The sequence below is a fragment of the Narcine bancroftii genome, chromosome 3, assembly GCF_036971445.1.
Source record: "Narcine bancroftii isolate sNarBan1 chromosome 3, sNarBan1.hap1, whole genome shotgun sequence".
NCBI lineage: Eukaryota > Metazoa > Chordata > Chondrichthyes > Torpediniformes > Narcinidae > Narcine > Narcine bancroftii.
Window position 1 is genome coordinate 338,651,736 of NC_091471.1, and position 72,089 is coordinate 338,723,824.

Sequence of the window (72,089 nt, forward strand, 5' to 3'; positions counted from 1 at the left end):
TGAAACGAGATTCCCTCGGGCCTCATGAGGTCTTTGTGAGACCATACCTGGAGGGCTGCCCATAGTTTTGATCTCCTTTCTTGACACAATGTGAATGAACCAATGATCCACTGGACTCATTCCAGAGATGACCGGTTTGTTGTATGATAAGAGTTAAACAGTCTGAGGACCATCGCCTTCCCGAGATCGTGTTATATGGCGAGCTCTCCACTGGCCATCGTGTCAGAGGTGCACCAAAGAAGAGGTACAAGGACTGCCTAAAGAAATCTCTTGGTGCCTGCCATATTGACCACCGCCAGTGGGCTGATATCGCCTCAAACCGTGCATCTTGGCGCCTCACGGTTCGGCGGGCAGCAACCTCCTTTGAAGAAGACCGCAGAGCCCACCTCACTGACAAAAGACAAAGGAGGAAAAACCCAACACCCAACCCCAACCAACCAATTTTCCCCTGCAACCGCTGCAACCGTGTCTGCCTGTCCCGCATCGGACTTGTCAGCCACAAACGAGCCTACAGCTGACGTGGACATTTACCCCTCCATAAATCTTCATCCGTGAAGCCAAGCCAAGAGAGAGAAGAATGAGAGATCTTATCTAATCTTACAAAAAACCTTGCAGGCTGAATGCAGGAAAGCGGTTTCCCCTGGTTATAGAGCGTGGAGCTAGGGACCGCAGTCTCAGAATTAAGGCCTCTTTGGACTGGGATGAAGAGCAATTCCTTCATTCAGAGCATGGTAATTCTTTGGAATTCTCTACTCTAGAAAGCTGTGTTAGCTTGGTCACTGAGTTTAAATTGAACAGTGAACTAGAGCTTTCTGGATGGTAAGAGAATCAAGATATACAGGGAAACTGCAGAAAATGACAATGGAAATGGGATATCAGATGCAAATAGCCAGATGGTACTTCCTCCCAAGTTATCTTAGTGTAACTTGGGAAATGATACTTGGGAAATTGGTACATATACATATGTAAAAGTTAACTTTTCTAGACTATTTTTTAATGTTATATTTATGGGGTCAACTATTAAATGGATAGTACTGTTACTGTCAGTAACAGGTCCAAATATCTATCAATGAATAAAGAACAAAAACACAATGAATTAAAGTATTAATAAGAAGTCAGTCCATCAAAACACGCGTCCTACCAAGTAACAAAAATAATGCATGCAGACACAGTGATTTAAAGTAAAAATCCACAAAGGGTTTGGGGGTGGGGAGCCAAAAAGAGTAGATGGGGGTTGAGTAGGGAAAGGTGTGAGGGGATAGGGTAAGGGATGGTGGTATGGGGGGTGGGGGGGAAAGAATGTGCCTGTGGGATCCAGCAGCAGAGGTATCCAAGGAGTCAGCGATGAGGAGGGAGAGGTTGGTAATGGAAATTGATGAGCGAGTCAGCGTTGACGTTGGAATGGGGACAGATGTGGGTATCTGCATCGATGAAGGCTTTGGGAGCTGCGGGCAACTCGGATGAGATGGGGAAATCTGCATCGAAGGTGTCAGAGACTCAGGCCTGCGGGTGGCCAGTGTCAAGGTGGGAGTTTGCGACTGAGGAGTCAGGAGCTGCGGTTAGCTAGGGCCAAGGCAAGAGTTAATGACTGAGGCATCAGGAATTCTAATCGCGGGTGGCCAGGGCTAAGGAGAGAGTTTGTGACCTAGGCGTTGGGAGTAAGGCATCGTAGCTCTTAGAATTATATTCCTACACTTGCTCGTTTATTTGTATCCATCACGTTCTAGAGACTAACTTCATGAAAATTGTTTAAAGCTCATAATTGCAGTCGGTTACCATTACTGGTACCTATCATAATGTGCACATGTCTGCAACTGTACACGTACTGTACCTGCTCAAGTCACAGAACCTTTAACTGCAATTTCTTATGTACAGGTACTTGCAATTGTTTTCTGTAAAGAACTTGGGATGACTTTGACATGGGATATATGGAAAATTCCAGATTTTCTAGTCAAAAATAGGGTATTCAATTTTACATAAGCGTCTTGTACATGTGAATATATTGTAATTAACAACATGGCTTTCAGCGCAGCAAAAGCTCTGCTTGTTCAGAAAATTGTGGAAATTTGGTATTTTATCTGCAGCCCTCAACTACCACTGGAAACATCCCATCAGATGCATCACTGTGTTGGACAGAAATGGCACTGCCAAGGCAGCAGAAGACTGCAGAAGGTTGCAACAGTGTCTCAGGCCTTCACATGCACACCCACCCTTCCATCTAAAACAGCCAGCATATTAAAAGATTCATCCTACCCCTTTTCACTCTCCTGTCAGGAGCAAGACTCAAGTGTGATATCATGCAAGGACACTTTCTTTCTCACCATTATCAGATTCATGAATGCCTTGCTACCAACCAACTGATCCCTTTCTCCCTGTCGTACTATGTGTGACAGATTATGTTGTGTTTGTTTTGTATATAGATATGTTTTTGGGAGATAAATTGGGGCAGGTTTTTTAGTGTAGGTCATACAAACACTTTAAAAACCGTTCTTATTTAAAATACTGGAGCTCTGCTAATGCTAGACATATTGGTCCCAGAGCCTTTGCAAAAACTTTGGAGAGTGCCCAAGAGACTTCACCAATGGATTTTTGTTTACAAAAAGGTATCAGATGAAAAAGTTTGTTGGAGCCGCAGTCTGTCTGGAGTGGTACTTGCTGTTCTAAGAGGGTCATTGTGGTTTTGCAAGCAGAGAGAGAATCAAACAAGTTTTTTCTGTGAGAGTGAGAGTGAGAGTGAGAGCTCAGTTCTGCAGTAGCAGTTGGGACTGGAACAGGACAAGCTGACAAGCTTGTGGCAAAACCCATTTGGAAGACTGCTTGTGAGTGCTTAGTTCAGCCTGATCAAAGCCCTAGTGGTTCATGCAAGAGGAGAGGACTGGCTGTCTAATGTTTCACTTGAAATAAGTCAAACAAAAAGGAACTCTGTGGTAACCTGAAAGAAAGAGGTTTTCATCTGGAGAACCCTGACGGGGCAAGTTTCTTCGGCAAGACACTGAAGTGACTGATTTAAAAAATGAATCCATTGTGGGTGTCCAGCGAACAACAAATCTCTCTCTGAAAACCGACAAGAACCTTCCTGAGTGATAACCATTTACCTTTCAAGCACCAAAGACTGGTGAACCTTATAAATGTTAAATTCTATGCACAGTCTAAGAATTGCCTGCAACTAGTGAACTTGGAGGAGTGAGAAGTGAGATGGGATTGTGAACCAAAGAACTTTTCTGAACTTAAACACACATTACATACATGTGCACTTAGAATTAGAATAGGGTTAATTTGGGTTAGTTAAGCCAATAGTGATAAGTTAAAGTGTGATTCTGTTTTCATGTTTAAAGCAACTTTTGTTGAAGTAACCATTTGTCTTGGTGAATATCTATTGCTGTTAGGTTTTGGGGTCCTCTGGGCTCGTAACATATTCGTGAGACCTCTAACATTGAAAACAACCTCGATCACTGCATTATGGTACATGTGACAATAAACTTGAACCCTCTTCTATTGCTTCATTGGCTGAACTCATTCCATAGTTTCACACCTTGATGAAGGACTCAAGGCTGAAACGTTGGTAATGTATCTTTACCTTTGCTACATAAAGGCACTGTTTGATCTGAGTTCCTCCAGCATTAGTGTTTTTCCCATAGCTTCACATTAATGTGTTCAATATTAGTTCTTTTTTTTATATAAAGGTGAGGCAGATATTTACATTTATAAGGCACATTGTAAGACACTTTATGCATCAACTGAACAGGCCTTGGAATGTGGTTGCAGAGAATGCCCAGTGTTCAGCATCAAAACTGGATCCAAGCTCTTATTGGTTTCTTTTTAAAGGGGATATTACATAAGGTAAGGCCTGGCATCGGTTAAACCTGAAGAGGAAAATGACTACTTGGAACTGAATGTTGTGATTATCTAGTTTGTATTGAGTAACTGAATCTCTAAAAGTTGATAAGTCTTGCAATATATTGTCACTCAGCCTTCATCCTGGTGCTTCTGAAAGATGACAGAGCAGATATGACACTGATTATTGCAAGGAATATTAAGCTGCCTTCTCCATCATCCTGATAACAGACTCTGAAGCTAAAGGCAGTAGTGGAGATGAGCAAACTGAGCCTCCACTTGCTTGAGCTAAATCCTTTGCAAAATGTAAACATATAAAGGCATCTCTACTCCATTCTCCCAATTCTTCCATTTTCATCACATCTGTTCCCATGACACCTTCCATTCCAGTTCATCCAAGATATCCTCCTTCAAATAAAGGTTGCTTCCTCCCCCACATCTCCTCGACTTCCCACACATTGGCCCTGGCCCCCTGTGCTCCTGGATGCCTCCCCATCCACTATATTATCCTCCACCATTTCCACAACCTAAAATGTGATCCCACCACCAGACACACCCACCCTTCTCTATCTTCCGATGGGAGTGCACCTTCCATAATTCGCTCATCCCTTCCCAATAAGTGCATCCTTGCTACGCTCCTGTCCATATCTCCTCCCTCATCACCATTCAGTCCTTGCAAGTGAAGCAACCCTTCAGTTGTGAATCTAAGGATCATCTGCTACCTTCAGTGGTTCCTTTGTTGCCTCCCCTACATCAGTCAATTCATTGACACCCTTGCAATAATGGGGACCACCCAGTGCCCAACCATTTCAATTCTATGCCCCGCTCCCATTCTGAAATGTCTGTCCATGGCTTCATGCATTGCCCAACTGAGACCATGTGCAAATTGGAGGAACCACACCTAATATTCCATCTGGGCACTCTCCAACCATTAACATTGACTTTTGCACCCACCTTTTGCCCCTCTCCTGTCTCCTCCTCTTTACCTATTTCTCGGTCTCCCTTCCTCCGGCTACCTATGCCTTTCCATTCAGATAGCTACCTCCCCATAACTTTCCAGCCTTTTACTTTTTTGCCCTCCTGCCTGTATCCACTTATGATCCCATGCTATGGGCCCATTACTTCTCCCCCTGTCACTCCCCCCCCCCACAGTTTATTTAGCCACCTGCCTACTTTTTGATCAAACCTGGATGAATCTGTTGGTTATGTATCTTTGCTACATAAAGAGTACTGTGTGACCACCCGAATTTCACCACTTGTTTTGTCTATTAAATTACAATCCCTGCATTTGTAGGCTTTCTTTGTTTTAACAAACATATTAGAGGCAGCTGTGAAAATAACCTGGAGAAATGAGATGATGTTGGAACAATTGATTTGTGGGCCAGTGAGTTTACAATCTTCAATTAAAGGTGTCTCATTTTATTGTACATTAATACAAAGCTTTCTGGAACACTTAGCAGATCAGACAGTAGCTGTGAAATTAGAAACCTAGTTGAGGTTTCATGTCCATAAACATTCAAGAAGACCAGTTGTTGTTGTGTGGAAGAAATGTACCCTCCCTGCTTGTCTGTAATGTTCATATGGGTGATTACATGTCTTCCCCGCCACATCACTTGCCAGTCAAGGTTGGAATCTGGCTAACCATTTGTGCACATCTTGCCAATGGCTAATTTAAATCACCTAAAGTCATTATTGGCTAGAAGCACTGATTAGCACTGCATATAACACCACCGCACAGCACATTCTTGCTCTCTGCCTCATGATCCAAGCTCAGGACACCACTCAATGCCAGGTCACTACTGTGGATATCACTAGAAGTGTCATGGGTAAGGTGTGAATTACACTGGAGTTGAGCCGCAGCATTGTGATAGATCAATATTTGCAGAGAGATGCACCCCCCCCCCCCCCCCATTGTCAGGGAACCGGGTGCGAGTAAGTGTCCCTGTTTGTAGAGTGTGAGTGGGTTGAGTATTGGTTTACCATTTGTTAGAGTCCAACCGAAGTCGGAGGTGAATGTCTATATGATCGCTTAAGTGAAATAGTGATTGACTACCATTTAACATTCTCGCCTATTTTTCATGTGTTAATAAAAGTTGCATTTGATTGTAACACATGTCCAGACTCGTCTCCCTGTGAAACCCCAAACCTGATACTCTTCCCAACGTGACATCAGTAGACCAGCAACGAGTAGTCCACTTGCCCGTACAATATGGAGAAATGTTTGAAATCCTACAGATTTTTAAGTTGGAGGGAATGTTGAGTTGGTGGAGACCAAAGGAAATGGTGGTAGTATTTCTGCTTGTTCCTGAGTGGTGGCGTTCTTGAGATGTGTGTGTTTGTGTCAATTCGGTGTAAAAATGAACATTACGCTGGCCTTCCTGGGAGTGAGAGTTTGCCCTGGCTAGTTATTGCCATTGCTCCATATGCTGAAAGCTATTCACTCAGAGCTTCCAATATTTCAACCCCTGAACCTCAGCTCCCAGGCAGTGCTTGGAGCACAAGGGGCTTTTGCATGATTTGTCTACTGCCATGCTCCTTTCACCATTGGACTAGTAGCCTACCTGCAGCACCGCCTCGTGAGTCAGTAAGGCATCACTTACACTTGCTAGGGATGTTGAGGAGGGCAAGGCTACTGTACCCCTCTCCTCCCCCCCCCTCTTGACAACATTTTACAAAAGCACAGCTGGCAATTATGCTTTGGGCTGCATTTTTGAGTGGAATGGTAGCTGCAAAGCATCAGACTAGAAGTCCATCCAGAGGATCATTGGAGCCTCCCTTTCCTCTACAGACACTGGGACAGCTATCTAAATAAGGCTAAAGGAATTATAGAAGCCTTTTTCATTCAGCACACAGTATCTTTAAGCCACTGCTATCAAGGAAAAGAAATGCAGAAGAATCAAAATCAAGACTGCCAGGCTGGGGAATAGATTCTCCCAGCAGACTGTGAGATTAATGAACAGTATCCTAGAACCGTAAAAGTCATCCCAAATATTTATATACTATATATTTTGGTGAACGTTGACTCCCCCTCCTCCCACCACCACCTTTTTCAGCCTCATTTTAAGGGTTTTATGGTATATCTGGTGTACAAGTCGATCCCCATTTTCTGGCTGCCTGAGGTGCTCTGTTGACCGGCATATAAATCAACCCACTCCCCCCCCCCCCCCAGCCAAAGATCGTGATGCCTGAGATAGGCCATTGACCAGCGTATACATCGACCCCCCCCCCCATAGATTGCATGGATAGATCTGCTTTGATGTTGGCTGGAGGTGATTGCTATTATGGAGGGTCCATTGATGCAACACGACTCATGACGAGAATATGAAGCGAGTTTCAAGTTGAAAGTGATAGATATGGCCAAAAACCCAACCACTTGCTCTATTGCAAGAAAAGTTGATATGCATGAGAAGTTGGTAAGAGATTGGAAGAAGAAAGAAGAGACTTTAAGAAAAATTCAAAAAAAGCAATGTTCTTTGAGGAAAGGAATCACTCGTTGGCCAGAGTTGGAAACTCACTTGCAGAATGGGTACGTGAACAGAGGAAAGATTCCTACATAGTCACCTGAAATAAAATAAGAACATTTGTACTTCAGTGGGCCAAGTTGCTCCCAGATCTCAGAGATAATTTTGAAGTTGGTGCAATTGTTTCACGAACAGGGAAAATTTGGTATTACACCAAAAAAAATGAAATATCTGAAGTTTTGAAAAGATTTAATTTCAGACCTAGTTTTATCTCTTGGATTAACTTGATGTCGCAAACTCCATCCACTGCTGTAATTATAAATAATCAAAAATCTTTACTTAGGTTATTTCAGGGAACTAGTCAAGGTTGTCCTCTTACCCCTTTATTATTTAATTTAGCTTTGGAACCCCTAGCTTCAGAACTTCAGTGACATTTGGGGAATTAATAGAGGAGATGGATGTTGTTTTAGCAGTACATTTGGGATCATTGTCTTACTGTTGGATGAAGCACCATCCAATGAGTTTGGAAGCACTTGCTCGAACCTTAGCAGGTAAGATGTTTCTATACACCTCAGAATTCACTTTTTTTCTGCCATCAGCAGTTCCATCGTGAATGAAGATAAGTGCACCAATACCTGTACCGGCCATACATGACCAGCCCATAACACCCCCACCATTATGTTTTACAGATGGTGTGGTATGCTTTGGATATTGGGCAGTTCCTTTATGCCTCCACACTTTGCTCTTCAATCTAATACAGGTTCATCTTGGTCTCATCTGTCCACGAGATCGATTTCCAGAATTCTGCAGGCTTTCGGCAAACTGTAATATGACCGTCCTGTATCTGTGGCTAACTAGTAGTTTTCATCTTGCAGAGTAGCCTCTGTCTTTCTTTTCATGAAGTCTTCTGCAGACAGTAGTAATTGACACATCCACACCAGTACGCTCTTTCTTCTTAATTATGTTCCAAACAATTGATTAAAGCTTGGGCAATGTCTCTCACTGTTTTATGTTTGTTTTTCAACCTCTTTTGACTTTCTTTGGCACAACTCTGGTCCTCATGTTGAAAAATGGCAACTACAGACTCCAAAGGTGATTAAAACCACAGAAGCAAGCCTTGCTCTCTTATACCTGCACCAATGAAGCAATTAAACAAACTTGAGTAATTACAAACACCTGTGAAACCAAATGTTTCCAACAGTAGGGCGCCCTAAAATGTATAAAAAGTGCTGTAATTTCTACATGGTCAAGTCAAAATGTATACAAATAACCTTTAATAAAATCTGGAATGTGCACTTTAATCACAAATTTAAAACTGTGGAGCACAGAGGCAAATAAAAGAAAAAAAATCTATCTTTGTCCTAAACATTATGGAGGGCACTGTACATTGAACAATTACATAGGCCCAAAGTCCCTACTTATTGCAGCTGAGTAGCTATTTATAAAGAAACCCTGCCATAGTATCCTAATTGAATTAAACTAAAAGTTGACAATAAATACATAAGAGAGAAAATAAATATTCACAGTAATCCTTGTGACAAAAGTGTTTTGCCATAGTCTAATAGCTATTGGAAAGAAACCGGAGGAGATCGTTTTCAGGGTTCGGCACCCTCTGCCCTCGGGCCGCAGTGAGAAGAGATGGTAACCAGGTTAATGATGGTCCTTTATAACGTTGGGAGCTCACATAAATGCCTGCAATCAATAGGAGGCAAGAGCCTGTGATGGGCCTGTCTTTGTTTATTACCTTCTGCCATTCCTGGGCCCTTGTATTTCCAAACCAGCATCCAGATGTTTGGTCGATCATCGGATGATGTGACAAATTTCCTCAGATTCCTGAGAAAGTTGAGGTGCTGGCATGCCTTCTTCACATTCCTGTGATGTACTGACTCGCACCATATGGTTTCCAACACTAGTTCTAGATCCCCCTCACTACTCCTTCACTATACTCCTACACCCCTCCCCACTCCACCCCCATCTCCCCCTCCCTGCCCTCTGCTTCTCCCCTACCCCCAACCCTCAGACTCCTCTCTTCCCCCTCTCTCTAGCTACCCTTCCTAACCCCCCTCCCTCCCTGACCTCCTCCACTTCCCCACATCTGGGTCATGCTCCCGTGCTCACATGACTGTCCATTGACCACCCATGGACTGGAGGAACAACACATTATTTTCCATCTGGGCACTTCCAGCCAGGCTTCATTGCTTTCCATTAAACATGCTTGCCTTTTCTTCCCCCTCCCCCATTTCCTGCCTTTCGAGTTTTTTCACCTACACAGCCCTCCCTTCCCCCCTCCCTCCTTTCTCCACCAATCATCTCCTGCCCTGCCAACACCTCCCCCTCCCACTTTTTTGGTTCTGAAGCTCGCTGGCATTTTCTCATACTTTGACCAGAAATGTCAGTAAAGTATCTCTGCCATAAAGGACACTGCTTGATCTGCTGAGTTTTTCCAGCATTTTGTATTTTTACTGCAACCACAGTGTCCACAGAATTTGTGTTTTACTTCTGGCTCACTAAAAGGTCTTCTGAGGACCTGACTCTTCCCTCCTTCTTGTAAATTCAATACAAACAGGGTGTGAGATCCCTTGGCCTCTCATTACGCAAATCATCGATAAGCACCTGGTCTTGGTGATGTTGATGGCAAGGTCGTTCGTCTGCCACCAACCAACCAGATTTTCAATCTCGATCCTGTATCATGACTCATTACTTCCAGTTATAGGGTTAATAACAGTGTCAGTATCAATGAGTGTATAGATTGAGTTGGAGCGGAATTTAGCTGTACAGTTATGGAATGCAGTAGGCATTGATTGGGTTCTTTTGTGTGGTTTGTCAGCTTAGAAACGCTATCCTCACAATGATGTAGGGGGCCATCAGCCCATCGAGTTAATGCATGTTCCCTGGTGCAGTTAATTCTTGGGAGAGGATAAGAAAGAAAAATATTCTTTACTCTTGAAGAATGAAAGATAAATATGGAAGCAATTTGAATTAGTATAAGTGGCTCAATTGGAAAGGAATGTCTTCCAACTTTAATAGCAGGAAACAAATGAATTTCATTCTTCTTGTAAGTTCATTGAGTTTGAGAAATGTTGATTTCCATCTCAAATACAAATCTATTGATTATTTGAAAGCATTCCTCCTGACAGTGTAACGATTTTCAATCTTGAGGCCAAAGTTGAGAGATCATTCAGTGAAAATTGTGCAGTACTCAATTCTATTCATAACTACTCAGCAAATGGAGTGGCCTATACTTATGAGTAGCAAGACCTGGAAAACATTCAGTGGTCTGTCGATAAATGCCAAGTAACATTTGCAGCACAAATATGCAGGAAATAACAATTCTCCAATGAGACCCGCTAAACAGCGACCCAAAATATTCAATGGGATTGTCATTGCCGTGACCTAGCCACATGAGCACTGCAGTTCAAAGAGCAGGTCAGAGGCTGAGTATCTTGGGATGAGTGACTCACCACCTGACACCCCAATGTCCTTCCAACATCCAGCAGTCAGAGTGATGGAATGCAGTCTATCTGTTTGGATGTGACCAACACCAACAACAGCCAAGAAGCTGGACATTATCCAAGACACACCAGCTTGCTTGATAGGCACCCCCTCAACCTCCAAAAGTGTTCCCTCCCACCATCACTTACTCACCAGTGAGTATCACTGACCAAGGCAATGTAGTTCAAGTGAGGTTTGATTGAATGGACAGTTCAGTGCAAAGAATAGTCGGCAAATCTACTCATCTTTGCAACAGTTTATGAATGCCGACCAATGCAATTTCAGACCAATGATACATAGTGTGGATCTTTTGCATAATCTCAGTATGAAAGGTAGAATTTAAATGCAAATAACTACAACATCACAATATCTAAAATTGTTTACACAGTGGTTATCTACAAACTCCATCTGCAGCCTCTCCAGTGAGAGATGATTTTTTTTTGGATAAATATATATTTAAATGGTGTGTTGTGAATACAGTGTACTCTTGTTGAAACCAATCATTAGGTAAAACAAGATGTGGACCTTAGTATGTTTACCAGAATTGGACTGCACATTGAATCAATACATAGAGCTCTGCCCCAAAGCTGCACTGACTCACCTGTCAGCCTGTCTTCAGGTTCTGTCTGTACACTCTGCACATTCTCCCTGTCAACAGCGTGAGTTTTCTCTGTATGCCCCAGTTTCCATTCACTTTCCAAGGACACACAGGTTGGTAGATACATTATGGCTCAGTAAATTTCCCTGAGGGTGTGTAGCAAAAAAATTAACTGGACATTGATAAGCAAGTGCCAGAGAGCATAAGGTGGGAGGAAACATTTTTTTAATTTTTTATTTTTCACACAATAAACCATACTGACCAAAATACATACAGACATTTTTCTCTTGAATATATAGTCATTTCTCCCCTTTTTCCCCCCTCCCTCCCTCTCCCCCCTTCCCATTTATTCAAAGTTCAATCTATAAGATACATTAAATCCGTTAAACAATGTCGTCACTTAATAAAATAAACAAGAAATTTTTATCTTTTACTTTTATATACTGAGTCAGTTCATTTCGTTGTCTTCTCCTTCTGTCATTTTAGGTGGTGGAGGTTCATGGTAGGATTTCTCTATTGTATTTCATGTATGGTTCCCATATTTGTTCGAATATTGTGATGTTATTTCTTAAATTATATGTTATTTTTTCTAATGGAATACATTTATTTATTTCTATGTACCATTGTTGTATTCTCAAGTTGTCTTCTAATTTCCAGGTTGACATAATACATTTTTTTGCTACAGCTAGGGCTATCATAATAAATCTTTTCTGTGCTCCATCCAAATCGAGTCCAAATTCTTTATTTCTTATATTACTTAGAAGGAAGATCTCTGGGTTTTTTGGTATATTGCTTTTTGTGATTTTATTTAATATCTGGTTTAGATCTTCCCAAAATTTTTCCACTTTCTCACATGTCCAAATTGCATGTATTGTTGTTCCCGTTTCCTTTTTACAGTGAAAACATCTGTCAGATACTGTTGGGTCCCATTTATTTAACTTTTGGGGTGTGATGTATAGCCTGTGTAACCAATTATATTGCATCATGCGTAACCTCGAGTTTATTGTATTTCTCATAGTTCCAGAGCATAGTTTTTCCCATGTTTCATTCTTTACCTTTATGTTTAGATCTTGTTCCCATTTTTGTTTAGGTTTACCATTTGTTTCCTCGTTCTCCTTTTCTTGCAGTTTGATGTACATGTTTGTTATAAATTTTTTAATTATCATTGTGTCTGTAATCACATATTCAAAAGTGTTTCCTTCTGGTAACCTCAGACTGTTTCCCAATTTGTCCTTCAAGTAGGTTTTCAGTTGGTGGTATGCAAACCTTGTATCGTGAGTTATATTATATTTGTCCTTCATTTGTTCAAAAGATAATAATTTATTTCCTGAAAAACAATTTTCTATTCTTTTGATCCCTTTTCTCTCCCATTCTCTGAAGGAAACTTGATCCCCCGGAGACTCAGGGAGAACGTTCAAACTCCTTATGGACAGCGCGGGATTTTAAACCAGGTCTGGTCCTGATCGCTGGCGTTGTTACGGCTTTGCACTAACCACTATACCTGCCGTGCCACCCATGTAATGGATAAATAAGTGAGAATGTGCTTGAAGTAATTGCTCTGTTCCTCGCCATTGACATGATGCCTCAAGCCAGAATGAAAGAAAGATGAAATGGTTCCCTTGGTGAGATCCTAACTTAGATGGCTTCATTCCTCTGCCTTTACTCGGAAAGCTAAGACCTCATCGAGAACATCTGTCAAGCTGCTGTGTGCCAAGGAATGTCAGCCTTCTGTCAATTGTTTGTTTGTCATTTGTTTTCCAGTTGAAAACTACTTTCTTATACAAGAAGATCAGCACTCTGGACAGTACAAGCTGAAGACCTATTGAAAATGAATCTTGGTATTTCAGATTGTGTGATGGCTCTGTGAAAATTTAATATATCCCAGACACTCTCTTCAGTAAATTGCAATTGCCTGGCAGAATGTTCAGGTAAATTAGTTGTGAGGTGCCCTGAGCAACATTGAGTATGTCATCTAAATGTGTGTTTTACCTTCTTTTAAAATCTGTCATTAGCATTTCCTATTTCTATCTTTCTGGAATTCACATCTTACTTTGCCCAATACTTCCCAATGCCTTTATACCAGTTTATTTCAGTTTTGTGCAATTTTTGAGTGATCTTAAAGTTTATTTACAGAAATCTTTGAAGGTTAACAAGACACTTTGGATCTTCAGCCTTACAAGTTGAAAGATTAGGTACAAAGCCACTTTTTTTTTGATAACTCTCTGTTTTGCCCTGAAGAGACTGAATATATTGTGACCAAATGTTGCAAGTTATGAGGAGGAAATGGTCTCCAAAGGGATACTGATATGTTAAGCAAGTAGGAACAAATGGGGTTTAGTATGGGGCAGATGTGAGGTTATCCACTCTGGTAGGGAAAGTGATAAACCATTTGATCAAGTGGGGAGAGATGACAGACCAGAAGTTGGAATATCTAGCACTTGAAGCAGAAAATTATAGCATTGTCATCTGGTTTATTGTTCAAAATGTCAGCTGTATTTTCAAGAGACAATAGACAATAGGTACAGGAGTAGGCCATTTGGCCCTTTGAGCCAACACCGCCATTCATTGCGATCATGGCTGATCATCCATAATCAGTACCCCATTCCTGCCTTCTCCCTATATCCCTTGACCCCACTATCTTTAAGAACTCTATCTGACTCGTTCAGAGAATTGGCTTCCACTGCCTTCTGAGGCAGAGCATTCCACAGATCCACAACTCGGTTCTAAATGGCCTCCCCCTTATTCTTAAACTGAGACATCTGGTTCTGGACTCTCCCAAGATTGGGAACACGTTTCCTGCCCCTAGTGCGTCCAAACACTTAATAATCTTATATGTTTCAATCAGATCCCCTCGCTTCCTTCTAAATTCCAGTGTATGCAAGCCCAGTTGCTCCAATCTTTCAACATATGGCAGTTCCGCCATCCCGGGAATTAACCTCCTGAACCTTTATTGCACTCCCTCAATAGCAAGAATGTCCTTCCTCAAACATGGAGACCAAAACTGCACCCAATACTCCAGGTGGGGTCTCACCAGGGCCCTGTGCAACTGCAGAAGGACCCCTGTGCTCCTAAACTCAACTCCCCATGTTATGAAGGCCAACATGCTTTCTTCACTACCTGTTTTCATGTGTAAATCTGGGAAAACACTGACAAATTGAATTCGAAGGTGGCAAATCACCTCAACAAAAGATCTCAGTTATGATATGCAATATGTAAACATGCTGGAACATGGGGGCTCATGGGATGGAAAGGGCTGTTACCATGCTGCATCTCTAAAAATTAATTAAAAAAAAAACCTGTGACAGATGAGAGGTGTTTGGGAGATAAATTGGGAAAGGTTTGTTAGAGCAGGTCACACACAAACACTTTAAAACACAGAAGTTTTGCAGAGTGCTCACAGACTCATGATGGAGTGCTATTTGCAAAAGGCAACCATGTAGCAATATACAGCAGCAGCTTTGCCTGAAAAACAATTTCCTGTCTGGAAGAGCATGTGATCTTTGCAGGCAGAGGCAGAACAGCTTTGCTCTCAGAGTGGGAGTGAGAGAGAGAGAGAGAAGAGAGATAGAGACTTCAGTTCTAGAGGGACAAGCTGGCAAGCTTTGGAAGATGGCCTGGCCAAAGGAGAGAACTGGCTGACTGGTTTTTCACTTTGAATAGGAGAAACAGAAAGGAACTCTGGTGACCTGAAAGAAAGAGGATATCATCTGGAGAACTCTGAAGGGGGAAAGTTTCGTCAGCAAAACACTGGAGTGGCTGATTAAAAAGAAATCAGTTGTGGATGTCCAGCAAACAACAAATCTCTCTCTGAAAACCAACAAGAACCTTTCTGAGTGCACCAAAGCCTGGTGAACTTTATTACCGCTAACTTCTGTGTGCAGTACAAGAATTGCCTGCAACCAGTGAGATTGGACCGTGAGCCAAAGAACTTTTCTAAACTTATATACACATTGCACGCACGTGCGCTTAGAATTAGAGGGGGATTAAGTAGGTTAAGTAAGTCAATAGAGATAAGTTAAAGTTTGATTCTGTTTTTATGTTCAAAGATAAAAGCAACTTTTGTTTAAGTAACCCTTTGTCGCGGTGCATATCTATTGCTGCTGGATTTTGGGATCCTCTGAACTCGTAGCAAAACTTAAACCTGCTAAGTTTCTGCAATATGTAGTATTGACCTCCTGAGATTCTCCAGCACATTTATGTATTCCACTTGTTCCCAGCATCTTCAGACTTTCTTGTTTAACTCCATCACGATGTGCTCCATTGTTTGATCCAGGCCGGGCTGGGAGTAGCTTGGTTATCCATTCTGAATTAATTGGCCACATTGTCAATTTTCCATCTGGAAAGTGTCATTTTTGCATTGTGTTTAGCCAGATCCAGTGATGCTATTTTGATGGATCAATGCTCATTGATTTTAGGCCCATAAATGGAAGTTCATGGAACTTGGTGATGAAGAATTTTGCTGAATTGTGAGATCTGTGGGAAAATCAGTGGCTTTACAACTGGGTTGCTCAGCAAAGCTAGAACGAGAACGAGACAACCCAAGCAAAAAGGGAATGTCGTGCGCCCATCAATTGATAGTTAAGGGCGTGAAGTTTATAGCATGTTTTGATTGCTTTGGTAGCAATCTACAGTCAGAGACATTTACTTCACTCCTTTCACAAAGCAACAGACAAATTGTCTTCAGAAGAAGGAAATGTGATGTCCCTTTTCAACAGGTCCCAATAATGCCACCAAACAGTTGTGTAGGGTAACCAGTAAGTCTTGGGAATAAGAGAAAACTCTGTTGCTCTCACTTAGAAAGAGTGTTATGGGCGTGCGTACATCCAGGACAGATGAATCGAAATGCCAAAAACTTCAGCAATGCAGCTCATCTCAACACTAATCAAGGGCCTGATTGTATTTCCATTCATTGTGTCATTCCATTAAATAAATGCTGGGAAGCAGGTGGCCAAAATTCTACCTGTAACTGTGCCAAATCCTATTTATTTTCCATTAACATTAATCTGCACTTCTAGCTCTATGGAATGGATGTGTTTACTGACATGTTTATATTATCTCTTAAAAATAATGGATGCAAAATTTACTTATTAGCTTTAATAATGATTGAGCATAGAATACAAAACTGTTATTATGAATAATGGCACATATCTAATGAAAGAATTCACTGATAATTGCCTATGGCTGAGAGACAACAGAGAAGTGGAATTATTGGTGAACTCATTGCATGTTTGAGTAGGCCTGGTTGAATTATGAAACATTGATTTCAACACTGCTGCGAGACTCCTGCAAGAGAGAACTTGAAGGTGGCTGTGTATCTGCTAAATTCTCTGCTTGGTTACTCCTTAACTTAAATGCAGCACTGCTCGAGCTGCTGCACTGGCAGCGATGCCACTGGCGTGGACCTGAGAGAGTGGAGACATGATATTGCTCAGAGGTGCTCAACATCCCGTGAAGGCATTAGATGGCCCACTGGAGGAACTGACAGCGATTTTAAACTAAAATCCTGCCACTGCGGGTCTCTGCCCAAGATGGCTTACACCTGTATTCAGCAGCGGCCACGAGGCTTGCAGATTCTGGGGAGCAGTGGACCGGCACAGGGGCACCGGACCCGTGCATCACTCCCCCGTTGAGAAGGAGAGGCAGAAGAACAGTGACCCGCGCAGGCTGTGGGTGACTTGTGGTCCGGGGACCCGCAGGGGTTGCAGGATGCTGGAGATTGACTCACGGGAACCAGGTATCCGAGGTGGGATTTGAGAGGGTGCTTGAAGGCAAGCAGGGTTCCCAAAGGGCCTTGGATACTAAAGATTTTTCTGATCATGTCGGATGTTTGGATCTGAAGTTCGGGTTTCCTGTGGATTGAACAGGAGTCAGTACAGCTGCAGAGTCTGCGGAGGCGAATCCATGGGTGCTCTGTGACTCTGAAGGGACTCTCTTTTGCTTATCTTTCTCTCACACTGCTTGACACTGGGCGACATAATGACGAATCTTTGCCTTATAGTGGGCAGAAGGCAATTTCACGTAATATTATGTGTTCTCAGAATCAGAATCAGAATTTATTCTCATGAGCAAGTCACGAAATTTGTGTTCTGTGGTAGCATCACAGAACAAACATTCATATTATAATCAACTTACAACATTACTATAGATTAAAAAATAATACTGCACAAAAAGTAAGGCAGTGTCTTTGGTTTATTGTTCATTCAGGAGTTCGATGGCAGTGGGGAAGAAGCTGTCCTTGTGCCGCTGAGTGCTTGTCTTTAGACTCCAGTACTTTTTTACCGATAGTAGCAGAGTGAAGAGGGCCTAGGTGGTGGGGGGGGGGGGTCTTTGAGGATAGAGGCTGCTTTGTTAAGACACTGTCTTATGTAAGGAGTGAAGTCTGGTGCCTGTGATGTCACACGGCAAGTTAACCCCCTGGAATTTATTCTTGTCCTGAGAGTTGGCGCCTCCATACAAGGCAGTGATACAACCGGCCAGAATTTTCTCTTCGTAAGAGTTTTTGAGAGTTTTCGGTGACATACTGAATCTCCTCAGACGCCTCACAAAGTATAGCCACTGGCGAGCCTTCTTTGTGATTGCATCAATATGAAGGCTCCAGGTAAGATCCTTGAAGATGTTGACACCCAGGAATTTGAAGTTTCTGACCCTTTCCACTCCTGAGCCCTCGATGAGGACTGGTTCGTTTTCCCCTGACTTCATTCTGAGGTCGATAATCATCTCATTGGTTTTGCTGACATTGAGCATAAGGTTGTTGTCGCAAAGCCATTCAATTAGCTGATTTATCATCCTCTTACATACCTCCTCATTGCCATTTGTGATTCTGTCGACAACTATGGCGTAATCGGCAAACTTCTAGATAGCATTGGAATTATGCCTGACCACACAGACTTTGGTGTATATTGAGTAGAGCAGTGGGCTAAGCACGCATCCTTGGGGTGCGCCAGTTTTGATAATCTGTGAGGAAAAGATGTTGCTTCCAATTCGTACCTACTGTGATCTTCCAATGAGAAAGTCAAGGATCCAGTTGCAAATGGGGGTACAGAGTCTTAGAGTTTGTAGCTTCTTGACCAGCACTGAGGGAATAATGGAATTGAAGGCCAAGCTGTAGAAGATGAAGAACAGTTGTATGTGTGAATTGCTCTTTTCGAGGTGATCCAGAGCTGCTGTGGAGCGATTGTGACGATAGGCAAATTGCAGTTGGTCCAGATCTTTGCTTAGGTGCATGTTAATTCCGGCCATCACCAACCTCTCAAAGAATTTCATTACAGTCGAAGTTAGTGCTACTGGGCGGTAGTTGTTGAGGCAGCTCACACTGTAATATTCTGTACTATTAAGGAACCATAATCTGGAAACAAATCTTGAAAATTCGCTGGAATTTAACCTCGTGCTGCTAGTTTTCTCCAAGAAATTCACAAAAAATGTAATAAAAAAAGATTAAATGCAGACTTTCTTCCAATGCACCTCATGACTAAATCATTTGTTTGCTGAGGAATTAATTCCTCCAAAGACATTTAAATGATCAAATAGAAAGGCTTGAACTTCTATAGGTGTCTCCAGTTCAGTGATCCAAATGACATTTTGGTTAAATTAAAGGACTGGTTAATGATTCTAGTTAACAACTGAAATCCGGATAATGTAAATGTTTAACCATTTTCATCCACTTGGAAAGATCCATTTCAAAACCCCTTGATAGACTTTCCGCTGTTCGCTGGATTTAGAAAGGGAGAAACTCGTGCATTGAACAAAGCTTCATTTCAGATAATTTTCAAACATGAAATGAATTTGAAATACAGACATGATATATGGCCAACATTTGTGTGTAACAAGATGTGTGGCATTCTTGGGAGCCTGAAACTAAAAACACCAAAATGAAGATTGATCAGAAAGAAGAGCAATAATCTTGGCTTTTATGCCCAGCTGAGCAGGAAATCAATTGTCTGTTCTTTTTTTCAGATATACAGCCTGGTTACGGATCCTTTTGACCTACGAGCCAATGACACCCGATCGACCTGCAAACCCCACCCCCCCCCCGGCATGTTTTGAACGGTGGGAGGAAACCAGAGCAGCCAGGTGAAACCCTCACAGACAGGGGGAGAATGCGCAAACTCCTTACAGACAGAGCGGGATTCCAATTCCGGTCCCGATTGCTGGCACTTTAATGGCGTTGCGCAAACTGCTGCGCTAAGCATCTGCCCTACGTGCCACCCATTCAGTGAAGAGTGAATGGTGCATCGCAGATAAGTAAAGGCTGCATTAGCACCTTATTAAAATGTGAAATTCATGCTGAAATGGGGAGTTAGGAGGATTTTCAAATATTTTATGTTCCTCTTGGCATGAGCATAACTAACAATAACCACATTGTAAACATCCCCTAGATCTAAATATCAACCTGATTTCATCAGATACATCTGAAAAACACCATCAAATACCATTAATTTGTTGCAGTAATTACCATATTTTTTCAGTGGCCAGATATTCATCCTGCAGCCCTTTCACTGGATCATTTATTGTTTCAATTGCTCTGCCATGGTCTTTATGAAAGAGGACTTGTCTCATGATTGACTGCTTAAATCTGAGTTGTTAATGTTGTTGTTTTCTGGAAATGGAAATTGAAAATGCTTAAGTTAGCTTGAGCCCATCGTGCAATGCAGCTTCAGGGAGAGCGAGGTGCCCGCCATCACAAGCCGAGTGGAAATTTGCTCAGCGAGAGTAACCGATCGAACAGCAACGTTTAGCTTGCTTCATTGCTCACAAGTCAAGTGTAAATACCAGGGTCACCATAAATAATGGGGAAAACTTTAAAAAACTGCTGCAGGAAAGGGAAACTTTCTGAGATACAGAACCACAATGAATCGCATCTTCAATTTCAAATATTTTGGATTGAAACATTGAAAAAGCATCAATTTAAATGATCGTGCCATAATCCTGCTCTCAGTCAGCTTGCAAGCACAATTTGAAACAATCTTTGGGATAACACTAAAATTAAAATGAGTGAACCAAAAGGATAGGAAAAATTATCTTCTTTTTCCCACCCCATAATTTTCCACATTCAATTCCAATACTGATCTTTGGTAACAAGAGCTTTGCATTTTGGATAAACTGGCAGAACGTTTGCCTTGCATTTGGCTGTAAGGCGAGAACATTTCTAGTGGATGGGACAAAATATACAGGAGTGCACCTGAGATAAGCAATTGTTACGACTGGACTCAGGATTTGTATGTTAAGGAGAGATCTTTAAGTAATCAGGCATAGTGTCCTACTGCCGAGAGCCATGTGGTTGGTCCTAATTGTATTTGTAAGGACCTTGATTATAGTGTTCATCATAACAAGCTTCTTTTGATATTTATATTTTGAAGATTGTACAGAATTCAGGCAATATTTAGTCAAGGCTTTTGCTGGGCTAATTTTATTCAGACTCCTGGTTTTTTTCAGTTGTTGTTAGCAGATGATCCCTGTCTACTGAGTCTTCCTCAATTTCTGTTTTTATGTTAATAAGAGACCACAGTAACTCATGGGGTTATTCATCACCTGCTTCACACAGGAACTTGCCCAGCCCCACCGCTTATCTTCAGTCATGGTCCTCAGGGGTGCTTAAGCCTTTTTTCAAACCTCCTCCCTCCCTTCATCTCCTCCTGGAGGAGATGAAGCACCTTACAGTCTGAAAATCACTTTCCTCAGAAGTCTATAATTTCACCACTTTTCCTGTCATCTGCATGGAACTTGGACTTCCTCCTTAATCTTACGGACTCCTCGTTTGCTGAGCCAGAAGTTCGTGTTGACGTATGGAGCATTTGTGCGATGAATGCAAACATGTGCAGCATAGTTAGAAAGCTGAACGTGCAGGATTTCTAGCGGGTTTCAGTGTCTCTCCCTGACTGTGATACATATCAACATGACAAATTGGCGACAAGGAGATTAAAGAAAGAACATCACATGAAGCAAATGATGCAAATGCAGTTTGTGTCAAGACAAAGTTTGGGTTATGAGCCCATATCATTGGTAAGCACATGGACATACTTTTAAGTAGAGCAGCAAATAATCCCCAAGCAAGTACCAGCAAGTGTTGGCATGGAGAGGAGATTAGCCGAGAACCTTCACAGGAAGAGAGAGAGGCATGGCTCGAGCAACTCCAGACTAGGTTCAGTATATGGGGTGAGGATCAGCAAAAGTCTCATAGAAAAATTTGTGGTGCACTGAGATAGCGGCCAGCAAGCACAAGACTCAAAAGTCTGTACAAAAGGCTTTATTCAGATAAAAATCTGAACACCCGTTCATGCTGCCGTGTGACCAGCTCAGGAGGGGCTGGATCAGGTTTATTATTCGGGTTAGCTGATTGACAGCCGGCTAGGTGGAGTTGGCTCCTTAGGTGGCCTTCCTGCATTCGGCTGGTGGTCGTATCACCACACAAGTGTGACCAGCCGAACCAGTACAGGTGCAAGAGCGCGAAGATAAGAAAGCTCATGATAGGTTCACTAGTGCAGAAGTTGCATTAGGAATGTCAGTGTTGATATTGGCCTCTTCTGCCTCTTTATACAATGACAGAATTCCATCGCCCTCACCTATCTCACCAGCCTCCGCATCCAACATATTATCCTCAGGAATTTCTGCCACCTCCAACGTGATCCCACCATCAAACACGTCTTTCCGACTCGTCCCTTCTTTGATCTCTACAGGGACTAGTCCTTCTGTGACTCCCTCGTTCACTCATACCTTCTCACTAATTGCACCTTCAGCACCTACCATGATGATCACAGGAAATGCTACACTTGTCACTCTCACCACCAGCCCTTCCAAGTGAAACGACACATCCCTTGTGAATCTGCGTGGGTCATCTGGTGCTCTCAATGTGGCCTCCATCAGAAAGACTGGATGCAGATTAGGAGATTGCTTCGTTGAACACCTTTGCTCTGTCTGCTGCCATAATGGGAAATACCCTGTGGCCAACCATTTTAATTCCACACCCTGTTCCCACATCGACATGTTAAACCAGGGCCATGGGCACTGTACAACTGACGCCACTGTCAAATTAGAGGAACAACACTTAATATTCTGGACACTCTCTAACCAGATATCATTAACACTGAGTTCTCTCATTTCTGTTAAGCCTCTCCCCTGTTGTTTTATAGACCTGACCTCTCCGGCGGGATACAGGTCGCAGGTCACCTCAGTGCCAATCAAGGTTAGATCCACCCACAAGTGAGTACCATGCAATTGGTTCTCATAACTGAGACAGCGCTGCCCTTGCCCCCCCAACCGCCACCCCCCCGCCTCGCCACCAGGGTGGCTGCAGTATAAAGTTCACCACGTGGGGCAACTCTCTCTCTTTTGGCCTTGAGATGATTCCTGAGCTCCGCTTCTGGTTGCGAGACGCAGGTGATGCTGGATGATCAATTGTGATGGGATCCATCCAGGTTAAGAGCCATGGGCTGTGAGGTGCACAGGGTTGGGACTATTTTAGCATTCACCCAGGAGCGACCACTGCGTTTCACCTGTTGCAAATTGTAACTAGATTAGTATCCCTGTGTTAGAGTGAGTGTTTATTGTAGAGTGGCTGTGAGTATTCTTGTGTAACCTTTGCTCCGTAATCTTTGACTGACTAGCGTCCGAAGGTGTGATATGTGTGTGTGTGTGTGTGTGTGTGTGTGTGCGTGTGTGTATGTGCGTGTGTGTATGTGCATGTGTTCCCTGTTGCCAATTCGCCTCGTATAAAAATCATAGTCTACTCACACGTGACCAGAACTTGTTACTTCTTGAACCCTTCCAACCTATTCTCACTATCATCTCTCTCTCTCTCTCTCTCTCTCTCTCTCTCTCTCTCTCTCTCTCTCTCTCTCTCTCTCTCTCTCTCTCTATCTCTCTCTATCCTTCTGTCTTCTTTCCTCCAGGTCCTTTTCTCACCAATCAGGGAGCTACCCCCTCCCCCTATCTCTTCATAGCTTTATTTCTCATGCCCTCCACCCTTATCCACCTACGACTTCCCGTCTGTTGGTCTTTGCTTCTACTCTGTCCCTTCCCCTCCTTCCATTTCTTTTCATTCAGGCATTTTCTGCTCATGCCTTGATGAAGAGCTTAGGCCCAAAATGTTTGTAATATCCCTTTGCTTTCTTTAGACCCTACCTGACCTGCTGAGATTATTAAGCAATTTTACTTACGACACTCAATTACAGCATTTGCAGACTTTCCTGCATACTACAAGTGTAGATGGGCACGTACCAAAGAAGCTTTTAAACATTAGGAGAAATATTCAGATGATGACTTGACATAATATAAAGCTCAAGAAAGGTCTCTTCATGCTTATATAAAGAAGTGATTTATTTTTGGCCAAATGAAAATGCAAATGGATTGAATCAGAGAAGACATGGATGTAATTTTGAATAGAAAGTTAAGCAAACATTTCTGGAGACATTCCACATTGCAGAGCTGAGCCTGTGAAAGCTCCCTCACAGGGTTGGGGACAGCCAAAAAATTTACAGATTGATTATAAGAAAGTGAATCATGATGGAATTTTAACATTCAAAGACAATCACTTGAAATGGATCAAAGTCAAACATATTTATTACAACAAAACAAAATATCAAATCATTGAGATTAATGAGTGAACAGCCAGACGGGTGAACTTCAGATAGTCTTTCTTGAGCTTGTGAATTTCAATTGAGTATTTCTGAATCCAAAATGTATTGCATACACATTTATTTCACCAAATCTGTCATGTGAAATGATGTGGCTATAAGAGTATTAGATATAGGAGCAGAAGTGGGCCATTCATCCCATCTAGTCTGCTCGGCCATAAGCTGATCCATTTTCCCAATCCTCCGCCTTCTCCCCATCGATACCCTGACCATTCAGATACCTATCAATACCTGCCTTACAGACACCCAATCCTCAGTGTCTTCAGCATGGAATTGATAGGAAGAATCTCAGGCAAGTTTTAGCCACCCATGGTAACAAATTCCAGAGCTTCACCACTCTATAGCTAAAGAAATTCCTCTGCATTTCTGCTTTAAATGCATGCCCTTCAATCCTGAAGTTGTACCCTACTACATCTTTGCCACATCTGTTCTGACCAGGCCTTTCAACATTCAAGAATGAGGGTCCCCTTCATTCTTCTAAACTACAAGGAGTACAGTCCAAGATCCATCAAACATTCATCATATGCTAAATCTTTCTTTCCCAGAATCATTCCGTGTATCTTCTCTGAAGCATCTCCAATGTTAGCACATGCTTTCTCAAATAAGGAGCCAAAAATTATAACCTATGTTCCAAGTGCCTTATAAAGCCTCAATAATGTATCACTACTCTTATATCCCACTCCTCTAGATAGGAATGCTAACATTGCATTTGCATTCTTCACCACTGACTCAACCTGGAGATCCAACTGCTCTGGGAATGGAGGACCATCGCCTTCCCAAGATCGTTATATGGCGAGCTCTTGACTGGCCACCGAGACAGAGGTGCACCAAAGAAGAGGTACAAGGACTACCTAAAGAAATCTCTTGATGCCTGCCACATTGACCACCGCCAGTGGGCTGATATCGCCTCAAACCATGCATCTTTGCGCCTCACAGTTCGGCGGGCAGCAACCTCCTTTGAAGAAGACCACAGAGCCCACTTCACTGACAAAAGACAAAGGATGAAAAACCCAACACCCAACCCCAACCCACCAATTTTCCCTCGCAACCGCTGCAACCGTGTCTGCCTGTCCCGCATCGGACTTGTCAGCCACAAATAAGCCTGCAGCTGACGTGGACATTACCCCTCCATTAATCTTCGTCCGCGAAGCCAAGCCAAAGAAAGAAGAAAAAAAAAATCCTGTATGAGGGCTCCCAAATCCCTTTGCCCTTCTGAATTTTGAATTTTCTCCACATCCAAATAATTACCAAAGTGCATGACTGTACAATTTCTAACATTGGATTTCAAGTTCAAGTTTTGGTTTATTTCTCATCTGATGTACGTGTACAACCCGATGAAACACTATTCTCTGGTCCACAGTGCAAAAAGATCCAAACACACATACAGACAAATGATATACCTAATATATATACAGCTTCTCTGTGGATTGTCACCTTGTCATGGTGGAGAAGCTCCTGTGGTCCTGTGATCCCGAGAGCGATGCTTTCTGGAGCTATGCTCCTGGTAGGATCACAAATGGCAGTAAAGTCAACAGCAATGTCCCTGATGAAGAATATTCCAATCAAGTCCTCAATGGTGGAGCAGGTGGTTGAGGTTACTCTGAACTCAATGGCTGTGACGGCGGACGAAGGTTGCAGCAAATCCATCAGTTCCAGTCGTCATGGTTTCCATGCCATTAGAACTAGTTAATTGATTTTTGAAGTATCGTGTGCTTCTTGGAGAGCAACATCAAGTCCATGTCAAACAAATACACACACAGGCGTCTTCGCTCTGTGAATCAACGGAGCGAAGGGCATCATCCACGTCTACGTGGATAGCCATCACGACAGAACTGATATACATATCATAACTCTACGCATATTATTAATATATGGTAGAGTCACAGGGAGTTGTTTTAGCAGTTTATCAGTCATTCAGCATTCTTCTTGCCTGTGAGATGAAGCTGTTCCTCAGCCTGGTGGATCTTGCTCGAATACGTCTTTTTATTTTTCCTAATGGGAGTAGCTGGAAGTTGCTGTTTGGAGTGGTAGGGGTCCTTACAGATTTTGTGAGGTCTCTTTATGGGGGCAGGGAGGAGGGAGAACTCATTGATTCTCTTTGCCACTTTTATGGTCCTGTGGATTGACCTCTGACCCGATGCTTTGCAGCATCCGTACCACACAGCTGCAGCTGGCCAGTACGAACTCGATAGAGCTCCTGCAGAAAGTTGACAGAATTGTGGCCAGTACCCTTGCCCACCTCAGCCTTCTAAAGAATGCCGCCGTTGTTGCGCCTTTGTCTACTTTCCTAATCTCTCTCGGTCTCTTTGCAGCGTCTACATTTCCTCAACACTACCTGCCCTTCCACCTTTGTTTGTATCATCTGGAAACTTAGCCACAAAGCCATTTATTCTGCCATCCAAGTTATTAATATACAAACTAAAAAGAAAAGGCCCCAACATCAATCCCTGCAGGACACCACTGGTAACCAGAAGCCAACCACAATAGGATTCCCACTCTCAGTTTCCTGTCGATCAACCGATGGCATACCCATGTTAGAATCTTTCCTGCAATTCCATGGACTCTCATCTTGAAAAGCAGCCTCATGTGCGGCTGACAAAGGCCTTTGGAAAATCCAAATATATATATCTCCTTTGTCTTGCCTCCTTGTGTTTTCTTTAAAAAATTCAAGATTTGTCAGGAAAGACTTTTCCTTAAGGAAACCATGCTGACTTTGGCCTACTTCGTCATTCACTTCCAGCTACTCCATTACCTCGTCCTTGACAATCAATTCAAACAACTTCACTATCACCGATGTTAGACTCACAGATCGATCATTTCCTTTCTGCTACCTCCTTCCTTTTTGAAATAGCAGACTGAACTGCATAATCTTACAGTCCTCCAAAATCATGCCAGAATCTTGGAAGATCATTCCTATTGCCCTCACAATCTCTGTAGCTATTTCTTTCAGAGCCTGAAGGTGTATTCCATCTGGTCCGGGAGACCTTTTAGACCTTTCAGCTTCCCAAGGATCTTCTCTCTGGTGATCGTAACTGCATACAGCTCTCTTCGTCAACAGCCTTGGAAATCAGGTGCATGGCAAATGTCTTCCAGAGTGAAGATTGATGCAAAATACTAATTCAGTTCCTCTTTTTCACTCTTAAAATACTTTAAAAAAGCTTCTTATGTCCTTTTTGATATTGTTTACTATCTTCCTTTCAAAGTTCTTATTTTCCTTCCTGATGACCTTCTTAGTTGCCTTTTCAAAGGTTTTGAAAGTTTCTCAGTTCTCCATCTTCCCATTAATTTTTATACGCCTTATCTTTTGCTTTTACTTTGGCTTTGACTTCACTTCTCAGCCACAATTGTGTCATTTATCCATTCTAATATTTCTTCTTTTTTGGAATACACTTATCCTTATTTCTCACAGAACCTCCAGCCATTGCTGCTCTGCCATCCTTCCTGCTAGTGTGCCTTTGCAATGAACTTTAGGCTGTTCCTCACTCAAGCCCCTGTGGTCCCCTTTATTTCTTTGATATACTAACACATCCAATTTTAGTTTCTCCCTTTCAAACTACAGGGGGATTTCCATCACATTATGATCACTGCTTCCTGAGCGTTCCCTTGCCATCAGCTCTCTTATCAGCTCTGGTTCATTACACAATAACCAATCCAGAATTCCAATTTCCCTGGTAAGCTCAGGCGCAAGCTTTTGTAAGAAGCTATCCTGAAGACATTCAATAAATTCCTTCCCTTGGGATCCAGCGCAAAGCTCATTTTCCTAATCAACCAGCATATTGAACTTCCCGCCCAATGACTATTGCCCTGTTTGCATTGCCTTCTCCATCGCCCTCGGTAGTTTGCAACCTGGCTACACTTTGGAGGCCTGTGTACAACTCCCATTAGGGTCTTTTTACCCTTCCAGTTTTGTAATTCCACCCCCAAGGATTCTATATCTTTTGATCAAATGTCTCCTCTCTCCAAAGATTTAATCTCATTTTTAACCAGCAGAACCACCCCTCTGCCTACCTTCCAGTCCTTCATATACACTGGGTAACCATGGATATTTAGTACCTAGCTTCTTTCAGCCACAACTCACTGATGGCCACAATGGTTGAATCCAGTGTCGCTACTAGATCATCAACCTTATTTCTTGCACTGCGGGCGTTTAACGAACCTTCATCACCCTTTTCAATTTTGTTTCCAAAATACCCCAAGTTCAATCCTTAATCTTACATTTGCAATGTTTCTCCTGTTGACTGCCTCACAATCTCGCTACACAGTATACCTTACTCTGTACCTTCTGCCCTATTCACTGCCCTCTCATTCTCACTTTCATGCCCCCCCCATCAGTGAGAATTATCAGAATCACTGAGGAAACAGACATTATAAGATTATGTTTAAACATGAGCTATTGATTCGTGAACCTTTTTTCTAAACCAGAGAATGACAGCCTATTTCATAAAATGTTCAACTCCAGCTATTAATAATTATTAGAAAATTCTGACAATGACAAAGCTTTAATTCAGAGGAAAGAATGAAAGAGAAATAGCTGAGACAGAAACACAGTGATGATAAGATGTTTGAAGAAGCAATTCCAATCACAAGATTCCATTTGTGAGTTAACACCCTCTAACAAATCCAACTTCTAGAAGCAGGAGTTATTGTGGAAGTATGAGATAGTGATAGTTGGAGATATAATTTGGGGTATACATGTACATCATTTAACTTCTAAAAATGCATACAATGGAAAAGCACTGTATAAATGGCTATGTATTTTCCAGAAACTGCATGATTGCAGAAGAATAATTCAGATTCCAATTAATTGAGTCAAAACTGACACTTTCCTCAGGTTAAGAAGTTGATGCAATGCTAACACAATTTTGTTGAGAGGAGAGTTTACATTTCCAAGCATGAAGATGTGATTTATTCTTTTCAAGTGGAAAAAAGCTGTACAAAACATTGTCCATGTACTGTGGAGTGAGAGTGGAATAGACAATGCACATGCCAGAAACTCTCCATTTCTTTTATGATCCTCAACTCTACCTGCGCTTGTTACAATTAGAACAAGGAATCTGCGTGTATGCATGAGCATAACAAATCTGAAATGGCAATACTTCAACCATCTGTTAAAAATGTACTTGTACAATGGAACAAACTTAACTTACTCCTACACATAGAAAGCACAGCCTTTTTTTTAAAACCAGCATGCCCCAAGGTACCAGAGGACACCTGTTAAGGTGAATGGAGGAAAGTTTAGGGGAGATGTCAGCGCCAAGTTCATGACAGAGAGAGAGGTAGGTGCGTAGAATGCATTGCCAGGGATGGTGCTGGACGCTGGTACAATAAGAACATTCCAAAGACACTTAGGTAGGCACATGAGTGTGGTACAGAAAAAAGAATAGGTTTACGAAGGTTGGTACATCATCACGGGCTGAAGGGCCTGTATTGTGCTGTAATGTTCTAAAATCCAATCTACCAGGGACCAACCAGCTTCCAGCCAATAAGTGGGTCCATCCTGAACCTCTGTGGCCAACTCTTCACCTGAATGGACTTGACGGGTATGACAATGTGGTCTTATCATTCAACCAGGCAAGAGTTTTTGCTTTGCAGACAAGCTGTTTCCCCTGAGGTGCTCAACTCATCTAAATAACACAGAACTCCAATTCTTCCAATGGAATCAACATCATGTGCTTTATTACAACAAATTTCCTCTCATAATTATTTTGCTTTTTTGATTTTAGCAAATCTGCAAAGTGAGCACAACACTTAAATCAGAAAGCTACTCCAAATTTCAATAACATTCTCAGTGCAAAGACAGTGGATTCATGTTGAATGCACACACAATTTGTGAAGTTACCATGGTGATCTGAATTAAATCTATTGACTTCAGTTGTTTCAAGACTTTTGGCTGATCTAAGAAACACATCAAGACACAAGCAGCATATTATGTTTGACTCATATATTCAGTTTACAAATGATTCTTGATTTATTTACCTTAGCTAAAGTTTTGAAAATAATTAGCCATGCGACAGGCACATTTATTGTTTGTCTAAGATCTTCCATTTCCACTTGATTTTCTAGTTAATTCATGAGATGGAGGACCCTGATGCACAAAGAGATGGTTTGGAAATCTCTGGCCTGCCCTCCATGTCCATTGTGTTCTCATTCCAATTGGTGGAGCTGGTTCCTTGTGAAGTTCCTCTTCCTGATTAGGACTACCCACTGTTTTTTTTTAATCATGTTCATGCATGATTGGATCCATCCACTGCAAAAGATACCAAGCAAATGATTGTCGAAGACGAATTGGTGCCATCTTTAGTGCTGTGGTTAACTCTAAATGTGACCCCAGTGGAAAAGAGGAGGCTGAAGTAGGGAGTAGGAGCTGTAAGAGATAAAGGCCAGTGGTGTTTCTGCAGAAGTGGTCAGGCTGTGGCCTCCAGAGTCGAGCCAGAGTGACTTATGTTTCGTCTGGCAGAATAGAGACCATCCCATGAGCTTCAGGGTTAACGCAGCAGTCAGTACAATGTTATGACATCACCAGCCACCCGAACCATCGCTGTTTGTAAGGAGTTTGTGCATTCCACCCATGACTCTGGTGCTTCAGGTGCTCTGGTTTCCTTCCATGCTCCGAAGACATGTGGATTAGAAAGTTAATTGACAACAAGGGCATAATTGGATGATGTAAGCTCGTGGGCTGGAAGCACCTCTTACCATGCTGTATCTCTAATAAAAGGGAACTTGCAACTACACTTAATGGGTAACAATGGGTCTACACACACCTTGTGCAGAAGGAAAGGCTAAAGGAATACAGACGGCTCCCTGCCAGAATAACAAAACATGGTAATATTTGAAGTTGTACTTACACCCGCAAATTGTCTTGTGTGAAATAAATATTCACAACACAAGGGATAAAGGAATGAAATAGAAAAGAGAATTTAAAAAAATCACGTAAGGAACAGAACAGATGACCGACGTGTGGTGATATGTAATTAGACCACTAGGTCACCAGGGGTCATCCCGGTGACCTTGTCTATAAAGCAGTCCAGAGCTACAGTCTAGCCTTCCAAGTTTGTCTTGCAGAGAGACAAGACCTCTTAGTGTCCATATTTGTTTATTAAATTATACTCGCAGAGCTGGTGTGGTTATTATCAGTACACGGCATCCCTGTTGACGTCAGCTTGCAATTAAGTTTCTTCCCAAGGTAAACACCAGGTTCCTATGAATTCCCCCATCTACAAGGCCCAAAATATTGCCGATTGCACTTCACCTCCAGGCGCTTCCGGAAAGAGAAGGCAAAAACTGTGGATGCTGGAAAGACACAAAAGGATAACACAAAAAATGTCAGCAGAAGTGCTGGAAGAGTTTAACCAGTCAGCCAGCATCCGTCGAAGAGGAATAATGACCACTTGTGTTTTCACCGAATTTGCCTGCACCCCTGCAATGTATTCTCTCGCACATGCCCATCAATTTCTCTTTGGATGCCACATATATTTTCTATTCTTGATTGCCGCACAATGATGTCTGTAAATCACACACTGCACACAAATAATTTTGGAAATGTATTACAGGCTCAGGTTAGAATAAGTCATTGATTTTATGCTATGAATTGATGAGGTTATGCCCAATGTTTCTTTCAAAATAACATTATTTCTGACTGATTAACAGTCGAGCTGAGTTACAGTTCACTGAAAATTATTGTGAGATCCAATCTTGTTCAGTGATCTATTTGTCTGATGCAGTATCCAGGAATGCTATCAGTCGAGGACCTCACATGCTTTATAAAAGCCTTTGGTTAACATGTTCTGTGGTGGAAATAATGTTTTTGCTTTTTTGTGTGATCCGTTCAACAGGGATAAGCAAAGCAGACAAAGCTCATAGTTATTATGCAGCTCCAGCTGTCTAACAAAGGTGATGATGAGTCTTGTCTGGATTCATGGCTGATCCATGCTTTTCTTAAGTGTATCTCCCATCCATCAGCAGAGCATATTATGGAGAGACTAGTAGCAACGTTCATAAAGTTGTGGAGCAGACTCATCTCATTTGCTAACATCCTTTTACATCTTGTCTATTTAAGAGAATCAACCTCAAGTTTATTTATCATCTAATTGTATAAGTACAACCAGACTAAATAGTCTTTCTCCAGTCCTCAGTGCAAAACATGTAAACAACCAAGCAGACATAATGCACTAACAGACAAGCAATCCATATGCAGGTCAAATATACATATATATAAAAAATATTGTTTAATAAATAGTAGAGTCTCAGATGGTTAGTGAGTGGCAGGTTAGTTGATGGACCATATAGCTTAGATACAGGAAGAATGTTCCCAATGTTGGGGAAGTCGAGGACAAGGAGTCACAGTGCAAGGATGATGGTAAACCAGTTAGAACTGTGATGAGAATAAACCATTCACTCAGAGAGTTGTGAACTCGTGAAAGTTGTTGAGGTCAGTTCATTTGATATATTCAAAAGGTAGCTGGATGTGGCCCTTGTTGGTAAAGGGGTCAATGTTTGGAGAGAAGGAAGAAATGGGGTACCATCATCATAAGATCAGCCATGACCGTATTGAATGGACACATATCAAATAAATAAACCAGGAGAATGTTTCTTTTTAACAAACAAATTGCCAGCCAACTTCACAGTTCAATTGAATGGGGGTGCAGATTCGAATGACTGAATGGTCTAGTCTTGCACCTATATTTTGTATTTCTATGATTCTGTTAAAATGTTTATGTTTATTTGCCCCAACACCTCATAGTTGTGTGTGGAAGAATTGTGGGCCCTCCCTGTCTGGAATGTATTGCGGGTGGTGATGTGTCCCCTCCCTGTCTGGAATGTATTTGGAAGTCACATCACCTGTCAATCAAGGACATGATTCCCCTTGTCCTCACAAACCATCACAACAGCCTTCGCACCCAACGTATCTCCTTCCACAATTTCTGCAACCTACAACATGATCCCACCACCCGACGTATCATCCCCTCTTCACTTTCCACAGAGTCCCTTCCTCCCTAACTTCCTTATCTACTCATCCCTTCCCACTAATAGTCTCTTTGGTATATATCCTATGACCACAGGAAATGCTACACATGCACTCACACCTCCTCCCTCACCACTATTTGGGCCCCAAACAGTCCTTCCAAGTGAAGCAACACTTCACTGGTGAATCAGCAGCGGTCACCTACTACATACCATGTTGCCATTGTAGCCTCTTCAACATTGGGAAGATTGGATGCAGACTGGGAGTTCATTTCATTGAGCATGCTTTCTCTGTCTGCTGCAATAATGGGGATCTCCCACAGGCCAAACATTTCAAATCCATGCCCCACTCCCACACTGACATATCTTCCATGGCCTCGAGCACTTCTAAACTGAGGCTATCTGCAAATTGAAGGAGCAACACCAACAAACTCCAAGCCTTCAGAGACAAGGCCCTTCAACTCTTCCTCCACTACATCAATGACTCCTTTTGTGCTGCCTCATGTACCCATGATGAGCTCATTGACTTTATCCACTTTGCTGCCAACTTCCACCCCGACCTCATATTCACTTGGTCCATCTCCAGCAACACTTTCCCTTTCCTCGATATCTCTGTCTTCATCTCGGGAAACAAACTCTTGACAGACATCTTCTATAAACTTCCACAGCTACCTCAACTACCCTTCTTCACACCCTGTCCCCTGTAAGGATTCCATTCCATTCTCACAGTTCCTTCATCTCCGTCGCATCTGCACCCAGGATGAGGACTTCCATGCTAGATCATCAGAGATGTCCTCCTTCAAACAACATGGCTTTCCCTCTACCACCATTAACAGTGCTCACCCGCATATCCTCCATTACCCTCACATTTACCCTGGCCTCCTCTGCAACAAGGGCAGGATTCCTCTTGTCCTCACCTACCACCCCACCAGCCTCAGCATCCAACACATCCTACTCTGCCATTTCTGCCACCCACTATGTGATCCCACCACTGGACACATATTTGATTCTCCTCCCCTCCCTGCCTTCCGTAGGGACCGCTCCCTCCATCACTCCCTTGCTCACTCCTCCCTCTACACCAACTATCCCCTTGGGACCTACCCCTGTGTCTGCAGGAGATGCTCTACTTGCACCCACACCTCCTCCTTCAGCACCATTCGGGACCCCAAACAGTCCTTCCAAGTGAAGAAACATTTCACTTGTGAATATGCAGGGGTCATCTACTGCATCTCATGCTCCCGCTATGGTCTCCTCTACGTCAGAGAGACTGAACACATACTGGGAGATTGCTTTGTTGAGCAATCTGACCTCTGCACTGGTGAGGATCTCCCAGTGACCACCCATTTCAATTCTCCATCCCATTCCCTTGCATAAATTTAATTTAAATTTAAATCAGAGTTTTAGGGACAGAGCCATCAACAATGGAAACAGGCCCGTTGGCCTCATGAGTCCAGGCCAACCACTGAAATTCTTTTTTCTTTTTTCCTCTCAGTGTGTGGGTTGCATGGTGGTGTCAATACAAGTCGAATACCCCTTATCTAAATTCCTGAAATTCTAAATGATTCAAATTTTTTTTTGACCATGGTCCCATAAAAGAGTTCAGAAATCCCGATCGGAGAATGGGATGTAGCGGTCGTAAGTAGTGCATCATTGAGAGTAGATTTTTCAATATATGTCCACTTCAGTTAATTTGTGCATATGTAAATATTTGTATTGTAATGTGAATTCATGTATCTTTAATTCTGAGTGCATGAGTGGATTTTTAAAATAGTGTTCCAAAATCCAAAATCCGAAACGCTTCTGGTCCTGGGCATTTCGGATAAGGGGTATTCAACCCATACTTGTTGCAAGCGAATGTAGCTGCAGGTTAGCAGAAGGAAACTGCCAAAAAGACAATAAAACATTTCAATACTTCATTTTTATTTTAAAAATAAAGCAGTTTTAAGATATGAAGTGGCCTGATTTGTTTTAATTCATGGACATTGGATTTTCAAATGTTGGATCCATCGGCTGGAAAAATACGAAGATTGCTTGGGTAATGTTTCGTGCTCAGAATGGCTCAGAAGTTGCAGCTGACTTCAACTGGAAGTAACTGTCAAATGTTCCTTACAGTGTGTGTGGTCAGCACTGGCATTCCTTGCAAAGTTAAGGAGTGTTAAGTGGGGCCTTGTTCACAGCAACACGAGCCTATTGTGATAGTATGGGATCCTATCACCACTGGATATATTTTTATATATTTGCATATAGCAATAATGATTGGCCGAGATCCGTAGCCAGACCTACTGGCAGGTCATAAAGGGCTGCACCTAGCCAGACCCAGGTCAGTATGGACTGGTCGACCTCGATGTACTACGCTCCAGTCTTTTTTTAATAAAAGCCTTGGTTTGAATCAACAAGTCTTTGACGCACTACATGTATCAAATAAATAAACCAGGAGGATGTATTTTTTTACAAACAAATTGCCAACCAACTTGACATTAGCAGTTCAATTAGTAACCGAGCTCTTTGGGGAGAAATATCTCTTCCAATTCCTAATGATAGTGTGTGCAATAATTGCTACTTTCACCCGAATCTGAACAGTTTAAACAAATATATTTTTTTAATCTCTCAAAGGTCAAGTAACGACTCACTGGATTCCACCACAACTGGAATACTGCCTTGCTTCTCAATTGTACAAAAACTGACAACAGAAAACAATCACCAAACCCTAAACATTCCAAGAGAGGAGACGTGGATTACAGATTACGAGGAACGAGGTAAAAGGATTTGTTTCAAAGCAGAAAATGAAGCTGACTAACTCCGCAGGTTAAGAGAAAGATGGCTGAAGGAGCGGCTAAAGGACGGTCAAGTGGAAATTTCAAAACTGAAATTGCTGAGGCTTTGCTGGGTAAATGTACTAAAAGATACAAAATCAAATGGAGGTGCAGTACATCTCATCCGCGATGTAGATACATGATAGGATGGGGCTGAATAAATTGAATGGCCTGACCCCTCTCTAACCAGTAAATTGAGATGATGAGTAACATCGATAGCAGGCAGGCAAGGGATATCCTGGCTGTGTGATCTATTCACAATGCAGAAATGCAGGTAGATGATAATACACAAACATGCTGGAAAAACTCAGCAAATCAAGCAGCAGGCTAAAGGAAGTAGGTTTCGAGCCTGGGCCAATAGTCAGGCATACTGTGCTACCTAACTATGGTCTGCAACACTGGAATTGTTCATCACTATTTTGAAGAGGAATTTTGGTAGGGTAGATATATTGAATTTTTTTACGGCTTTTGAGGGACTTTAAAAAAATGGTACATTGGAAATATGAGGACAGCAATGAATGAATCCGATAAAGAATGTAGGGAAAACCATTTGTTTGGGGAGAAATTGGAATTCCCACATGGAGTTGTTGGGGCTGGGTGGTTTACAGGGGTTTACAGATTGGTTATGCTGCCGACAGGGAGGGGAAGAGAGTTGCGAACGGCGGCTCGAGCTGCATGCAAACCAACCTCTTTTACATATTTTTCTCATCTTTCCGTTTCAATTTGCTTCATATTCTATTTATTGTTCTATTTTCTGGTGCCACTGCGCAAATATTGCAGATGCAATGTCATTGGCTCTGCACTCTGCTCTGGATCATCTAGAAAATGCAACTCATACATACAGTGCCCTTCATCAACTACAGCTCAGCCTTCAGCCCTATTATTCCTTCAGTGCTGGCCAACAAGCTCGAAACCCTGGGCCTCTGCACCCACCTCTGCAACTGGATCCTTCGCCCTGCAGTGAACTGGGATTCACTGGTAGTGTGTTGCGCTGATGGCTGGCTCCGCCTCCCGTCTCTGTCCCCATCTGCTCACAGATAACCCTAGTTTCCCGCCTAAACCCGGAACCCTTCCAAAAACTACTGTGAAACCCTACCCATAGTCATAATCTAATAAAAGCATTTGTTCTCCCTCCAGTCAGGAGGCTTTTATTTGCACTACACTTCCTCATTGGAAAACCAGTCTGTATGAATTGGAAACAAGGTCTCCTTCTCATTGATAATCAACACAGCTGCACCCCAAGGTTGCGCACTTATCCCATTGCTTTGCTCGCTATACGCCCATGACTGTGTGGCCAGGCAAAATTCCAATGCTATCTACAAGTTTGCCGATGACACCACCAAAGTTGTTGGCAGAATCACAAATGGCAATGAGGAAGCGTACAGGAGGGATGTGGTGGACCAAGTGGCCACATTGCTGAACAGGCAGAATCACCACACTGGGTGGCCGGCACAGAATGGGGTGGGCTCCCCTTTTTTGCCCAGGAGAAACCCGCGTTTGCAGTCCCGCATGGGTTGACGAAGCTCGTCGCTTCCCTGCTGTCATGTTACCAGTGAGACAATGACTCTGCAGCACGCTGACATCACTCCCCTTTATGAAGTGCACTGATATCACTCCCCTTTATGGGGCGCGCTGACATCACTCCCCTTTATGGGGCGCGCTGACATCACTCCCCCTTTATGAAGCATGCTGACATCATTCCCTTTGTAAGGCACGTTGACATCACTCCCCTTTGTGAAGCGCACTAACATCACTTCCCTTTGTAAAGCATTCTGACATCACTCCCCTTTATGAAGCGCACTAACATCACTTCTTTGTAAGGCATGCTGACATCACTCCCCTTTGTGAAGCGCGCTGACATCACTCCCCTTTGTGAAGCGGCTGACATCACTCCCCTTTGTGAAGCGGCTGACATCACTCCCCTTTATGAAGCGCACTAACATCACTTCTTTGTGAAGCGCGCTGACATCACTCCCCTTTGTGAAACGCGCTGACATCACTCCCCTTTGTGAAGCGCGCTGACATCACTCCCCTTTGTGAAGCGCGCTGACATCACTCCCCTTTGTAAGGCATGCTGACATCACTCCCCTTTATGAAGCGCGCTGACATCACTCCCCTTTGTGAAGCGCGCTGACATCACTCCCCTTTGTGAAGCGGCTGACATCACTCCCCTTTATGAAGCGCGCTGACATCACTCCCCTTTATGAAGCGCGCTGACATCACTCCCCTTTGTGAAGCGGCTGACATCACTCCCCTTTGTAAGGCACGTTGACATCACTCCCCTTTGTGAAGCGCACTAACATCACTTCCCTTTGTAAGGCATGCTGACATCACTCCCCTTTGTGAAGCGCGCTGACATTACTTCCCTTTGTGAAGCGGCTGACATCACTCCCCTTTATGAAGCGCACTAACATCACTTCTTTGTAAGGCATGCTGACATCTCTCCCCTTTGTGAAGCGCGCTGACATCACTCCCCTTTGTGAAGCGCGCTGACATCACTCCCCTTTGTAAGGCATGCTGACATCACTCCCCTTTGTGAAGCGCGCTGACATCACTTCCCTTTGTAAGGCATGCTGACATCACTCCCCTTTGTGAAGCGACTGACATCACTCCCCTTTGTGAAGCGCGCTGACATCACTCCCCTTTGTAAGGCATGCTGACATCACTCCCCTTTGTGAAGCGACTGACATCACTCCCCTTTGTGAAGCGCACTAACATCACTCCCCTTTGTAAGGCATGCTGACATCACTCCCCTTTGTGAAGCGCGCTGACATCACTCCCCTTTATGAAGTGCACTAACATCACTTCTTTGTAAGGCATGCTGACATCACTCCCCTTTGTGAAGCGCCCTGACATCACTCCCCTTTGTAAGGCATGTTGACATCACTCCCCTTTGTGAAGCGCACTAACATCACTTCTTTGTAAGGCATGCTGACATCACTCCCCTTTGTGAAGCGGCTGACATCACTCCCCTTTATGAGGCACGTGATTGTTTAAAATAAAACCAGTTGGTCATTGACTCTTCTCTGGTAGTTGTGTTCCTTGAGCTCTGTAGTTAGTCCCACTAAGTTGGTGATCCCGATGGGTGCTCAACGTCTTTTGAGCCCCAACAGTAAAACACAGTGAGAAAACCTGCAAAATGGATGCCACTACTGTGCTGCATACGGTGGCTGTGAAACTGCCCACCTTCTGGCCTCACAGAATATGTCCATGGTTCCAGAAGGATGAGGCTCAGTTCCACATTAGGAACATAACAAACAAAGCCACCAATTTCTGGCATGTAGTCACCTCATTAGATGAAGATTCTGCCGCCAAGGTAGATTATTTTATCAACAACCCACCCGAGGAGGATCAATAGAGTGCCTTTAAGGCACACCTCCTCACAACTTTTGGCATGTCTGACCTGGAAAGAGGCACACGCTTACTCCACCTTGGTGATTTAGAGGACAGAATGCTGTCAGAACTGATGAACGAAATGCTTGCGATAGCAGACGTCCATTTCAACTGCTTAATGTTCAAGGCAGCCTTTTTGGAACGGCTCCCTCGTGACATCGCCCTGCTGCTCTCTTCTGCTGACTTCTCCAAACCAAGGGAAGTGGCGAGGGAGGCAGACAGACTTCTCAGGGTACCGCAGCCTCCCATGGCAAAGTTTAAACAGGTCACCTTGGACAGTCAAGTCCACAAGCTACCAAGGAAGAAACAGCCATTAGAGAACAGTGTTTCTACCCCAAAAAGTGGGCAGGAATGAATGCTGTGTGTGCCACTGTGCAGTTACGTGGTTGACTCCCAGGGAAATGACAGCCCCAACGGCCACTGATGGCCTTGGTAGTTGGCGACCAGACCAGCCTGCTCTATGTCTCTGATCAATGCACGGGATGGAAACTTTTAGTTGATACTGAAGCTCATCTCAGTATCTTCCCGCCATCCTCTTACGAACTGGAATCTCGAGTGCCTCAAGCCGATCTGCGTGCGGCCAGCGGCACTACAATTAGCAGTTATGGTACCAAGTTGATACAACTAGTATTAAGCAACGTACCTTACCACTGGACATTCACTCTAGTCTCTGTAGTTCAGCCCATTTTGGGAGCGGACTTCCTGAGGGCACATGACTTGTTGGTAGACGTGAAAGGGCGACGTTTGGTCCACGCCACCACATTCCACACATGCCCACTTTCTTCAGGTCATCGGCTGGCAACATTGCTACATGTGCAAACACTCACCACTGATGATTTTGTGAACTTATTCACAGAATTTCCTGAACTACTTACACCTGATTTCCATTTAGTCTCTCCACGTCATGGAGTTCAGCACTACGTAACCACCACCAGCCCTCCCCTAGGCATGCAGACTTCCTGATCGGCTACTGCAGGCCAAAAAAGAGTTCAAAACTATGGAGGAACTAGGCATCATCCGAAGGTTCAATAGTTCTTGGGCATCGCCACTCCATATGGTGCCCAAAGCATCCGGTGACCCAAGACCTTGTGGTGACCACTGACACCTCAACAGCACATCTGTGCTGGATAGGTATCCAATACCACATGTTCAAGATTTCACTGCCAACCTCCTGGCAAACATATCTTGTCGAAGGTAGAATTAGTAAAAGGTTATCACCAAATCCCTGTCCATCCGGAGGTCATCCCTAAAATGGCCATTATTACTCCATTTGGTGTATTTGAGTTTCTGAGGATGCCTTTCTGCCTTAAAAATATGGCTCAGATGTTCCAGCGTTTAATTGATGCCGTCACAAAAGATTTGCTTTTCATTTTCCTCTTCCTCAATGACATTATAGTGGCCAGCGAGTCAACACAACAGCACAGACAACACCTGCGACAATTGTTCCAGAGGCTTCAGGATTTTGGCCTTTCTATCAACTTTGCGAAGTGTGCATTTGGCAAACACACAATTGACTTTTTGGGACCCAGGATTTCAATGCAGGCGCAATCCCGCTTCCAGAGTATTAGCCATTAGGGCCTTCCCAAAGCCCATTACAGTTAAAGGGCTACAAGAATTCCTGGGAATGGTTAACTTTTATAACAGGTTCATCCCAGCAGCTGCCAGAGTCATGAAGCCCTTGTTCCACATCCTCACTGGCAAAGGCCTCAGAAGCATTTGGCAAAGCAAAAGAGGTGCTTTCAAAGGTAACCATGTTGGCCCACCCCAATATACACGTCCCGCTTGTGCTCATGTCAGATGCATCGGACATTGCCATGGGGGCGGTCCTAGAACTGAAAATCAGCGGTCACAGGCAACCCCTGGCGTTTTTCAGCCGCCACCTACACCCACCTGAATTAAAGTACAGCGTTTTCCACTGTGAGCTTTTAGCGCTTTATTTGGCCATCAAATATTTCAGATATTTTCTCGAGGGAAGGCATTTTACTGCATTTACTGACTATAAGCCTCTAACATTTGCCCTTGACAAGATTACAGATCCCTGGTCAAGAGAGACATCTAGCCTATATTTCTGAATTTGCCTCTGATGTGTGGCATTTGTGTGGTAAAGGCAATGTTGTAGCTGATGCCTTGTCCAGGACAGAGGTCAATGGAATTACAGAAGGGCTGGATCTCTGGGCTCTTGCAATAGCCATCCAGAGGACCAGGAGGTACAAGCTATCCATACAGCTATTATTGACCAGCTCTTAGCCAATGTTCCATTGTGCCCTGACCAAGTGAACATACTTTGTGATACTTCAACTGGCCATCCTCAACCAATCATTCCAATGTCTTGGCAGAAGAAACTGTTCAACCACATTCATGGCCTGTTCCATCTGTCCACATAACCATTTAGCTTATATCCTCAAAATATGTTTGGCAAGGCTTAAGGAAGCAGGTCACTCAATGGTCATGAACATGCCCCTCCTGCTAGGCAGCTAAGGTCCAAAGGCCACCCGAGCACCACTTCAACAATTCCCACCTACGACTCAAAGGTGTCAGCATGCACACATCGACATTGTGGGCCTGCTGCCCCCATCCAGAGGTCAACAGTATATACTAACAATTCTTGACCATTTTACCCGCTGGCCGGAAGCTACACAAATGATGGACATCAAAGCTGAAACGTGCTCGGACTTTTCTCTTGACCTGGGTTGCTCGATTCGGAGCACCAGTTCATCTAACCACTGACAGGGGAGTTCGGTTTACTTTAACCTTGTGGGCAAACTGGGCAAGACTTTGCTGAATGGAATTACACTATACTACGGCATACCACCCGCAGGCTAATGGGCTAGTGGAACGTTTCCACCAGCATCTGAAACAAGCCTTGCGGGCAAGACTTAAAAGACCTCTCAGTGGGCAAATGAGTTACCGTGGGTGCTGTTGGGTATTAGAACGGCACCTAAGGATGACCTGGAGACCTCTTCAACAGAATTAGTTTACGGAGCTCCACTCCTAGTACTGGTAGACATCACTCCTTCTCCAGCCAAAGATAGATCTTCGGTTACAGAGGAATTACAAGAACTAAGAAACAAGATGGGTTCCCTGGCTCTGGTTCCAGCAACTCGCCATGGATCACTGCCTATACACATTCCTGCTGCTCTACTTCTTACGTCTTTGTTCAATGTCCATCCCACGCTACACTCCTGCAGCAACCTTACAAGGGCCCATATAAAGTACTGCAGCACCATGGATCTACGGTGCTATCGGACATTAGTGGTTGACCAGAACTTTTTACATGAGACAGACTGAAGCCTGCACACATGGACATTGCTGAACCTGTGCATGTCCCCTCTCCCAGGTGCTGGCGACGCCCTCCTAAAATACCCAAAGTCATGACATTGCAGCCGTACTACTATTCTGGGAGTAGGGGAGGTGGGTGATGTGGCGGACTGAGCCGCCACACAGCTGGACAGGTAGAATCGCCGCACCGAGCGGCCAGCACAGAATGGGGCGGGCTCCCCTTCTTTGTCCAGAAACCTGCATTTGCATTCCTGCGTTGGGTTGACAGAGCATGTTGCTTCCTTGGTGGCATCTTTGCTAGGTGCACTGACATCCCTCCCCTTTATGAAGCATGCTGACATCATCCCCCTTTATGAGGGACATGATTGTTTAAAATAAAAACCAGTTGGTAGTTGACTCTTCTCTGGTAGTTGTGTTTCTTGAACTCGGCATTTAGTACTACTAAAGGGAGATAGATCACCATTGAGTGGTGTCACAACAACATCAATAGCACAACAAAGAGATGATTATGGATTTCAGGAGGAAATCAGGAGAACACAAACCAGTCCTTATTAAGGGATTAGCAATGGAGAGGATCAAGAACCTCAAATTCCTGGAGTCAAAATCTCTGAGGACCTGCCCTGGAGCTTCCATGTCGACGCTATCATGAAGAAGGCTCGCCAGCGGCTATACCTTGTGAGACGTTTTGAAGAGATTTGGTATGTCACCGAAGATACGAGAACATCTACAGGTGAGCTGTGGACAGCAGTCTGTCCTGTAGCAACACTGTCTGGTCTGGAGGTGCCAATGTTTGGGGCAAGAAAAATCTCCAGGGTTGATCATTTGGTTTGCGACATCACGGGCGCCAGTTTTCACTCCATTGAGGAGATCTACAAGAGGGGGTGTCTAAAAAAGGAGCTTTTATCCTCAAGGACCCCACCACACAAGCCATCCCTTCTTCACTCTGCTACCATTGGGAAAAGGGTACAGGAACTTGAGGATGAGCTACTCAGCAGCTCAAGGGCAGCTTCTTCCTCTCTGCCAACAGATTCCTGAATGAACAATAAACCAGACATTGCCTTATTTTGACTTTTTCTTGCATTATTTTTAAAATTTATTTTGTAAGGTGGCTGAAATAAGGGTTTGCACTGTGATGGGTCTGCAAAACAATGAATTTTGTGACATGTTCTCAACAATAAATTCTGATTCTGATTGATTCTTTTGAATGGTTCTATTTCAGTGCGCTGCTTTCTTTTTGCAACTTTAGTCTGTCTCTTGTACTTCACTGTCAATGACCTATTTCCCAGCTTATCTTTCTCCTGGACTTCAAAACTTTATCATCTCTACATTCATCTCAAATCTTTGTTTTTGCAGTTTTCTCATCAGTTGAAAGAATAAAATCGGATTTCTTAATCACACTGCATGGTTTTGATTGGCCAACATCCCAATTTTGGTGACGTTTCACATTGCTTAACATATTTTTTTAAAAATCAGAAAAGAATAAAGGAATATGGGTCAGATTATAATGTACAAATCATTTCTTTTCAATGGCTAGGATTAAGAATGATTGGGAACGAGATCTGAATATAACATTTTCAGATGATGCTCTGCTCTTATTTTGATGAATGATCCCTCATTTTGCGCTAGGCATTTCTTATTACATTTTAAGGTGGTCCATAGAATACATATGTCCAAACTCAAATTATCTTGTTTCCACTATGTGAGAAGTAAGATTTTTGAAGCATCAATGATTCATATGATTTGGGAGTGCTGCAATTTAGGAAGATTTTGGGGAAACATTTTCCAAGCTTTCTTAACAACTTTTAAGATCAAAATAGAACCATGCTGTGGTGGTACACCACCGGCCTACTGCAGGGGGCAACCTCTGTACCTACAGGAGTGTAAGGGGACAGGACAACACCTGGCCAGCTGCCAATCAGTTGGCCTGAATGGATCAAGCCCCACCCAGTCGGGTGTCAATCACCCACCGGGATATAAGCCTGCGCCGGCCTCCCGAGACCTCTCTCAGAGTTGCTGGAAGTCTTTGTGGATTAAAGCCTGTTGTACAGTCTTTATCTTTGTGTGTGTCTGATTCTAGCTAACAGTGCACCACAATTTAATCCACTAAATTTTCCCACGGCAGCTATGGAAAAACTCCTGTGCGCAGGGAGCCTCGAGGTCGACCCACGCCACCCGGAAGCCCAGACACGGTTCGAGATCTGGCAGCATGCGGTCAAAGCAATCATCGAGGCACACGAGGGTGACATACTGGACTCCGATCGGAAGAGGTTGGTCCTACTCTGATCAACCCGCGCCTTCCAGGTAACCAAAGGCTGCTCCACGTACAAGAGCACAATGGACACTCTCGAGAACTTGTACAAGCCCTCCATAAATGTGGTCTGTGCAAGGTACCTCCTCAAACACCCGAGCCCAGCAACCCGGGGAGACGGCTGAGTCTTACGTGGGACACTTGCGAGAGTTGGCCTGACTGTGTCTGGCTGAACCCGGGGTAGATGTAGAGGAGATCGAGAGGCTGATCCGGGATGCCTTCATCCGAGGGCTACGCTCGAGGGCCATCTAGCAGAAGCTGCTGAAAGACAACATCTATGCCCTAACCAGGACTGTAGAAATGGTCCAAACCCTGGAAGCAGCAGCCCTGCGCATCAAAGCCTTCGATTCCAGGTTCCCCCAGGCTCCCTCATGGCCCTCTCACACTGCAGCTGCAGCCCCAGGTCGAACTGGGGAGGAAAACGTCACTGCGGCAGGTGCCCGGTGCCCCTGTAAGTACTGTGGGTCCTGTTGTGGGTCAGATCGAAGATCGTGCCAAAACTGCCCAGCTAGGAACCAGTATTGTTCCCGATGCAGCAAGAAAGCCCACTTTGTAAAAGTGTGCCTCTCTAAACCTGTCAGCAGCTCAGCGGCCCTCTATGCACTCCCCACCTCCCCCGCGGACTCCCCCATCTGCGTGTGCCAGGTGGCACCATTGTCCCTTCCCTGACTTCGACCACGCAACATCCGGCCCTGCCAGCGACCATCACGGTGTGTGCCCCGAGCATCTGCACCAGCCCCCGCCCTCGCCGGCACCACTCACTGAGAAATACAGCGATGTCACTTCCGGCTCACGGGGTGACGTCACTTCCGGCTGATGCAACAACGCCACTGCCGCCAGCCATGATAAGGTAATTTCCCTCGGCATAGCGGATAATGCTGGTTAAGGAGGCCAGCCACTCACCAGCCCCCCATGTGCTGCCGCCATCTTGGGCCAGGCAGGGCCCGACACGGAGGGCCCTCTATGACGTTGAGAACGACGTGGTCAACACGGGCGATGACCAGGCCTCCCTACCAATGCTACCCATGCCTCTGGAGGCCATCGGCTACCCCAACCTACACCTCACGACCGATATCGATGTGGTCAACATGGGCGATTGACCAGGCCACCCTATCGACTCTCCCAATTCCTCCGGAGAGCGATGACTCCAACTCCAAGACGGTCCTGGCCGCCATCACGCTTACCAGGGACATCCCTCACGATCTCGGGCGCTCGATGATGGACGTGCGAGTCAATGGGCAAGTAACAAAGTGCCTATTGGACAGTGGCAGCACCGAGAGCTTCATTCACCCGAGCATGGCCCACTCCCTAAGGTTAAAAGTCCATCCCACCACCTGCTCGATCATCCTCGCCACCAAGTATAAGACTGTTGGTACCCTTGGGCGCTGCTCAGTCGATATAATGGTGGGAGGGTAGACTTACACAGGATTCAGGCTCCTGGTCATGCCCACACTCTGCGTACCACTCCTCCTGGGCCTGGATTTCCAGTGCCACCTGCAGAGTGCCACCCTTGCCTTCGGGGGTCCCCAACCTCCATTCACATTGCACAGCACGCCAACCTACCAACCCTGGCCAACCTGCAGCCTCTCCACACTGCGGATCACCCCACCGGCGCTCTTTCCACATCTTGCGCTAGGCTGCAAGCCGGTCACCGCCAGAAGTAGGCGCTATTGCGCTGCAGACAGGGACTTCATCAAGGCAGAGGTGCAGTGACTCCTGGCGGAAGGCATTATGGAGCCCAGTAACAGCCCTTGGAGAGCCCAAGTCCTGGTGGTCAAAGGGGGAACTAAGCCAAGGATGGTCGTGGATTATAGTCAGACCATTAATTGGTACACCCATCTGGATGAGGATTGCCGACATGATCAATGAGATAGCCTGCTACCAGGTTTTCTCCATGATGACCTGATGTCGGCGTATCACCAAATCCCTATCCACCTGAAGGACAAGCCCTACACCATCTTTGAGGTGGACAGGTGCCTGTACCAGTTCCTCCAGATTCCTTTTGGGGTCATGAACGGGGTCTCCATCTTCCAGTGGGAGATGGATCGCATGGTAGACTAGCACAAGCTGAAGGCGATGTTCCCATATCTGGATAATGTCACTATCTGCGGCCGTGACCAGCAGGACCACGATGCTAACCTGGAAAATTCCTCCAGATGGCCACGGAGCTGAACCTCACTTACAACAAGGAGAAGTGTGCGTTCAGCACCACCTGCCTCACCATCCTGGGGTAGTCGTGGCCCATGGAGTCGTCAGCTCAGATCCAGAAAGGATGCACCCATTAATGGAGTTACCCCTCCCCCCACGCTACAGGCCTTCCACAGGTGCCTGGGACGGTTCTCTTATTACTTGTAGTGGGTCCCTCACCTTTTGGACAAGGTCCACCCACTGGCCCAAGACACAACTTTTCCCCTCCCACCTGAGGCACAGGCAGCCTTCACCCACATCAGGCAAGACATCGCGGACACCACGATGCAGGCTGTGGTTGAGGACTCCCCCTTCCAGGTGGAGAGCGATGCCTCCGAGGAGACCCTCGCTGCTACCCTCAACCCCTGTCGCCTTCTTCTCCAGTACCCTCCATGGCTCCAAGCTAGGGCACTCTGCCATTGAAAAGGAGCTTCAGGCGATTGTGGAAGCGGTCCGCCACTGGTGCCACTACCTGGCCGGCAGGAGCTTGACGCACCTTACAGACCAGCGGGCCATGGCATTCATGTTTAACACTACCCACAGCAGCAAGATCAAGAACGACACGATCCTGCGCTGGAGAGTCGAGTTGGCAACCTACAGCTATGACATCCAGTACCACCCTGGGAAGTTTAACGACTCCCCTGATGCCGTCTCTCACACCTGGGCGTCTATGCATGACGACAGGTTCCAGGCATTGCATGAGTCCCTTTGCCATCCAGGCGTCACCCGGTTGTACCATTTCGTTAAGACCCGAAATCTGCCGTACACCATCAGGGACGTCAGGGACATGACTGAGGCCTGTTGGGTCTGTGCGGAGTGTAAACCCCGCTTCTTCCACTCCCCCCCAGGCCCACGTTGTAAAGTCTACTCAGTCTTTCAAGCGTCTCGGCACGGACTTCAAAGGGCACCCGCCTTCCATGAACCAAAATGTCTACTTCCTCACAATAGTGGACGAGTACTCGCGCTTCCCTTTCGCCATCCCTTGTCTGGAAACCTCCATGGCCACCATCATCAGGGCCTTAGGGCAGATTTTCACCATGTTTGGCTACCCTGCCTTCATCCACAGCGACCAGGGGTCTAGTTTCATGAGCGATGAGCTCCGCCAGTACCTGATGGCAAGGGGCATCGCGACCAGTCACACGACAACCTATAATCCGAGAGGCAATGGGCAAGTGGAATGCTAGAATGGGGTGGTCTGGAAGGTAATCCTCCTGGCTCTCAGGTCAAAAGGGTGGGCCATTGAGTACTGGCAGGACGCCCTGCCCAAGGCACTCCATGCCATTCGGTCACTGCTGTCCACGGCTACCAACGAGACCCCTCATGAATGCCTGTTCTCATTCCCCAGGTTGTCGGTGACTGGAATGTCCCTCCCAGCATGGCTCACGTCCTCGGGATTGGTGCTTCTGTGTAACCATGTACGGACACACAAGGACGAAGCCCCGGTAGAGCAGGTTTTCCTGCTTCATGCAAACGCTTACGTAAGGTTCGGCAGTGGCAGGGAGGACACCGTCTCAACCAGGGACCTGGCACCTGCAGGAGCATCCACCACACCACGCCACCCTCCAACCCAGGGCGACGCTGACCGAGCATACATCCCTGTCCCCAGGCAGCTATAGGGCACGCAGGGCCTCCTTGAGTCAAATTATCTCGTTTCCACTATGTGACAAGTAAGATTTTTGAAGCCTCATTGATTCATATGCTTTGGGAGTGCCGCATTTAGGAAGATTTTGGGGAAACATTTTCCAAGCTTATTAACGACTTTTAAGATCAAAATAGAACTATGCTCTTTAATAGCCTTGTTTGTTGCTTTTTTTCTTGAGAACTGGCTGCGCTTCTGTCTGTCTCCAAGGAGAAAGTTTTCAGCTTTTATCATGTACAAATCAGAAAAGCCCAGACATCAGCTGTTATTCACCTGTAGCAATCTCACCCACAGTCAATGTTGCCGCTTCATCCCACCTGCAGAATTGAATGCAAAATCAATTCTGATTCTTTAATTCAGGACTAGCATACATGTTGCCCACAGGATGACAGATTCAATTAAATTTCTTAGATGCATGTAAAATAACTCCCTCTTGTTTTAACCAATATTCATCTCTCAATATCACTCAAATCAACTCATCAGCTCTTCAGCACATTGCTTCTTCTTGATATCTTGCTCAAACCAACGCCAACATTTTTTTGTCTTTCACATTAGTTATTAAACTTCACAAGCCCATTCGGTATTTAGGAATCTATTGAACTCGTGTGTCACCATGAAAATGCATAATTTTGCTTCCATATCTGTACTTTAAGGAAGAATTTATAAGAAATCTTTTGTGTGTTTTGTTGAAACAGATTTTTTTAAAAAATAAGTGAACATTTTGTATCTCTGAGGTGTAATGAGGTTCTACTTTCTCTTAATCTTACTTTTTCATGAATAATTTTAATTCTATTTCATTTAAAATCATTGCAATGGTTAATTTTCAATAAGCTGAAGGCTTATTGTTTAATACATTATTGAGTGACCAAATTAACTTGTACCATTAGTTACATACCATTGAGGTGAAGTTGAAATGGTCAGCATGGTCATAGAGCAAAATTAGACCCTTTGGGCCATTGAGTCTGTGCTGACCATCCTGCATCCATCTTTACATGAATTCAACCTTCCCCATTATGTTCTCTTCACACTCTCCCCCAGGTTCTGTAAGGTAAAACATCATGAGATGGGAATGTGTAGGGAGTTACCCTGTACAGGGCAGTAACAAGAAGGGGAGGTGTCCTTGTACTCCTGATAGGTAAAACATCATGAGATGGGACCGGAGAAGGAGTCACCCAGTACTAAGGAGTAACAGAATGCATCCTTGTACTTACAAGATAAGAGAGACATTGATGGATTGAGAGGCAGGAAGCTAGCAGGGAAAGGATAGCAACAGTTTTAGTCATTGGACAAGTAATGATATGATGATGTTCTAAGCATGTATCCAAGGGTATAAAAAATCACCATTTTGCTGATAACGGCAGAATGCATTCTCCGACTAACTTTGTTAGTCGCAAGTGTTACAATCCGGTAATAAAGAACAAAGAACCCTGATTTCGACTCAGCCTGGTGTTTGTCTCACTCATTCATGAACAAAGCAGACCTAACAATTTGGTGACCCCGACGTGATGGGTGAGTGAACACTGGACGACGGTTTCTGTTTTTTCTGACAATCATCTCAGCCGGCTGATAAAAAGGTCCAGAGAAGCCTGTTTTAACAAAATTCTCTTTTTTTTTTAAAATCTTTATGATTGTCAGTAAGAACTGGAGATCGGACAAATTAGACGACCACAATTGAAGGTCGCATGCCAGGATTGTAACACGTAAGTGATTACAGACAAGATAAAAGTCCTTAAGGTGTTTGAATGACATTTATTAAGTGCTTCGCAAGAAACTACTAGAGTTTAAAAGTCTTTATTGTGTCGTTGCAAAGTCCAATAGAGTGAGAAGGTGGTCTATAAACAATTGAGGACCTGAGTTTTCTGCCCTAAACTGGTTATTAAGAGGAGAAATCTCCCACGTGAAGGTTGGGCTTTGAAAGAAAACAAAGGTTCAGGCTTATTGGCCTCAATTGTATCTGAGAGACTGACTTATAAATGTCCGGTAGGTATGATAATGTCTGTACACTTGAGAAGTTAAGAATTTATTTCCCCAATTCGCCGTGGTGGAATACCACAGCAGACACTAGAGACCTTGAGACAACAAAAAAAGTACTCAGGGACGCCTGCCTGGTGAACAAGAACGACGACAGAAGGCTGCGACAGCTGTGTCCGGATCAGGCAGGAGATATTAGTGAAAAAGTTGACAAACTCCTAAGAGACACCCAGTTTATTCGAAATACTTTTGATAAGTTAAATGAGGGTATTCCCAACATCACCAAGGAGATAAAGTTACGTAAATTCATAGATTGGTACAGGGAAACAGGACAAAAGTATAGCCCAAATATTTGGTTTTCTAGTTGTAATTTAACTTTCAGACCCCTTTGGGAAAACAGAGAGTGGAAAACGAGCAATCAGAGTATACAGGACAGTCTGAAGTCAATTGGAGGACAAGACTTAGAGACTGTTCTTTTAAAAGATATTAGTCATCCAGCTTGCAAGGAGACATTTTTAAAAGCAATTTTCGTTGACATAGATCCCCTAAACGGACAAAAACCTAAATTAAAACAGGCATTAGAAAGCGGTCCCGCAGCTATGGCTGTACAGTTGCCTGCTAAGACTTTTGACCAAGTTATTAAGGAAATTAATCAGGAATTAGAGGAGCGAAATACCAGTAATGCGGCATTGGAAAAACAAAAAATGCTCCGAAAATGTGTAGACCGCTGGAGGAAGAGGGGTTGGTTACCCGGGGGCACTGAGATGTTCCTGACAGGTGAGGAAAAAAAAATTTTTAAACGTAGAGGCTTAGATAAGCTGGAAGAAAGAAAACACAGAAGGGAAAGGAAAAGTGCCTGTTTCCAGTTTCCAGCCACGAAGTGTCCGGGTTTGCTCTCTCCCTCCCTCCTTTCACCCTCCCCCCTCTCTCTTCTCTCCCCCTCTCTCTCTTCTCCCCCACCCTCCTCTCTCACCCACTCCCCCTCCCAATCCCAATCTGTGGCGGTGCTGCCCTGAAATCCCCAGGTTGGGCAGGGCAGAGAAATACAATTTGGTTTTAATTTTGTGCCCACAATTCCAGCTCCGCATCAAATGGGATCCTGTTTTATCCTCTCTCCCTCCCTTTTTCCCGCACCCCCACCATTGCGGGATCAGGGCAGACATTGTGGGCTGACGTGTAGCTCACTCGAGGTGGGAGGGAAGGAAGGAGTGATAGTTCCCAGTGGTGGGAGACCCAATCTGATCCAGACCAGTGATCACAGGATGAGAACCTTTTAAAACCTTTGAAACGAAAGTGTTAATCTGAAGACTTTTCTCCCAGTGGGGCCAGTGCAAGGCATTTTCTCTCTCTATCTCTTGTGCTCTGTGTATCTGCCTCTCTATCTCTTTCTCTCGCTATGCTCTCTCTCTCTCTCTCTCTCTCTCTCTCTCTCTCTCTCATAGTCTCTGGATGTATGTGATGTCATGTATGTACTCTGACAATAAATCATTTATAAGTGAGTCTTATACTATTATACAAACGGGACATAGAAAGGAAAATCTTTAATCGCGAGTCAGCAAAAAAGAGGGTGAGAGACAAGGAGATGCAGTACCGCGATGTCCTAGCTCTATTTGAAGAATTTGGTCTCCCTGATAACCCACCTATTATGGCCCCTGTAGAAATAGCTTGTAGACCCCCGCCCTATGCATATGTGGAGTCACAAGGTGCCCCTGGCACCCCAGATGGGACACTGGAGTCACGTCCCTTATATTCAGATATTGAGACACTGGGGTGTGACAAGAACCACGGGAATAGGGACACATCAGACGAGGTACAGGCCCCTTTAATAAAAATAGAAGGGGGAGTAATAGATGTGGAGACCCCTCTGGAGTCTAAGAAAATAGAGAAGGAGTTAGAGATACAGAAATGGAACATGAAAAAGGTTCAGGATAACATTAAAAACTTAAACAGAGATATTAATGTGCTGGGGCAGATCAGTGAGGATCAAAAAGAATTAATGGTAGGTGTATTTAAGGAAGTGGAAAAGATAACTACAACACTGTCAGGAGAAATTAAAGCTGAAGGAATGGTAATAGGAGTAAAGGACGAAAAGTGTAGTACAGATGAGGAAACGAGATACGATCCACCATGGGAGGAAAGTAAAAGGAAAAGACTCGGGAGGGAGAAAAATAGACATGCCTACCTGGACATAGTTAGAACAAAAGAGAAAGATGTGAAACAACTAAACTATGGCCGAAAAGATTATCTTAGAGATGAACGTGACCAATATACCTTTGACCCTGAGACATTGGAAACTGATAGGGACAGTGACAGTGACAAAGAAGAGTCAGAACAAGGTGGGATAAATAAATGCATGCCAAGAGTAAAGAAGGAGCAGAAATCCCCAAAATTGAGATATCAATGCCCATTACTGATCACGGGACGGGGAACTCAAAAATATGTACCCTGGTCACGAATGGACTTAGAGAGTTTAATGAAAAAACTACCTCCGTTGAGTAATGGGGCTAGTCCATGGATTTCTTGTTTTGAGCGAGAAACCTGCCAAGAACAATTAGCACTCGCAGATGTCAGAACTATCATGATAAAATTAAAGGCAGAAGGGGCCCTGAAGCAAATAGAGAGAATTGTAAGAAGCAGTAAATTGGGGGATGAAATAGAATTTAACCCACTTCGGAATAAATTTTGGGAAGCACTTAGAGAAACATTTCCTACACCCTATAGTTTGGATGCCTTGGTAACCCTTCAACTAAAGGAAGGAGAGACTGCACACGAGTATTTCACTCGAGCATGGGACTTATGGGAAACAGGGACTGGAGAAAGACCCGACCACAGCCCCTTAGGAAGGGCTCACTTTCGTAATGGGATAATAAACGGACTACCTGCTACGGTTCAAGCAAAATTAAGGGACATTGTGGGATTAGAGACAATGTCAGAGGATTTGTGGAAAAGACACCTGACACATGCAATCAAACGACATCGTCAATCAGAGCATGCTAAGTCAGAAAGTGCGTCCCAGAAGGAGGTGGACAAGACAACCGATAAATTGGTGAGAGCCATAGAACATATAGGGGTTAAATTAGCGGCCCAACAGATAGTCCCACAGGTCATGGGGCCAGTGATAAATCCGGGACCCCAAGTAAGAAATGGTTGGGAAAGACAGCTAGGTACAATGTATAGAGGGGAACATGCAGTATGCTGGTACTGCCAAAATCCTGGACACTACCAGCGGAACTGTCCGGAGGCTGGGAGAGCAAGGGGAAAAAGATTACCCTCTATTAGAGGCTATCGGGGAAGAGGAGGAAACTTAAGAGGACAAGCAAGGGGTAGGGGTGGACACATTGATGGGCCCCAGAGAATCGGGGGGTGGCAGAGTGATCAACAAGTCCAGGCACCTCAGTGTAATGACTATATTGAGGAAGGTGCTGAATTTGATTATTGACGGTGCCCAGGAGAATCAAAAATCACGCCTCCCTGGGAGCCACCAAAAATTTGGGGGACGGTAAATGGAGAAAAAATTGAATTTATGGTTGACACAGGGGCAGCAGTTACGACAGTGATTAAAAAACCCCCAGGGAGCACATTTTCGGGCAAAACATTATCTACAATAGGATTCTCCGGGATAAGGGAAACACAGCCCTATACAGATAACATCGACATGACATTTGGACGACAAAGGGTTAAGACGCCTGTCCTGGTTGTGCCAAGTTGCCCCATTAATTTATTAGCAAGGGACATTCTTACCAAACTAGGAATAACCATACAATGTTCTGAGAAGGGCCTTCGGTTAACATACCCAGGGGATACAATAAGAAGGGGAGGACAGTTTATAGTAATGACCCCATCTAACGCTTCAGAAGACTCTGTGGAGGTTAGTATTTTCTGGAGTCGGCTACTGTATGATGAACCAGGCCCAGGGCTGATTAAACAGTTTTTTGAGTGGAGGGCCAGTATTCCTCGGTATGGGGATTACCATTATCCACTAGATCCTATGCATGTTACATTAAACTACACCATCCACCCGGACCAGGAATATGAGGAGAGGTGGGACTCTCTAAAAGAAGGGAAGACAGAAACGATACATTGTCCATTTATCTTTGTAGGTAAGGAGGGAATAGCTGCTATGGTTGTCATGACAGAAGAACAAATGGAGTGGTTCTGCTTAGGAGTAGAAAGTGTGCCTCATGTGACCTTGGGTATTGCCAAAGATCATCACGCTCGACAGCTGGGTCCGATGGTAAAGGAAGCGATAGGGTGTGAATACAGGCAGACAGAAATCCCGGGATATTCCACCTCGGAGGGAGGAAAATTTGTCAGACTGAATATTGAAGCATGGGACCAGGTTGTGAATGAGAAAGTAGAAAGAGACCGAGCCATAGAAGGAGAAAATATTGATCACAGAGACTCAGACAAATATCTTTCTAATCTGAGTCCACATATATGGACAACGGGGCCCTATGATGTGGGAGTAATAAAAGGAGAGGTATTTCTAGAATTGGCCAACCCCGGGCAGAAACCAATATGGAGAAAACAATACCGCTTGTCGCCCAGTCAGGAGGAGGGTATTAAAGGAACGATAGAAGGGTTAATGGAGTCAGGGGTTTTAAGGGCGGCACCTGACAGTATGTGGAACACGCCCATCATGCCTGTTCCCAAACAGGGTAGAAAAGACTGGAGGATGGTACACGACCTCCGGGAGATTAACTTGGCTACCAAGACCATCGGGAGACCAGTCCCAGACCCATATGTAGCACTTAGGGCTCTGAGTCCGGAGCACGAATACTATACTGTCATTGATCTGGCAAACGCATTCTTCTGCTTGAATTTAGCTGAGGAATGGCAAGACTGGTTCACTTTCACTTACCAAGCACATCGGTACACATACACTAGATTACCTCAGGGTTATAAGGACAGTCCAGGACTGTTCAATCAGGCCCTTAGCGAAATCCTAATGAAATTAAAGCTCCCGGAAGATGTTACACTGATTCAGTATGTAGACGACCTACTATTAGCAGGGAAAACGCCACATGAGTGCCTGACAGGGACAGCAGTTTTACTCAAGGGGTTAGGCGAGGCTGGATTTAAAGTAAAAAGGTCGAAATGTCAGATCGGAAGGAGGGTGGTAACTTTCCTAGGAAGACTCGTGGGTAAAAACGGTACGGCCATGTCTGAGGCACATAGAGAAATGATACTAGGGTATCGAAAACCTACTACAGTACAAGACATGCTGGCATTCTTGGGGCTTTGCGGGTATAGTCGAACATATGTTCCAGGATATGTGAGTCTAACCCAAGGTCTGAGGGAAATGGTCACAGAAATAGGTCACCGGAGGCTTAAAGAACCAGTCAGGTGGAATGTAGAACGTGAAGTGGTTTTTCTGCGTGTCAAACAAGAACTGGGAAGAACGATCAGCCTGGCTAATCCAGATTACAGTAAAGAATTCTACTTGGACGTGGCTGAAACTGAGAGCATTGTTAGCTCAGTACTGTATCAGAGAGATAGAGGAAGAAGGAAAGTACTAAATTACTATAGTTGCAGACTGGATAATGTAGAGAGAGGAAAAGCCCCATGTCTCCGTTACCTCGCAGCAGTAGCTAGAACGATACAAAAAACCGCGCATATTGTTCTCTGTCATCCCCTAGTTGTTAATACAGACCACAGTGTCTCAGCCCTTTTAATGTCTAATGCTTTCAGCTTTTCGGCCAACAGATCCATTAAGATGGAGGACGCCCTTAAGGGTCCTCACATCACCTTCAGGTCACCCAGGGACAACTATTCCAACATGGCTAGAGGATTGAACTCGGGGTTTATGGAGACGCATGACTGTGTAGCAAGAGTCAAGGTAGATTCCAAGCTGAGGGAAAAGCTATTTGAGGAACCCATGGAGGAGGTGGACTGGGAGTTATTTACAGATGGTAGTTGCCATAAAAATTCTGAGGGTAATGTGGCGGGTTATGCAGTGGTAGGATGGGAGGATGAGGCACCCTATCTAGTAGAGTCCTCTATTATTCCCCAACCGGCATCAGCTCAGTTAGCAGAAGTGATAGGGCTCATACGAGGATTGGAGCTTAGCGAAGGTAAAACAGTTAATATTTATACTGACTCTGCATATGCTTGGAGTGCAGTACATATTGAAGCACCAGGCTGGCTAAGAAGGAATTTTCGGACTGCTGCCGGACAAAACGTCCGTCATGATCTGGTTTTACGGAGACTGGTCAGGGCGGTCATGCTTCCCCGGGCTCTGAGCCTAATTAAGGTGGCGGGCCATTCCCCAGATAACACAAAGGAAGGGAAGGGAAACACGGCGGCTGACAGGGCAGCCAAACAGGTTATCATGAACATATACAGGGGATGATTTTGAGGTCCCATAACAAAAAAAGTGAATCTGAAACTAAGGAGACTTGTAGCAGATTGAATGACTACACAGATGAGTTTTGTGGAGGAAGAGTGCTGTACAACTGGCTCCCCGCTAACTGGGATGGTCGGTGTGCTCTAGTAACCCTTAATGCGCCAGTGCTGATTGTCAAAAGGCAGGAGGGAGACGAGGATTCCCTAGAATTGCGCCACACAGAGAGTTGGCTGTGGAGAAAAAGGAGGAGTGTTGGACTCTTGGGGCCGGGAGGAAGGAACCCTGATGGGGTATGGATTGATGCCATTGGCCAAGCCCGGAATATTCCGGACGAATTTAAATTAGCCGATGAGATTGCAGCTGGGTTTGAAAGTTTTCCTGTTTTTAGTGCAATTTTTCCCATCACTGTAAATAAGAATGTTAATAGGGTCAACCTTATTCACTATAATGTCCAGCGCCTTGCAAATATGACCAGGGACGTTGTTGAGGCAATACATCAACAACTGTCAGAAACTTCCCTTATGACACTTCAGAATAGGATAGCGATTGATATGGTCCTGGCAGAGAAAGGTGGAGTGTGTGCTATGTTTGGAGATCTATGCTGCACTTCTATCTCTAATAACACAGGGCCAGATGGATCACTCACTAAGGGGTTAACGAAACTTAGGGCATTGGCGAAAGAATTAAAAGCCCAGTCTGGAGTCTCCAATCCTGTTTTATCCTGGTTACAGGGAGTGTTTGGGAGATGGAGCACATTGTTAGGACAACTTTTGCTGGGTTTGTTCATTTCTGTATCAATTTTTATCACTTGTGGCTGTTGTTGTATTCCATGCATTCGAACGCTGGTCACGAGGACCATAGAGAAAGCCTTTGCTGACCGTGATGAACTGCCTCCGAAATATCAAGCTGTGCAGGCTGTGGAGCAAGACTATCTCACATTACAGGAGACGGAGAAAGTTGCTGAGATCGATCTGGAGTCTGAAGGGGAATGTGATGGAAAGGAGGGATTGTGAATTAGATTGTTACACATATAATTTTAACCTTGCTTGTAACCCAAATATTATAACATTGATTGTAACACAAACATTATTAATCAGATTGTAGAACAAGTATTATGAATTAGATTGTAGACCATATGTTAACTTGGGAATTTACTAATGTACGGGGGGTTAGCTAGTTTTTTGCTTGGGGGCAAATGGGATGAAACTTGTAAACGGGCAATGGGATCGGGGTGACGGATGGGGGGTGTACGCAAAGGAGGGTTGGGGGAGCCCTCGCCCACCAGCCGAACTACCCTGTGAACAGAACCCGTATAGAGCTTGGCAATAATAGGCGAAATAATGTAACGCGGTGGTAGCATAGTCAGGGCGAGATTGTCCTCTAAAGAGGACAAAGGAGGGATTGTAAGGTAAAACATCATGAGATGGGAATGTGTAGGGAGTTACCCTGTACAGGGCAGTAACAAGAAGGGGAGGTGTCCTTGTACTCCTGTTAGGTAAAACATCATGAGATGGGACCGGAGAAGGAGTCACCCAGTACTAAGGAGTAACAGAATGCATCCTTGTACTTACAAGATAAGAGAGACATTGATGGATTGAGAGGCAGGAAGCTAGCAGGGAAAGGATAGCAACAGTTTTAGTCATTGGACAAGTAATGATATGATGATGTTCTAAGCATGTATCCAAGGGTATAAAAAATCACCATTTTGCTGATAACGGCAGAATGCATTCTCCGACTAACTTTGTTAGTCGCAAGTGTTACAATCCGGTAATAAAGAACAAAGAACCCTGATTTCGACTCAGCCTGGTGTTTGTCTCACTCATTCATGAACAAAGCAGACCTAACAATTCGCCACACATCTGCTCAGTGGAAACAACTTACCTACCGACCTGCCCATTAACCTACCAACCTGCAAGCATGTGGGATCTAGGAGGGCTCCAGAACATTTAAAGGGAACCCACAAGGTCACAGGAAGAAGATACATACTCTGTACAGACAGCGCCCAAGGTCAGGATTGAATCCGAGTCACTGGAGCAGAGAGGCAGCAGCTCTACCAGCTGATGTGCCACCCTTATTGTGATATATTAATGCGCTGCTTCTATCAAATGATGGCGTGATTACAAAAGGAGAGCCAGTACACCGGTGAGGCTAATTCTATCCTGGTGAATCTGAGGGTGAATTCACCGGAGGCAGAGTGTCCAAGCTTTACAATAATGAACCTGTCTCCTTGTTTGAACATGCTCCATCCTGAAGCAGTCATGTCATTTGCTGCCAAAATAAGATAACCCTGCTGTTTTTAAAGAAGGACTGATGACTGTTAAAGGGGAATCACTTTTCCACTTATCGGTAAAGAAAGTAGCTGAAAGAGCAATAGAGGGGTTTTGAAAACCATTTTCGATGCAACTGTACCATATTGTCATGCCTCAAGAATGGGACAGAGGTCATTGAACTCTCTTTTATACACACTGACCTTTGTTCTTAGAAATATATCCCATAGAGAATGTGGGACTTGTCTTCTGCTTTGGGAGTGTAAGGTGAGGACAGTTTTGACGTACAACATTCATACAGGGCAGCAGGGTAGTTTGGCATTCACATGATTTGGCCGGTAAACCAGAGGCCAGTTCAAATGATACCAGAAGACCTGAGCTCCCAGTTTATAGGTGGATTCAGTGCGCAGTCCAGGGTGAAGCATCTTTTTTCGATATGGAAGGTCAAGGATCAAGTAAGGCTCAAATGCTTACTGGATTTGCTGAAGAACAAATTCCTATTCAGATTTTATGTTTCTTATTGAACTCGCCTTTAACCAGAAGTCCACAGATTTACCCTGCTAATAAAAAAAAGGGAAATCTGATCTAATAATTAATGCATCTTCACCTGCTCTCAATCATCTGATATTTTCCAGCCATCTGTCTATTTATCTGTCTATCTATCTATCCACCTATCCATCTATCCACCCACCCATTCATTTTTTGCTCTTCCTTTTATATTTATAATATTTTCCTCTCTTCGTGATGTTGTATGTATTAATTACACTGAAATTATTGTTAGTGTACTTTATAAATGGGAAATGGAGCGTGTAAGGCTTTTGTGGTATCTGTCCATTAATGAATTTTTCATCAATCAATCATCATTAAAATGAAAGAAGGTACCATTGACACTTATTGATGAAATATATACTGTCGACGAGAGTTGTCATATGATGTGGTGAGGGATAGGACGTGAAACCTCAGCCCTCCCGGAATTGTTCAAAAAAAGAGGATTAAAACAACTTTTTTTTTCTACAAGAATAATTATCTACTTGATATTTGAACCTAACTGAAGATGGGTTCCAAGAGAAACAAAACTCGACTGGCAGCCTCTGGACTATGCCGAAAGAACAAAACTAAATTGGAACAAGGCCTACTGCACTTTAACAAGCCTGGAGAAGAAGTTCATCCTACCTCCCATCTGGAATCACTTCCTCCTGGGCACAGCACTGCTGGCTCTTCCGATCGAGTGGGATGTTGGAGAGGGTTCTGAACAACTGCGCATTCACACAGCAGTTGTGGAGATTCAGATTCCAGCTCAACAGACTCAGCTTCGATGGAAGAAGGAACAGAAGCTGCCAGTACAACAGTACAGAAGAAGGAGACTAGAAAGGTTAAGACTAAACATTGTATTAAAAGATTTAAATAAGAAACAAATAAATACAAATTAATATCTTTGATCATATTTAAAACATAATAACAAAAATGGAAGGTGCAATAGAATCTCTGAATGAAAGGATCTATCTTGTAGAAGAAAATATGAAGTTGTTGATAAAGTCAAAAACTTAAACTTTGGGATAAAATTGATGCCCTAGAGAACCATTGTAGAAAAATAACGTCAAAATTGTAGGACTCAAAGAAGGAATAGAAGGTCTTGATGCAGTAACCTTTTTTTCAAGATTAGATTCCAAGAACAATGGGACAAGACAAAGTGGGGAATAACATTGAAATAGAAATGGTGCATAGTACATCTATGCCTCCATCCTCTCAAGGTAAAAAGCCTTTCTCAGATTGTAAAATAAATTCACAATTTAGATGGCCGGCAATTGGGTTCAAATATTTGGAGATTAAAGTAAATAATGACTTTAAAAGTTTATATAATATGAATTTTCTCCCCTTGCTTAGGAAAGTTGAAGAGGATTTAAATAAATGGGTCACTCTCCCTATAATGTTGGTAGGTAGAGTGAATTGTATTAAAATGAACATATTTCCTCATCTACAGTCCCTTTTCAGGATTCTTTTGACACCACTACCACAGAAAATCTTTCAAAATTAGAATAAATTAATTAGTAAATTTTTATGGAAGCATAAGTTAGCTAGAATCTCCATGGAAAAATTAACTTGGAAATGCGGCATGGCCCTTGTTTCAGAATAAACTAATTCCTTTAACTGATGACAAATTAATTCTACATGCCTGGTTCCATAAAGGGATCAGATATGTCGAAGATTGTTATGCACAAGGGGAGTTAATGTCATTCGAACAATTAAAAACTAAATACGATATTTATTCTGTTACTTTCAATTAAGAGCTTTTCCAAGAAAAGAATTAGGATTGACTATGAAGTTACCATAGTGCAGTGAAATGGAGATTCTAATTTGAAAGGGGACCACAAAGAAATTCACGTCAGTTATGTATTCTTTACTTCAAACGGGCCCTCCAACACACGAGTTATATAGATCAAAACAAAGATGGAGATCAGACTTGAATATTAGTATTGACAATAAGACCTGGTCAAATTTATATCATGTTTGTATGACCGATACAAGTAATGTAGGCTGGTGTATCAGCTATATCTTACCCCATAAAAATTAGATAAATTAAACTAATTTTTCCGATATATATTTTGGGTGTGGGGAAGAAACAGGTACTCTCTTACATTCTACCTGGACATGTTCCAAATTGAAACCCTTTTGGGAAAATTTAAGAGTTTGAGTAAATCAAATTATTGGGAAACAATTGCCTCTAACTCCAGAATTGTTTCTCTTAAGAAATATTGTGGACGTAAGGCCTAAAATGAGGCTGTCTAAGTACCAATTAGAGTTTCTTAAAATTGCATTGGGAGTGGGTAGGATAAGTATTGCAGATACCTGGAAGGCTGATTCTCTCTTGGAGATAGCCCATTGGAATATTGAAATACATAGTTGTATTCCCTCGGTGAAATTACTTACAACTTAAGGAGTAAGTGTAACAAGTTTTTGCAAATCTGGGGACCTTACCTACAAAGGATAGAGTTTAATACATAATAAATAAGATATTCATTTCATTTATTTTTTTTCCTTTTAATGAGATTTAGACAAAAATAATCCCCCCCCTCCTTTTTGTTGATTCCAAATCTTGACAGCTCTTCTCTTTTCCTTTTTCCTTATTCTCTCTTTTCTTTTTCCTGTAATTTTTTAACTTTCTTTTTTCTTTTCCTCATTTATTTAGGTTTTTTTTCTGGGTGGGGGGAAGGAGGGATAGGGGTTATATTTGGAAACGTAGAATCAATAATTTTGGTACTGTTTGTTGATAAAATCAAAATAAAATATTCCAGATATATACTATTGCCATCCACTTTGGGGTTAGTGAAGAAAGGCTCCAGACTCACCTGGTTTCTCAGTCTGTTAAGGCCCTGAAAAATAACAAAAAGAAATACCTGTACAATGGATTAAAACTTCTTAAAGTACTTGAAATTAATTCGAAATTGGAAATAAAATGACACAGGGAGACAATCATGAATCAGTGCTTAACCTCGATCAAGTGCAGTGGTCTATCCAACTGGCTGGGGTCACGGTGCTGATTCTTGGCACAGCTGGTGTTGAGCCAGGAGGCAGGACACAGAGAATGTAAGTCACTTTCATCTCAGGACATTGATGTTCCAGATCTGGACCCACTGCTGCTGCATTCAACAGAGGGAAGGAAAATCAGATATTTTGGCATCTGGCCTCTGACGTGCCTGTAACTTTCACGTGAGCAGGTATGGAAGCTAGGGATAAGATCTCCTCTGAGAAGAACCTGACTAACAATTCCTATGAAACCACTGAAAAAAATACTTAAACCTGGGGTTTAATCTGTCGATGGCCTCTTGGGGACATGACAGCTCCAGCTGCACAGATTGCTTGGATCCACCGCTCCACCCGAAAGCAAATTCCTGACCATCAAAACTGAATCAAAGCAATGTTATTGCTTCCAATAAGATAAACAATTTGCAGAATCAATCAGCTTAATGGATGTGGACATTCTATAGTTGGCTGTAAGTCTATTAAATAACATTGTTTACTCTTCCTTTCCTAATGGTAATTCTACCTCTTTTAAAAGCTACTTTTAAAGAATTGGCGTGCACAGCACTGGGACTCAGTTTGATATTGAATATTGTTGTCTTGTTGTGACATAACTGCTTTGAAGTGTAATTGGGTAAAATCGATGGGGTGGGGGATATTTCAGCTCTGCTTGATTGACTATCTCTGGTCCACTAAGCCTGAGTGGTTCACCAGGACCTGATAACTTCTGGCAGAATTAAACATGCTCTGTGGGTGCAGGTAGGATTTCACTCAGAGCTAAAACATAAAACTGACTCCAGTATCATTTGTACATATGTATCTTTCATAGGACCACAGGGTCTTACAGCACAGAAATAGGCCACCATGTTAATGGCAACATTTTGCCAGTCTCCATCCATTTGCCCATTGCAGGATGATGTCTTCCTATGCCTGTTTAAGTGTCTGTCTAAATTGCGGAGGAACTAAATGAATACTTTGCATCATTCTTCACTGAGGAAGACAATAGTCAGAGGAGTCCGGGGATTGAATTAAGTACAATCAGGATTACTAGAGAGATAATGCTTAGTAAGCTGAATGGACTAAAGGTCTCCAGGACCAGATGAGGTGCACCCATGGGTTCTGAAGGACGCTGCATTGGAATTGATTTTCCAGAAATCAGTAGACTCTGGCATGGTTCCAAAGGGTTGGAAGGTTGCAAATGTAGTTCCACTGTTTAAGAAAAGAGGGAGGTAGACAAAAGGAAATTATAGGCCTGACGTCGGTCGTTGGAAAGTTATTGGAGTTGCTTTTCAAGGACTTTTATGAAATACCTCAAGGTACATGGCATGATGGGTCCAAGCCAGCATGGGTTCATGAAGGGAAGACGCTGCCTAACCAACCTAATGGAAAATTTTCAGGAAATTATCAAGCAGGATGGACAAGAGAGAGTCTGTGGATGTTGTGTATTTGGATTTTCAAAAGGCCTTCGATAAGGTGCCACACAAGCGGCTGCTTACAGGAAAGATATTAAATTGGGTGGAGCATTGATAGGCAGAAAGCAAAGTGTAGGAAGTGTTGAAGAAACCAAAAGGTTGCAGAGAGACTTGGACAGTTTAGGAGATTGGGCAAAGAAATGGCAGATGTTGAGGAACGTACGGTTTTATATTTTGGAAGAGGAAATAAACAGGCAGATTATTACTTGAATGGGGAAAATTTCAAAATTTGGAAATGCAAAGGGACTTGGCAGGTCCTCATGCAGGATAACCTTGAGGCTAACCGTCAGGTTGGATCTGCAGTAAAGGAAGTTCATGCTATGTTGGCATTAGTTTCAAGGGGAATAGTGGATAATAGTAAAGATGTGTCGATGAGGTGCTTTGGGGCACTGGTGTGACCTCATTTGATGTACTGTGTGCAGTTTTGGGTCCTTTATCTTAGAAAGGATGTAATAACGTGGGAGAGAATACAGAGAAGATTTACCAGAGTGATTCCTAAATGCAAGGGCTAACATATGAGGAAAATTTAGAGGCTCTTGGACAGTATTCATTGGAATATAGAAGAATAAGAGGGGATCTCTTTTGAATTTTGAATGCTGAAAGGATTGGACAGAGTAGATGTGAAATAGATGTTTCCCTTGGTGGGTGAATCAAGGGCAAGAGGGGACTGCCTTAGAATGAGCAGGTATCTATTTAATACAGAGATGAGAAGAAATTTCTTTAGCCAGAGGGTCATGGATTTGTGGAATTCATTGCTACATACAGCTGTAGAGGCCTGATTATTGGGGGATTGACAGGTATCTAATTAGATAAGGTATCAAGGGAAATAGGGAAAAGGCTGGAATTTGGATCTAGATGTGAGAACAGTTTAGCTCAGGGTAGATTTGCTGAGCAGACTTGGTGGGCTGAATGGCCGACTTCTGTTCCTTTTCTTGTGATCTTGTAAATGGCTTTTGAATGTGGTATTAATATCTGATTCCACCACCTCCTTCAGCAGTATGTTCCAGATATCAATCTCTCTGGCTGAAAGAAATATATTCCTCAGATCCCCTTTACTAATCTTTCATGTAAAACCTATTCTCTCTTGTTTTTTAACCCCCTTAAGTTCAAATTCGTTTATTATTATCTGACTGTATACATGGGAAAATAAGAGTTTGACAAATCCTCTGATAAATTTATATATTATCTCTGTCAACCTCCTTTGCTGTAGGGAATTTATTTCTTTGAAGGAGAGTTTTCCAAAATTCTGCCTCCACATAAAAGTAAAGTGATTTTTTTTTAACTTCTCCGCAGGAAGGCTGGTTAAGTCTTATGGAAATAAAGAAAATCTGCAGATACTGGTGTTTAGTGTAGGACACTAAAGCACTGGGGAAACTCAGTGCGGCGGAACATGGTATTGCAGGCATGCTCCCCAGTGAACTGGGCAGGCTGGCCAGTAGCCCCTCCTCCTAAGTCCCCTAATAAAGGCTGAGAGCCCTAGTCTCCTCCCTCATATCTGCCCTTGGACTTGAGGCATGCTTGGATCTTTAGATCAATAAGGCCTTTTGGCCCATACTTGGTGAGCGGTCATTGATGGCGCTGCACTCAGCAGGTCAACCAACATCCTTGCAAAGCCTGACCCCTTCTTCAGGAGCGCCTGACTGCCTTTTACTTTCTATAGATCCTGCACAATTGCTGAGCTACTCCTGTGTACTCATCAAGCCTTTTTTAAAATTCCTAAACAATCAAATAAAATAATTTTTATCACCTCTATTTAAGTTGATTTCCTCTTGTTTTCTCTCAACCCTCTCAATGTCCGTGGAGTCTTAGCTTCTGCACACTTCTCTTAATGTAACCCTTGAAGTATCAGTATCACCTGGACCACATTCTTTTCAAGACCTGTCCACCCTTTCAAGGTGTAGGGCCCACAAATTCCAGACATGGTCTAAGTAGGTCCTGCTGAAGGGTAGTTTGATCTGAAACAGTGACACAGCTTCGCTCTCGTCAAGTGCTGATAAACCCACTGATGTGTTGTCAATGACTCAAAAGGCTGAAGTTGAGTGAAACTGATAAGCTTTCGTTAGCAATCGAATGAAGGCACATCATCCCCGCTGGTCGACTGTCCCGAATTGAGGAAGGGGGCTGAGGGACAGTCATCTTTACTCAGGAACCTGTGGGAGGGGCCACAGGTACAGTTGGTTGATGAGTGTGCCTAGACAGATAAATATATACATCCAGTGGTTTACCACACCCACCTTCCCATTTCAAATGGCTTCTGATTTTATTTGTGTTCTAAGCAGTACAATTATAACATTCTAACCAGCACCTCACACAAATATATCCCCCAAGGTATTGTGAAGTGATTGGTCTTATTGAAACATAAATTCAAATGAATTTGGTCCAATAAACCAATAAATACCTGTAAACAATAGATCTCCTTTATCATTTTTCATTTTTTTTATGATTTATATTATTTCCATCAAATGATATAAAACTGAAAAAGGAAGAAAAAAGAAACAACAAAAAGGCACCACTTTCAGGGAACACAAAACTGCTAACTTTAAAACACAAGTCCAGAGAGAAAACATCAAGATCCTACATTCAAATCTAAGAAAATACTAGTGGTAACAGATGCTAGGAGAAGCAGCATTGAAACAGGATGAGATCAGGGGAGTAGCAGGAGATCAGATAGGAGAAGTTAGACAGGATGAGGTAGGGAGAACCATAGTGGCGAGTGATTTATTCTGAAACAGGCCAGTTACAAGAAGATGAGTGTAGCACAAGGAGAGTACCATGACCGAGAAACGAACCCAGGATGAGCTAATTGGTACAAAACATCCAGTCGTTCATTGATAAGTAACCGAAAATATATATACAAAAGGGCAGTGACTCATAGCAACCAGCATTTCATTGATTTGTCTCAGCTTTTGCTTGCAAATAAAGGCTTAAAATTTTCTGAAGAATTCGCTGCTTTCCATTTCTCATTTTTGGACATCAAAAGAACCACAACACAACTCAAAAGGAGGTTATTGTTCAACTGGAGAGAACTCTAAGAGATTTATGTATTAGTCCCATTTATACATATGGTTTTCATGTGGTGGGAGCAAATCCCTGTCACAGGTCCTGTTCCTGATCATTCCTCAGTAAAGTTGTCATTGGGATGGGTTGTATCGGACGCAGGTGATTGTTTCAATTTTTCAGTTGGAGAATGGCCACAATGATGTTCTGCTCAAGCCAAGCCAATGCATGCTGAAGTGCAAACTACAAGGTTTCCTCTGGGTGCTCCAGTTTCCTCCCACCTTACAAGGTTGGTCGGTTAATTGGTCACATGGGTGTAATTGGGTGGCGCAGACTAGTGGGCTGGAGAAGCCTGTTACCCTGCTGTGCCTCTCAAGTAAACCTTTTAGAGAAAAAAAGCTATAAACTCAAACCAAATCATGAATAATATATTTATTAACCTGGCAATTTTGGAAACTCATATTTAAGTGGAAATTAATTAAATTTATTTCAACATAAGGGCTGCAATTACAATCATAGCTGATATTTGGTTTGATAATAAAGGGGATTGTTTTGCAAAATCTCTCTTGGTCCCCTTCAAGCCCTTTATTCTGCCTTCATTTTTAAACCAATTGGTTGCGTAAATGATTCTGTGTCACATCCTGCTTATTTCATAATTTCCACAGTTAGAGAAGTGGCTTACACCATCTCCACTGCACTAATGTGAAAGGAGTAAACTGAATTTATTCCCATGGCCCTCTCGAAGTTGCTGCGGCAATTTAAATCAGTGGGTTCCTCCTGCACAATAACATGGTACTAACGCTGGCACATTTACAAAGCTGGTAAATTCATCGACAGAAGTAGAAGGAGCTATGTGATTATGAAAGATTGATAAGCTCTAGACAACCTGAAAGCAAACAATTTTCACCTTCAGGTTTCCGCTATAAACTAACAAAAAACTTTATTTTGTGCTAATTGAAGTAAGGTGATGAGTCAAGTAGCTTGTGTATCTGCATTCAGTGGTGGCTCTGCTAGAGCTGAAGTTTGGAAAATGGAGAGCAGGGAGTGGAGACCCAGCGCTGCTCTGCAGGGACCTAATGCCTGGCCCAGTTGCTGATGGCTCCGTACAGGCATTATATTGCCTGCTAAAGGAGCTGATGGTGTTTGTTTTGCGATCATGGAGGTCTACGCCCAACTTGGAAGCACCTGTGCTGGGCAGTGTACCATGAAGGGTGCAGACTCCCTGGACTGCCACACATCACCAGAATAGGAAGGACATCTCCATTGAAAAAGAGAAGCTGGTAGACAACCTATAAGGGAAAGTAAACGTGGCAGCAATCCTGCAAGAGGCTCAGCAGCTAAAGGTCCACACAGGCTGCATCTGTTGGCGCCTTGTGGTCCACACAGGCTGCGGGCTGCTGGAGATTGGTTCCTGGAAACCAAGTACAGGCTGTCCCCATGTTATGAACGAATTCCAGTACCTGGGTCTGGCCATAAGCCGAAATTGTACATAAGGTGGAACAGATACTTATGGTCTTATTTGGCATTCGTGAGGTAACATTAAGCTCATGCATGAATTGGGGCACAGCCCGTTCGTAAGTAGGAGTTGTTCGTAACCTGGGGACTGCCTGTAGCAGAACCAGCATTTGAGAGGGTACTGCACAAGTAGGGCTCCAAAAGGGCCTCAGGCACTGAAGACACACTGATCATATCAGAGATTTGGACCTGGAGATCAGATTGTATGTACGATAGATTATGTTGTGTTTGTATTGTATTTAAATATGTTTTTGGGAGATAAATTGGGCAGGTTTTTAGTACAGGCCACACACAAACACTTTATAACAGATCTTATTTAAAATACTGGAGCTCTGCTAATGCTAGACATATCGGCCCCAGAGCCTTTGCAAAAGCTTTGGAAAGTGCTCAAGAGACTTCACTAATGGATTGTTGTTTACAAAAAGGTATCAGATGAAAGAGTTTGTCGGAGCTGCAGACTGTCTGGAGTGGTGCTTGCTGTTCTAAGGGGGTCATTGAGGTTTTGCAAGCAGAGAGAGAGTCAAACAAGCTTTTTCTCTGAGAGAGAGAGAGAGAGAGAGAGAGAGAGATCAGTTCTGCAGTGTTACAGTCAGCAGCAGCAGTTGGGACTGGACAGGACAAGCTGGCAAGCTTGTGGAAAAACCCATTTGGAAGATGGGTTGTGAGTGCTTAGTTCAGCCTGATCAAAGCCCTAGTGGTTCTTGCAAGAGGAGAGGACTGGCTGTCTAATATTTTACTTGAAATAAAACAAACTAAAAAGAACTCTGTGGTGACTTGAAAGAAGGGGGTTATCATCTGGAGAACCCTGAGGGGGCAAGTTTCTTCAGCAAGACACGGAAGTGGCTGATTAAAAAGGAATCAGTTGTGGGTGTCCAGCAAACAATAAATCTCTCTCTGAAAACCAACAAGAACCTTCCTGAGTGGTAACCATTTACCTTTCAAGCACCAAAGCTTGGTGAACCTTATAAATGTTAAATTCTGTGCACAGTCAAAGAATTGCCTGAAACCAGTGAACTTGGAGGAATGAGAAGTGAGATTGGACTGTGAACCAAAGAACTTTTCTGAACTTACACCCACATTACATACATGTGTGCTTAGAATTAGAAGGGGGTTAAGTTATGTAGGTAAAGTCAATAGTGATAAATTAAAGCGTGATTCTGCTTTCATGTTTAAAGATAATTAAAAGCAACTTTTGTTGAAGTAACCATTTGACTGAGTGAATATCTACTGCTGCTGGGCTTTGGGGTCCTCTGGGCTCGTAACAAATGGTTTGATCTGCAGTCTATGAGGTTGCAAGAGTACTGGAGACTCTTTTGCTTCTCTTCCCTCATTGTTTGGGGTGCCAGGCAATGCACATCGCAACTCGTTGTTGGCAATACCACAGACAAAAGTTGAAGTATATCAAGTATATTACATTTTTATGTATCATCGAGTGACAAAGGGAAATTTCAAACTTGAACCTACAGTCCCAGGAATTCTCAATTTTGATGACAGATTATATATATTTAACAGATTACATGCATGACATCACATACAACCATGTGATCCTATTTTACCTGCCGGCACGGCAGAATTACCACTTAGTCGTAGTGCAAAAACAAAAACAGTGCACAGCATGTACACGTAAACAATTAAAGAACTGTAAACAGATTATGCACAAAAACCAACTGTGCAATACAGGGAGGATAAAAAATATCAATAAAGTGAACAAGTAAGAGTCCGTGATTGAACTTCTTGTTGAGGAGTCTGATGATGGAAGGGTAGCAGCTGTTCTTGGATCTCATGGTGCGAGTCTTGTGACTTGAAAGAAGGAGGTTATCATCTGGAGAACCCTGAGGGGGTTCCTTCCCGATGGCAGCAGAGCATGTGCTGGGTGGTGTGGATCCTTGACCATTGCTGTTCTCAATGATGGGTTGTGATGTCCTGGGCTGTGTCCACTACCTATTGGAGGGCTTTTTGCTCAGGCATATTGGTGACCCTGTACCAGACCGTGATGCAGCCGGCCAGCACACTTTCCACCACACCTCTGTAGAAATTTGCCAGGGTTTCTGGTGTCATATCAAACCTTGGAAAACTCCTAAGGAAGTAGAGGCACTGACGTGCTTTCTTCATGATGCCATTAGTGCATGGGCTCCAGGATAGTGACTTTGAAGAACTTAAATTTGCTCACCCACTCCACCTTTGATCTCCCAATGATAACAGAATTGTTCACCTCTGACTTTTATTTCCTGAAGTCAATAATCAGTTCTTTAGTTTTTGTGACATTGAGTGTGAGGTTGTTATTGGTCCACCTTTCAGCCAAGTCTTCAATCTCCATCCTGTATACTGACTCACCACCTTTCTTTATACAACCCACTAGCGTTGTATCGAGCCACACAGTCATAGGTGTGAAGTGAGTAGAGCAGGGGGCTAAGAACACAGCCCTGTGGTGCTCTGGTACTGATGGAGATTGTGGAGGAGATGTTCTTACCAATCCTCACTGATTGTGGTCTGGGGGGGCGAGGAAATCCATAATCCAATTACACAGTGGGATGTTGAGTTCCAGGTCTTAGAGTTTGCTGATCAGTTTTGAAAGAATGATGGTGTTAAATGCCAAACTGTAGTCAATAAAGAGGATCCTGATGAATGCATCTTTACTAACTAGGTGTTCCAGGGCTTTGTGTAGGGACAGTGAGATGGAATCCACCATAGTCCTATTGCTACAATAAGCAAACTTTTACATGTCCATGGCGCCACTCAGTCTTCCACAATAAACCATCTGCAGATATTTCTTTCAAAAAAATGTTATAGACAGCCTCAAGTTGAATATCAGTGAACAATATTTAGTCAAGGATCAATATATTGTTTTGGAGAACTCTTGTCCACAGCAAAGTAAAACCCAGCTGAGAATGGAATGGTAGTGACAAATGAACAGATGAAAATATCACTGAATCTGTTTGCAAGTGATAAAGAAATGAATGTTTTATTGCATGGCAATTAAAGGTATCGTGAACCTTGAATTTATTTCTCTCCACGCTAATGCCGCCCAACCTGCTGAGTATTCTCTACTCTGTAATACTGAATTGGTTTCAATTTTCGTACAAGAAAGACAAGATACTCCAAGAGAAATAAAAACTGGAATAACCAAGGTGGACAGAAAGGTCACTGGGGGAAATTCTGCAAATAGATGGAGGGAGAGGTGGGGAGAAGTGAAACTTACACTTTGCACATGATGATATTCATTGAAACTAAACAAAAACTCAAAGAGATACTGCTGTCTCTACATGAAGCGACTGTCAAAAATGAAATAGGACTTAAGGGACTATTCCCCTCTTAAAAGGGGAGGTTGAACTGATTTGAATCACTACAGCTGAGTTTACATGATGCAGTTAACTTAGGGAAGGACTTGTAGATTGCTGAGAAATTTGA

The 72,089-nt window shown here is 43.5% G+C and overlaps 1 long non-coding RNA gene across 1 annotated transcript; it reads left to right on the top strand.

Annotated features, from left to right (window-relative positions):
- The first annotated feature begins 12,771 nt into the window (after window positions 1-12,771).
- Window positions 12,772-35,963, top strand: LOC138756588 (uncharacterized). Its single transcript, XR_011353172.1, has 2 exons — window positions 12,772-13,313; window positions 35,589-35,963. It is a non-coding gene; the product is annotated as an uncharacterized lncRNA (long non-coding RNA).
- The last annotated feature ends 36,126 nt before the right edge of the window (window positions 35,964-72,089 follow it).